At 48.8% G+C, this 55,312-nt stretch overlaps 1 protein-coding gene across 5 annotated transcripts; it reads right to left on the bottom strand.

The window, feature by feature from the left end:
* Nucleotides 1-1,927: 1,927 nt before the first annotated feature.
* On the bottom strand, nucleotides 1,928-45,195 carry slc52a3-2a (solute carrier family 52 member 3-2a). 5 transcript variants are annotated; one of them, XM_067968759.1, is made up of 6 exons: nucleotides 27,730-27,812; nucleotides 25,956-26,155; nucleotides 24,886-24,964; nucleotides 11,759-12,882; nucleotides 8,717-8,840; nucleotides 1,928-7,306 (listed from the first exon to the last, which is right to left on the bottom strand). In XM_067968759.1, exons 4-6 carry the CDS (start codon nucleotides 12,811-12,813, stop codon nucleotides 7,094-7,096), a joined length of 1,392 nt encoding a protein of 463 aa, XP_067824860.1. In that variant the 5' UTR covers nucleotides 12,814-12,882; nucleotides 24,886-24,964; nucleotides 25,956-26,155; nucleotides 27,730-27,812; the 3' UTR covers nucleotides 1,928-7,093. The 5 variants fall into 5 exon arrangements, with proteins under 5 accessions (XP_067824860.1, XP_067824851.1, XP_067824878.1 ...); XM_067968750.1 differs by having other exon boundaries at nucleotides 11,759-12,879; XM_067968777.1 differs by lacking the exons at nucleotides 25,956-26,155; nucleotides 27,730-27,812 and adding an exon at nucleotides 45,131-45,195 and having other exon boundaries at nucleotides 11,759-12,879.
* Between the last annotated feature and the right edge of the window lie 10,117 nt (nucleotides 45,196-55,312).

The following is a 55,312-nucleotide window of genomic DNA, read 5'->3' as shown; positions in this document are numbered from 1 at the left end:
ATTAACAATGTGCCTGAACTCCAAACTCAGAAGATCGCCCCTTTTCTACACCCAGAATGACTTTCCTGATAATTTAAAGTCGATTGTGTTGAGTTATTGTCAGTTTTGAGTTTGGGACTTGCACCCCCGTTCCAGCGAGCAGAGAGAGGAGACTTTTGTTCAGCCAGACAAGGATGGGATTTGAACCCTGGTTACAGAGATGTGCCTGTGCCACCCATTCACCTGTGGATCCACCCATCCTGTGTCAGGGCCTTGGAGAGAGAGGTGTATCGAATATCGTGTTGGCACTGACCAAAGACTGCCATTGTTCTCCCAGACGTGGGAAAGACGGTCACAGCTCAATCACAGGCCTGGGGACATTGACTTGTAACCAGACCCACAGGTGCAACCAGTAACACAGGATGCAGTTTAACACACAGGATCTCTGAGTGTGATCCCAAAGGGGAAATAAATCGAAACGTGCCTCAGTAAGCAAAGGAGCTGCAAGGAGACGATTAAAATGAAGTTTAATTATGGTGTGGTGGACAGCACAAGGTGCAAAGATCTCACAGCCCCATTCCAACCTATAACCCCCCACCCCCACCACCCCGACCCACTTAACACTGATCAACAAGACCATTTTGAAGTTCCGTGGTCCGCTAAGAACTCAATCTATTGGGGAGGTCTGGGGGAAGGGCCGAGACCCCAGGAGTGCAAAGTCTTGTCTTCAGCACCCTTCTTATCTGTCGTCTGTCTCCCGACCTGTAGCCTCCGGAAAAACACACGGTCCTTGAGCAACACTCTATCCTCATCAGATACTGTGAGGACCTCATGTGGAAAGTGGTGGATGGTGGACAGATTGAAGAATGCATAGAAACACTAGGCCAGAGTAGGTTTACATTGTCACAAACCCACACTCCCTCACCCTTTCTCTCCTCGCTCTTCACCCTTTCTCTCCTCGCTCTTCACCCTTTCTCTCCTCGCTCTTCACCCTTTCTCTCCTCGCTCTTCACCCTTTCTCTCATCATTCTTCACCCTTTCTCTCCTCGCTCTTCACCCTTTCTCTCCTCGCTCTTCACCCTTTCACTCATCGCTCTTCACCCTTTCTCTCCTCGCTCTTCACCCTTTCTCTCCTCGCTCTTCACCCTTTCTCTCCTCGCTCTTCACCCTTTCTCTCCTCGCTCTTCACCCTTTCTCTCCTCGCTCTTCACCCTTTCTCTCCTCGCTCTTCACCCTTTCTCTCATCATTCTTCACCCTTTCTCTCCTCGCTCTTCACCCTTTCTCTCCTCGCTCTTCACCCTTTCACTCATCGCTCTTCACCCTTTCACTCCTCGCTCTTCACCCTTTCTCTCCTCGCTCTTCACCCTTTCTCTCCTCGCTCTTCACCCTTTCTCTCCTCGCTCTTCACCCTTTCAATCCTCGCTCTTCACCCTTTCAATCCTCGCTCTTCACCCTTTCTCTCCTCGCTCTTCACCCTTTCAATCCTCGCTCTTCACCCTTTCAATCCTCGCTCTTCACCCTTTCTCTCCTCGCTCTTCACCCTTTCACTCATCGCTCTTCACCCTTTCACTCCTCGCTCTTCACCCTTTCTCTCCTCGCTCTTCACCCTTTCTCTCCTCGCTCTTCACCCTTTCTCTCCTCGCTCTTCACCCTTTCAATCCTCGCTCTTCACCCTTTCAATCCTCGCTCTTCACCCTTTCTCTCCTCGCTCTTCACCCTTTCTCTCCTCGCTCTTCACCCTTTCTCTCCTCGCTCTTCACCCTTTCTCTCCTCGCTCTTCACCCTTTCAATCCTCGCTCTTCACCCTTTCTCTCCTCGCTCTTCACCCTTTCACTCCTCGCTCTTCACCCTTTCAATCCTCGCTCTTCACCCTTTCTCTCCTCGCTCTTCACCCTTTCTCTCCTCGCTCTTCACCCTTTCTCTCCTCGCTCTTCACCCTTTCTCTCCTCGCTCTTCACCCTTTCTCTCCTCGCTCTTCACCCTTTCTCTCCTCGCTCTTCACCCTTTCTCTCCTCGCTCTTCACCCTTTCTCTCCTCGCTCTTCACCCTTTCTCTCCCTGTCCTTCACCCTTTCTCTCCTCATTCTTCACCCTTTCTCTCCCTGTCCTTCACCCTTTCTCTCCTCGCTCTTCACCCTTTCTCTCCTCGCTCTTCACCCTTTCTCTCCTCGCTCTTCACCCTTTCACTCCTCGCTCTTCACCCTTTCTCTCCTCGCTCTTCACCCTTTCTCTCCTCGCTCTTCACCCTTTCTCTCCTCACTCTTCACCCTTTCTCTCCTCGCTCTTCACCCTTTCTCTCCTCGCTCTTCACCCTTTCTCTCCTCGCTCTTCACCCTTTCTCTCCTCGCTCTTCACCCTTTCAATCCTCGCTCTTCACCCTTTCTCTCCTCACTCTTCACCCTTTCTCTCCTCGCTCTTCACCCTTTCTCTCCTCGCTCTTCACCCTTTCTCTCCTCGTTCTTCACCCTTTCTCTCCTCGCTCTTCACCCTTTCTCTCCTCGCTCTTCACCCTTTCTCTCCTCGCTCTTCACCCTTTCTCTCCTCGCTCTTCACCCTTTCACTCCTCGCTCTTCACCCTTTCAATCCTCACTCTTCACCCTTTCTCTCCTCGCTCTTCACCCTTTCTCTCCTCGCTCTTCACCCTTTCTCTCCTCGCTCTTCACCCTTTCTCTCCTCGCTCTTCACCCTTTCTCTCCTCGCTCTTCACCCTTTCAATCCTCATTCTTCACCCTTTCTCTCCTCGCTCTTCACCCTTTCTCTCCTCGCTCTTCACCCTTTCTCTCCTCGCTCTTCACCCTTTCTCTCCTCGCTCTTCACCCTTTCAATCCTCACTCTTCACCCTTTCTCTCCTCGCTCTTCACCCTTTCTCTCCTCGCTCTTCACCCTTTCTCTCCTCGCTCTTCACCCTTTCAATCCTCACTCTTCACCCTTTCTCTCCTCGCTCTTCACCCTTTCAATCCTCACTCTTCACCCTTTCTCTCCTCGCTCTTCACCCTTTCAATCCTCGCTCTTCACCCTTTCTCTCCTCGCTCTTCACCCTTTCTCTCCTCGCTCTTCACCCTTTCTCTCCTCACTCTTCACCCTTTCTCTCCTCGCTCTTCACCCTTTCTCTCCTCACTCTTCACCCTTTCTCTCCTCGCTCTTCACCCTTTCTCTCCTCGCTCTTCACCCTTTCACTCCTCGCTCTTCACCCTTTCTCTCCTCACTCTTCACCCTTTCTCTCCCTGTCCTTCACCCTTTCTCTCCTCATTCTTCACCCTTTCTCTCCCTGTCCTTCACCCTTTCTCTCCTCACTCTTCACCCTTTCTCTCCTCGCTCTTCACCCTTTCACTCCTCGCTCTTCACCCTTTCTCTCCTCGCTCTTCACCCTTTCTCTCCTCGCTCTTCACCCTTTCAATCCTCGCTCTTCACCCTTTCTCTCCTCGCTCTTCACCCTTTCTCTCCTCGCTCTTCACCCTTTCTCTCCTCGCTCTTCACCCTTTCTCTCCTCATTCTTCACCCTTTCTCTCCTCGCTCTTCACCCTTTCTCTCCTCGCTCTTCACCCTTTCTCTCCTCGCTCTTCACCCTTTCTCTCCTCGCTCTTCACCCTTTCTCTCCTCGCTCTTCACCCTTTCAATCCTCGCTCTTCACCCTTTCTCTCCTCGCTCTTCACCCTTTCTCTCCTCGCTCTTCACCCTTTCTCTCCTCACTCTTCACCCTTTCTCTCCTCACTCTTCACCCTTTCTCTCCTCGCTCTTCACCCTTTCTCTCCTCACTCTTCACCCTTTCAATCCTCGCTCTTCACCCTTTCTCTCCTCGCTCTTCACCCTTTCTCTCCTCATTCTTCACCCTTTCTCTCCTCGCTCTTCACCCTTTCAATCCTCGCTCTTCACCCTTTCTCTCCTCGCTCTTCACCCTTTCTCTCCTCGCTCTTCACCCTTTCTCTCCTCGCTCTTCACCCTTTCTCTCCTCACTCTTCACCCTTTCTCTCCTCACTCTTCACCCTTTCTCTCCTCACTCTTCACCCTTTCAATCCTCGCTCTTCACCCTTTCTCTCCTCGCTCTTCACCCTTTCTCTCCTCGCTCTTCACCCTTTCTCTCCTCGCTCTTCACCCTTTCTCTCCTCGCTCTTCACCCTTTCTCTCCCTGTCCTTCACCCTTTCTCTCCCTGTCCTTCACCCTTTCTCTCCTCATTCTTCACCCTTTCTCTCCTCGCTCTTCACCCTTTCTCTCCTCGCTCTTCACCCTTTCTCTCCTCGCTCTTCACCCTTTCTCTCCTCGCTCTTCACCCTTTCTCTCCTCGCTCTTCACCCTTTCTCTCCTCGCTCTTCACCCTTTCTCTCCTCGCTCTTCACCCTTTCTCTCCTCGCTCTTCACCCTTTCTCTCCTCGCTCTTCACCCTTTCACTCCTCGCTCTTCACCCTTTCTCTCCTCGCTCTTCACCCTTTCTCTCCTCGCTCTTCACCCTTTCTCTCCTCGCTCTTCACCCTTTCTCTCCTCACTCTTCACCCTTTCTCTCCTCGCTCTTCACCCTTTCACTCCTCGCTCTTCACCCTTTCACTCCTCGCTCTTCACCCTTTCACTCCTCGCTCTTCACCCTTTCACTCCTCGCTCTTCACCCTTTCTCTCCTCACTCTTCACCCTTTCTCTCCTCGCTCTTCACCCTTTCTCTCCTCGCTCTTCACCCTTTCTCTCCTCATTCTTCACCCTTTCTCTCCTCGTCCTTCGCCCTTTCACTCCTCGCTCTTCGCCCTTTCTCTCCTCCTTCGCCCTTTCTCTCCTCGCTCTTCACCCTTTCACTCCTCGCTCATCACCCTTTCTCCTCTCATTCTTCACCCTTTCTCTCCTCATTCTTCACCCTTTCTCTCTTTGCTCTTCACTCTTTCTCTCCTCACACTCTTCACCTTTTCCTCATTCTTCACCCTTTCACTCCTCGTTCTTCGCTCTTTCTCTCCTCACACTCTTCACCTTTTCCTCACTCTTCACCCTTTCACTCCTCGCTCTTCACCCTTTCTCTCCTCACTCTTCACCCTTTCTCTCCTCACTCTTCACCCTTTCTCTCCTCACACTCTTCACCCTTTGCTCACTCTTCACCCTTTCCTCACTCTTCACCCTTTCCTTACTCTTCACCCTTTCACTCCTCACTCTTCACCCTTTCACTCCTCGCTCTTCTCCTCTTGCATTGTTTGAGTAGCCACCATGCCACAGAGTAAACAGATGCCAAGAGAAGCAAGTTGTCTGCTCTGAATACAAATAGTTGGCAGGAAATTCCTTTGAAATGTTTTGATATATTGCTATAAGTATTCGAAATGAAATGTTAAAATTTCAGGCATTGGCTTCCATGGATTAGGTGGACGTGAATATCCCTGGAAGGTGGCTGGGTGGATATGATGGGCTTGAAGTGTAACACGGACTCTGAAGGGAGGGTCACAAAGGAGAGAGTGTAGCTCTATTTGTAAAGGAGAATATAATTATAATAGAGGGAGACCGTTGGTCAGCACGAGGGACAAAACAGTCTCAGTGCAGCAGAACCAAAGGACACAGCCTTCCCTCAAAATAGTGCCATCTAATCGTTTGTGGCCACCTGAGAGGACGGCTTAACGTTTCACCCGAAGGGTGGCACCTCTGACAGTGCAGCACTCCCTCAGCACTGCACTGGGAGTTTCAGCCGAGATCTTGTGCTCAAGTCTCTGGAGTGGGACCTGAACCCATGACCTTTTGGCTCAGAGACGAGAGTGCTGCCCACTGAGCCACGGCTGACACCTCAAAGTTTGATTCTCACACCGGGAGTCAAACCCGGGCCGCCTGGGTGAAAACCGGGAATCCTACCCAAGAAGGGAAAGAAATTAAAACCTAGTGGGCAGTGAAGTTGCTGGAAGGCGTTATATGGGCTGTGATTTATGATCACTTACAGAGGTCAGGGGTTATTAGCAATTCCAAGCTTGACTTCAGGCCCCACTAACCTGATTGAATGGATTAGTAGATAATACCAGTCAATTCAAGTGGTTTATCTAAATATCCAAACAGTCTTCAAAAAAGTGTCAAATGGAAGATTACTTGAAAACAATGAGATCATTTGGGATCATAGTTCAGGTATCACACTGGACTGAAAACTGGTTGAAATATTGTGGACATAAGGTCATCATTAATGGGAGTGGATCTGAACGGGGCCTGGTTACAAGTGACGCTCATTAATAATTTGGGTGAAGCCATGATCTAGCTGAATGGCAGAACAGGCCCGAGGGGCTGAATGGCCTCCTCCTGTTCCTATGTTCCTATCACCCTAGCTGCAATTTGAAATGTTGTGCTGGACTCCCATTTTAGGGGCTTTGGAAATTTCCATAATTCTATGGAAGGTGTGCCCATTAGGAGCAGTTAGAATGGGCCCCACTTGGAAGAGACTGCTCAACCATCGAATGGCTGGAAAAACAATCCAAGCTACAGCTCATTAAAGGCTCATTTTAGAGGAACTCAGAAAAGGGACAAGCCATTCGCCCTAATGAAACCATCCATGATTCATAGATTAACCCCACCACATCCCATCTCTCTCCAGAAACTGATCAAATTGTCTCACGAACCCCCTGTTTATAATGTCCCCCGGTACGGTACCCCACATCACCAGTACCATTGGATGGAAAGTTCCTTTCTTACTCCTAACTTCCCAATTTTGAACTGGTGTCCCCTGAGAATTGAATCCTTCACCATCGGGAACGTAATGGGAAAAGCCCACGGTCCATCCAGTTCACCTTCTACCATCCTGGTGGTCCCATGATACGACAATAATGGAGTTATTGACTAATTATAGCAATCAATCTCCATCAATTAGTCTACAACAGACCCAGGAAGGGAGGAAATGACCATTGTCTCTGGGCCTTCCACTGCCCTCCCCCACCTCCCCCCCCCACCCCCGAAATTACGGAAAGAGACCGGGCGAAACAACACCCCCCAGCGGAAATTCTACCGCCACCCCGGGATGGCGAGTTCGGTTGGGAGGCTGAAGCCCAGACACGGTTACTTTAGACAGAAGCCTTGGCAGACATCAGCACGGTCATCTCCTGTGGTTCTGGTAATGGGTTGTACTTTTTTCTTTGTCTCAAGTCCAGACACCTCCTTCCGCCCATGGGCGCACCGCGGTTACAGCGGGCACTTGGTGTTGCACGGGTCACCGGAGCGGAACAAGCCATAGACGCTGACCAGGGGGAACATGGTGAGCGCGCCCAACATGGAGCCCAGCTGCACCACCGCTCCACACCAGACGAGGGCGCTGTGACCCTCGTCGCGCAGGACGATGCCGATCATCACCTTCACGTACGAGAGAGACCCAACGAAGAGGACCCACGACAGGACCTGACAGAGAGAGAGGGAGAGAGAGAGAGATGCTAGTTAGACCGGCAGCATGTTACGGTGTCAGTTGTGGCTCAGCGGGTAGCACTCTCAACCTCTGAGTCTAACGGGCGTGGGTTCAAGTCCATAGACTTGAGCACATAATCTAGGCTGACACTCCCAGTGCAGTACTGAGGGAGTGCTGCACTGTCAGTAGGTGCCATCTTTCAGATCAAACGTTAAACCGAGGGCCCCGTCTGCCCCCTCGGGTGGGTGTGAAAGATCCCATGGTGCTATTTGAAGAAGAACAGGGGAGTTCTCCCAGTGTCCTGGTCAATACTTATCACTAAAACAGATTATCTGGTCGTTCTCACATTGCTGTTTGTGGGATCTTGCTGTGCGCAAATTGACTGCTGTGTTTCCCTACATTACAACTGTGACTACACTTCAAAAGTATTTCATTGGCTGTAAAGTGCTTTGGGACGTCCTGAGGTAGTGAAAGGTGCAAAAAAAAGCAAATGAAAGAGCTATCCAGTTAGTCCCACTCACCAGAGCCCTGCCACTTTCTCCCCTTCAAGTATGAGCACATAACTTAGGCCAACACTCAGTGTAGTACTGAGGGAGCGCCGTGCTGTCGGAGGGTCGGTGCCGAGGGAGCGCCGCGCTGTCGGAGGGTCGGTGCCGAGGGAGCGCCGCGCTGTCGGAGGGTCAGTACTGAGAGAGTGCTGCACTGTCCGGGGTGCCGTCTTTCGGGTGAGACGTTAAACCGAGGCCCCATCTGCCCTCTCAAATAGACGTAAAACATCCCATGGCACTATTTCGAATAAGAATAAAACCAGACGGACCACTAGGCACCGGACACGACAAAGGCAAACCAAGCCCAGTCGACCCTGCAAAGTTCTCCTCACTAACATTTGGGGACTTGTGCCAAAATTGGGAGAGCTGTCCCACAGACTAGTCAAGCAACAGCCTGACATAGCCATACTCACAGAATCATACCTTTCAGCCAACGTCCCAGACTCTTCCATCACCATCCCTGGGTATGTCCTGTCCCACCGGCAGGACAGACCCACCAGAGGTGGTGGTACAGTGATATACAGTCAGGAGGGAGTGGCCCTGGGAGTCCTCAAAATTGACTCTGGACCCCATGAAATCTCATGGCATCAGGTCAAACATGGGCAAGAGAAACCTCCTGCTAATCACCACCTACCGCCCTCCCTCAGCTGACGAATCAGTCCTCCTCCATGTGGGAGCTTGCTGTGTGCAAATTGGCTGCCGCGTCTCCTACATCACAACAGTGACTACACCTCAAAAAGTACTTCATTGGCTCTAAAGCGCTTTGGGATGGCCCTGAAAGGCGCTGGATAAATACAAGTCTCTCTTTAGAGATAGATTTCAGACCTGAGGAGGTTCAAAGCTATAAAAATCACTCACAATGAGGACCATGCCAGCCTGGGACTGGGCCAGCCAGGGGCAGGGGCTCAGGGCAGCCATGCTCATGATGTAGGACCCCACGCCAGTACCAGCTAGCGTCAAGAATCCCATCAGCCTCAGCGACCTGGAAGGGAAAACGTAGAACGTTAACGTGGGCCAGCGAGACTGTCGCGGCGCTTGAAGCAAAGACCGCGCCAGGCACGTGCCACCAAAGACCGTACGCCAAGAGGGCACCGTCGCTTTGTTCCCGATCTCCGCCGGGGAGAGCGGCCCCAGGCTCGGGAAGGATATATTGCCCTTGGAAGCTGCGGGATTCACCAGAATGGCAACGGGGCTAAAAAGGGTTAAATTATGAGGACAGGCTGCAGAGACGAGGCTTGTATTCCCTCGAGTTTAGAAGATCTGATTGAGGTGTTTAAAATGTTTCAAGGATTTGATAGGGTAGATACAAAGAAACTATTTCCTCTGGTGGGGGGAATCAAGAACAAGGGGGCACAATCTTAAAATTACAGCTCGGCCGTTCAGGGGTGAAATCAAGAAACACTTCTTCACACAAAGGGTGGTGGAAATCTGGAACTTTCTCCCCCAAAAGGCTGTGGATGCTGGGGGTCAATTGAAATTTTCAAGACTGAGATCGCTAAGATTTTTGTTGGGTAAGGGTATCGAGGGATGTGGAGCACTGGCGGGAAAATGGAGTTGAGGTACAGACTGAATGGCGGAACAGGCTCGAGGGGCTGAATGGCCTCCTCCTGTTCCTTATATTCCTCTGTAACATCCCATTTGTGTCTCTTGTTGCCTAGAAACAGGGCATGTCTCCCTTGGGTGAAACAAGCCTTAAAGTCAAGCCCATTGACAATTCAGGATCAAAGCCATCCCACAATGCCCCGCTCCATTCCTTGAGAACGACCAATCAGCACAGACTTTGTGACTCATGGGACAACTCGCCAATCAAGTTCATTGCAATCACACCAATCAGAGTCACTTTGAAGCCTAGCTTTAAGTCTGATTGGCTCCGGAGTAATTTATTCATCTATCTGGATTGGTTGCCATCAGTACTCACAGCAACCCCAAGGAACTCAATGGGACTGAGGGGGGACTTCCTGCAGGTCTGCTGTCCTGCCACAGGGTGGCGAAGGTGAGCTGCGGTCACAAAGCACATCATTGCCCTCCAGTGGAGGAGGAGTGGTACTGACACAATGAACATGACAGAAACCTGTATTAACACAGCACTGAATAATCAGGAAGGCAAATGGAATGCTGGCCTTTATATCTAGAGGACTGGAGTACAAGGGGGCAGAAGTTATGCTGCAGCTATACAAAACCCTGGTTAGACCGCACCTGGAGTACTGTGAGCAGTTCTGGGCACCGCACCTTCGGAAGGACATATTGGCCTTGGAGGGAGCACAGCGTAGGTTTACTAGAATGATACCAGGACTTCAAGGGTTAAGTTACGAGGAGAGATTACACAAATTGGGGTTGTATTCTCTAGAGTTTCGAAGGTTAAGGGGTGATCTGATCGAAGTTTATAAGATATTAAGGGGAACAGATAGGGTGGATAGAGAGAAACTATTTCCGCTGGTTGGGGATTCTAGGAGTAGGGGGCACAGTCTAAAAATTAGAGCCAGACCTTTCAGGAGCGAGATTAGAAAACATTTCTACACACAAAGGGTGGTAGAAGTTTGGAACTCTCTTCTGCAAACGGCAATTGATACTAGCTCAATTGCTAAATTTAAATGTGAGATCGATAGCTTTTTGGCAACCAAAGGTATTAAGGGATATGGGCCAAAGGCAGGTATATGGAGTTAGATCACAGATCAGTCAGGATCTTATCAAATGGCAGAGCAGGCACGAGGGGCTGAATGGCCTACTCCTGTTCCTATGTTCCACTTCATGGGAAAGAACAGCTTTACATGGGGGGGAGAGGATGTCATTGGGCAGGAGATGGGAAGGGTTCAGGGAATGAAGGTTCAATACATTGTCAAAGATGTGTGTGTGAGTGTGTGTGTGTGTGTGTGAGAGTGTCAGTATGTGTGTGAGTGTGAGTATGAGTGTGTGTGTGTGCGTGCATTTGTTTAAGTGAAGGAGGGGAGAAAAGAGGCAATATGAGCAGTTTAGGGATAACCTCAAATAGCCAGCACAGGCACCCTAACATATAGTGGGATGCACGTCAATGACAATTATATGGAGAAACCAGTCATTGTAACTTTGTGTGGATCACTAGTGAGACCATATTTGAAATATAGTGCACACTTATCATAGAATCTTACGGCACAGAGGGAGGCCATTCGGCCCATCGTGCCTATGCTGGCTCTTTGAAAGAGCTATCCAATTAGTCCCACTCCCCTGCTCGTTCCCCATAGCCTCGTAATTTTTTTCCCTTCAAGTATTTATCCAATTCCCTTTTGAAAGTTACTCTTGAATCTGCTTCCACCGCCCTTTCAGGCAGCGCATTCCAGATCATAACAACTCGCTGCGTAAAAAAAGAATTGTTCTCATCACCCCTCTGATTCTTTTGCCATCTTATTGATTACATCTTATAAAAGGCAGGTAGTTTAACAGTTAATGTACACATGGTCCATGTGATCTCCTGGACTGGTTTCAATCGCCTGAGGAGGGGCAGAGAGGAATTTTCCAGATTTTGTTCCCTTTTTGTCCCTAGGTTTCTTTTAGTCTCTCCCAGGGGATTACATGGTTACTGGGGAGGGGGAGAAGTGTCTAGTCAGGAATCACCAGGTATCTTGATTGAGGGCCAGGCTTGATGGACCAGCTGGCCTTTTCCTGCCTGTCATTTTTGTACGTTCGCAACTCAGGAGATCACGAGCTCAAATCCCACCACGGGCGGGAATGACCAGGAAAGCTATTTCCCGACTGTCGTAAAAAACCCAACTGTCCCTTCGGGGATGGGAACCTGCTCCTCCTATCCGGCCTGGCCTGGACGTAACTCCAGTCCCACACTACGCGCCTGACCCTCGGGACACCCAGGGATGGGCAATAGTGTCGCCCACATCCCAAGTATTGATATCAACCAGAAAGGCACCTTACCGGTTTGGGTAGAACATGGCAACGAAGCAGGCCAGCGGATTGGCCATGGCCCCGAGGGCAGCGGACAAGTGATAGGCCAAATTCCCGTACGGCAGACATGAGTAGGACTGAACGGAAGGTAGGACAGCATTGGTCAGTGCGTTCACCCACGCCAGGACCAGGAAGATCGAGACCGCCTCGAAGCGGGAGTACTTCCCAGTCCCAAAAGTAGCCAATTTGCTCCCGGCTTCCTGTCGACTGTCCGAAGGGCTGCTCATGAGGCTCTGCTCCAACACTTCCCTGTTGCTCGGCTCTGCTCCTCCGTTGGCGGCGGTGGCGGCAGCTGCTCCGGTCTCCTTGACGTACTTCTTGGTCGCCCGTTGGCGATAGGACAGCGGGAGATGGTTGAGGAGAACAAACGCCACCAGGCACACGGCCATCATGCCGCTGAGGAAAAAGAAGAAGACCTCCGGGGTGAAGTTGGCCGGCAGGTACTGGGCTACGATCCCGTAGCTGTCGCCGTGGCCCCCGGTTGAGTTTGTGGTCCCGGCGCCGGTGGCGTTCGCAGTCGCGTTGACGCATCTGACGACCCCCACGCCTTGGCCTAACGCGACCAGACCCGGGACCAACCCGCTGAGGCCCTCTCCGATGTAGTAGGTGGTCAAGTACTTGGGCCGCAGGTGGATCATGAAGGGCAGGAAGGTCACCGAGGACGTGCAGTCCACCAGCGAGAGGAAGAACGCCAGGATCAGGAGTCCCGTGCCGTGCAGCGCCCCGGCGATCACGCTCGTCACCTTCCAGAAGAAAGCCAGGAGAAAGGAGGCCACAATGCCCAAGCACACGATGGCGTAGATGGTGCCCGACTCGTTCAGCTTGCTGGGTAAGAACGTGTGCATCAGGGTGACAAACAAAGGCCCCACGTTGGCGAACTGGATGATGATGGTGAGGTAGGAAGGGAGGTACCAACCTTCTGGGACTTCCGGGACGATGAGGGGAAGTTCTACCCAAAGGCCATTGATAGCTACCCATGACCCCAGTCCGAAAAGGGCAGCCAGCACGTGGACCAGCAGTGCCATGATGATCACTTGGGTTCAGTTGGTGCTCAAAGGGTCTTTGCTGGTCGTCGCCCAGTTACTGACAATCTACTTAACAAAAAAGAAAGACAGACGGAATCAGTGAAGCATCGTCTTCTTGCTCAGTCCCACAATATTCAGAAAAGGAAAGAAAATTGGATTTCTGCGATGGTTAGCTCTGGGAATGGCTCACTTTTCCACTGAGGTGTCCAGTGACAGTGCCAAGCATTGCCCGGGTCAGGTGGAACATAGTCAAATACAGAGTAAGGCTCCCTTTGCTCTGTCCCAACAATGTGCCTTACCTCCCTCCCCATCCCACAGACTGACTCCTGTTGCCTTCAGCTGCCTGGGCCCTAAAATCTGGAATTCCCTCCCTAAACCTCTCCCCCCTCTCCACCTCTCTCTCCTCCTTTAAGATGCTCCTTAAAACCTATCTCTTTGACCAAGCTTTTGGTCCCCTGTCCTAATATCTCCTTACGTGGCTTGGCGTCAAATTTTGTTTGATAATCGCTCCTGTGAAGCGCCAGGAGACGTTTTACTACGTTAAAGGCGCTATATAAATGCAGGTTCGACATTACTCCATTTCCCACTCCAGCCATCATTCAGACCCCTCGGTTGAGATTGGCACCTCAGTGATAAGTAAATGCTGAAATACAGGGCAGGTTTGTGCTAAAGACTCCCACCCACCACAAACTGAGTTGAGGCGGCTTCAAGTGCGTCTCCTGCAGGACCTTTGCAGCTGGCACAGAGCAGGCAGGCAGACAGTTGTTATTTCTAGTCCTGGCTCTGTGGGTAACACACTCGCCTTCTGAGTCATGAAGGTCGTGGGTTCCAATCCCACTCCAGAGACTTGAGCCCCGTAATCCACGCTGACACTGCCAGGGCAATACTGAGGGAGTGCTGCACTGTCAGGGGTGCCATCTTTCAGATGAGATATTAAACTGAGGCCCTGTCTGCCCACTCAGGTTGGATATAAAAGATCCCATGGCACTATTTTAAAGAAAAGCAGGGGAGTTCTCCACACTGGCCTGGGCCAATATTTCTTCCTCAACCAACATCTTAAACAGATTCCTGGTCACTATCACACTGCTGTTTGTGGGATCTTGCTGTGTGTAATTTGGCTGCCTCATTTCCTACATTACAACAGTGACTACACTTTGATAAATACTTCACTGCTTCAAGCACTTTAGAATGTCATGAAAGGTGCTTTGGAATACAAGTGTGTTCTTATTTATTTTAAATGGGTTAATGGCAATTGGAAAATCTAGGGTTGAGCATCTGGAGGTTATTTGACTGTGGGAGGCGGCTTCACAATTGAGCTTAATACACACTCACCCATGTATGTGCACACACTGACACACACACACTCACTGACACACACGCACTGACACACACACTCACTGACACACACACACTGACATACACTCACTCACTGACACACACTCTCTGACACACACTCAATCACTGACACACACACACTGACATACACACACTCACTGACACACACTCAATCACTGACACACACTCACTGACATACACTCACTCACTGACACACGCTCTCTGACACACACTCAATCACTGACACACACTCACTGACATACACACACTCACTGACACACGCACTCACTGACACACACACACACTCACTGACACACGCACTCACTGACACACACACACACTCACTGACATACGCACTCACTGACACACGCACTCACTGACACACGCACTCACTGACACACGCACTCACTGACATACACTCACTGACACACACACTCACTGACACACACACACTGACACACGCACTCACTGACACACACTCACTGACACACACACTCATTGACATACACACACTCACTGACATACACTCACTGACACACACACTCACTGACACACACACTCACTGACATACACTCACTGACACACACACTCATTGACATACACACACTCACTGACATACACTCACTGACACACACACTCACTGACACACACACTCACTGACACACACTCACTGACATACACACTCACTGACACACACTCACTGACATACACACTCACTGACACACACTCACTGACACACACACACACTCACTGACACACACTCACTGACACACACACTCACTGACATACACACACTCACTGACATACACTCACTGACACACGCACTCACTGACACACACACACTGACACACACACACTGACACACACACTCACTGACACACACACACTGACACACACACTCACTGACATACACACACTCACTGACATACACACTCACTGACACACACTCACTGACACACACACTCACTGACATACACACACTGACATACACACACTGACATACACACTCACTGACACACGCACTCACTGACACACACACTCACTGACACACACTCACTGACACACGCACTCACTGACACACACTCGCTGACATACACACACTCACTGACACACACTCACTGACACACACACTCACTGACACACACACACTGACACACACACTCACTGACATACACACACTGACACACACACTCACTGACACACACACTCACTGACACACACTCACTGACACACACTCGCTGACATACACACACTCACTGACACACACTCACTGACATACACACACTCACTGACACACACTCACTGACACACACACTCACTGACACACACTCACTGACACACACACACTCACTGACATACACACACTCACTGACACACACACACACACACCCAAACACATACTCACTGACACACATACACTCACTGACACACACACCCTGACACACACACCCTGACACACACACTCACTGACACACACACACACTCAATGACACACTCACCCTGACACACACACTCACTGACACAAACACTCACTGACACACTCACTGACACACTCACTCACTGACACACTCACTCACTGACACACTCACTCACTGACACACTCACTCACTCTGACCAGGATTCCCGAGCCTCCGGCGATGACCTGGTGTATTACCAGATTCGGATCTTCCTAACCAGCAGCCCGGGAGAACAGCGATTTCAATTTCCCACCACAATGTGCCCAGATGGACACAGACGGTGTGAGTTAACGGAAAGAATTCCTGACATCGCCCGGTGTCTCCGCACGAGGTGAAACTCCATTTTAAACACTGTCATTTCCCGCCCTTTTCCACAAACTCGTCACCAGCTGTTGCTGCGAGCCGAACCCCTGCAGAAAGCTGCAACCGGCCCGGGGGGGGGGGGGGTGGAATCAGAGGGAGAGTGGGGAATGGGAGAGAGATGGAGAGTGGGGAATGGGAGAGAGATGGAGAGTGGGGAATGGGAGAGAGATGGAGAGTGGGGAATGGGAGAGAGATGGAGACTGAGGAATGGGAGAGAGATGGAGAGTGGGGAATGGGAGAGAGATGGAGAGTGGGGAATGGGAGAGAGATGGAGAGTGGGGAATGGGAGAGAGATGGAGAGTGGGGAATGGGAGAGAGATGGAGAGTGGGGAATGGGAGAGAGATGGAGACTGAGGAATGGGAGAGAGATGGAGAGTGGGGAATGGGAGAGAGATGGAGAGTGGGGAATGGGAGAGAGATGGAGAGTGGGGAATGGGAGAGAGATGGAGAGTGGGGAATGGGAGATAGATGGAGACTGGGGAATGGAAGAGAGATGGAGACTGAGGAATGGGAGAGAGATGGAGACTGAGGAATGGGAGAGAGATGGAGACTGAGGAATGGGAGAGAGATGGAGACTGGGGAATGGGGGAGAGATGGAGACTGAGGAATGGGAGAGAGATGGAGAGTGGGGAATGGGAGAGAGATGGAGAGTGGGGAATGGGAGAGAGATGGAGACTGGGGAATGGGAGAGAGATGGAGAGTGGGGAATGGGAGAGAGATGGAGAGTGGGGAATGGGAGATAGATGGAGACTGGGGAATGGAAGAGAGATGGAGAGTGGGGAATGGGAGAGAGATGGAGACTGAGGAATGGGGGAGAGATGGAGAGTGGGGAATGGGAGAGAGATGGAGAGTGGGGAATGGGAGAGAGATGGAGACTGGGGAATGGGAGAGAGATGGAGACTGAGGAATGGGGGAGAGATGGAGAGTGGGGAATGGGAGAGAGATGGAGAGTGGGGAATGGGAGAGAGATGGAGACTGGGGAATGGGAGAGAGATGGAGACTGGGGAATGGGAGAGAGATGTGAGAGTGAGGAATGGGAGAGAGATGGAGACTGAGGAATGGGAGAGAGATGGAGACTGAGGAATGGGAGAGAGATGGAGACTGGGGAATGGGGGAGAGATGGAGACTGAGGAATGGGAGAGAGATGGAGACTGAGGAATGGGAGAGAGATGGAGACTGAGGAATGGGGGAGAGATGGAGAGTGGGGAATGGGAGAGAGATGGAGACTGAGGAATGGGAGAGAGATGGAGAGTGGGGAATGGGAGAGAGATGGAGAGTGGGGAATGGGAGAGAGATGGAGACTGGGGAATGGGAGAGAGATGGAGACTGAGAAATGGGAGAGAGATGGAGACTGGGGAATGGGGGAGAGATGGAGACTGAGGAATGGGAGAGAGATGGAGACTGAGGAATGGGAGAGAGATGGAGACTGAGGAATGGGAGAGAGATGGAGACTGAGGAATGGGAGAGAGATGGAGACTGAGGAATGGGAGAGAGATGGAGACTGGGGAATGGGGGAGAGATGGAGACTGAGGAATGGGAGAGAGATGGAGACTGAGGAATGGGAGAGAGATGGAGACTGAGGAATGGGGGAGAGATGGAGAGTGGGGAATGGGAGAGAGATGGAGAGTGGGGAATGGGAGAGAGATGGAGACTGGGGAATGGGAGAGAGATGGAGACTGAGGAATGGGAGAGAGATGGAGACTGAGGAATGGGAGAGAGATGGAGACTGAGGAATGGGAGAGAGATGGAGACTGAGGAATGGGAGAGAGATGGAGACTGGGGAATGGGGGAGAGATAGAGACTGAGGAATGGGAGAGAGATGGAGACTGAGGAATGGGAGAGAGATGGAGACTGAGGAATGGGAGAGAGATGGAGAGTGGGGAATGGGAGAGAGATGGAGACTGGGGAATGGGAGAGAGATGGAGACTGGGGAATGGGAGAGAGATGGAGACTGGGGAATGGGAGATAGATGGAGAGTGGGGAATGGGAGAGAGATGGAGACTGGGGAATGGGAGAGAGATGGAGACTGGGGAATGGGAGAGAGATGGAGAGTGGGGAATGGGAGAGAGATGGAGAGTGGGGAATGGGAGAGAGATGGAGACTGAGGAATGGGAGAGAGATGGAGACTGAGGAATGGGAGAGAGATGGAGACTGGGGAATGGGGGAGAGATGGAGACTGAGGAATGGGAGAGAGATGGAGACTGGGGAATGGGGGAGAGATGGAGACTGAGGAATGGGAGAGAGATGGAGACTGGGGAATGGGAGAGAGATGGAGAGTGGGGAATGGGAGAGAGATGGAGACTGGGGAATGGGAGAGAGCTGGAGACTGGGGAATGGGAGAGAGATGGAGACTGGGGAATGGCAGATAGATGGAGAGTGGGGAATGGGAGAGAGATGGAGACTGGGGAATGGGGGAGAGATGGAGAGTGGGGAATGGGAGAGAGATGGAGAGTGGGGAATGGGAGAGAGATGGAGACTGGGGAATGGGAGAGAGATGGAGACTGAGGAATGGGAGAGAGATGGAGACTGAGGAATGGGAGAGAGATGGAGACTGAGGAATGGGAGAGAGATGGAGACTGGGGAATGGGGGAGAGATGGAGACTGAGGAATGGGAGAGAGATGGAGACTGGGGAATGGGGGAGAGATGGAGACTGAGGAATGGGAGAGAGATGGAGACTGAGGAATGGGAGAGAGATGGAGACTGAGGAATGGGAGAGAGATGGAGACTGGGGAATGGGAGAGAGATGGAGACTGGGGAATGGGAGAGAGATGGAGAGTGGGGAATGGGAGAGAGATGGAGACTGGGGAATGGGAGAGAGATGGAGACTGGGGAATGGGAGAGAGATGGAGACTGGGGAATGGGAGAGAGATGGAGAGTGGGGAATGGGAGAGAGATGGAGACTGGGGAATGGGAGAGAGATGGAGACTGGGGAATGGGAGAGAGATGGAGACTGGGGAATGGGAGAGAGATGGAGAGTGGGGAATGGGAGAGAGATGGAGACTGGGGAATGGGAGAGAGATGGAGACTGAGGAATGGGAGAGAGATGGAGACTGAGGAATGGGAGAGAGATGGAGACTGGGGAATGGGAGAGAGATGGAGAGTGGGGAATGAGAGAGAGATGGAGACTGGGGAATGGGAGAGAGATGGAGACTGGGGAATGGGAGAGAGATGGAGACTGGGGAATGGGGGAGAGATGGAGACTGAGGAATGGGAGAGAGATGGAGACTGGGGAATGGGGGAGAGATGGAGACTGGGGAATGGGAGAGAGATGGAGACTGGGGAATGGGGGAGAGATGGAGACTGAGGAATGGGAGAGAGATGGAGACTGGGGAATGGGAGAGATGGAGACTGGGGAATGGGAGAGAGATGGAGACTGAGGAATGGGAGATAAATGGGGACTGGGGAATGGGAGAGAGATGGAGACTGGGGAATGGGGGAGAGATGGAGACTGGGGAATGGGAGAGAGATGGAGACTGGGGAATGGGGGAGAGATGGAGACTGGGGAATGGGGGAGAGATGGAGACTGAGGAATGGGAGAGAGATGGAGACTGAGAAATGGGAGAGAGATGGAGACTGAGGAATGGGAGATAAATGGGGACTGGGGAATGGGGGAGAGATGGAGACTGAGGAATGGGAGAGAGATGGAGACTGGGGAATGGGGGAGAGATGGAGACTGAGGAATGGGAGAGAGATGGAGACTGAGGAATGGGAGAGAGATGGAGACTGGGGAATGGGAGAGAGATGGAGACTGAGGAATGGGAGAGAGATGGAGACTTAGGAATGGGAGATAAATGGGGACTGGGGAATGGGGGAGAGATGGAGACTGAGGAATGGGAGAGAGATGGAGACTGAGGAATGGGAGAGAGATGGAGACTGGGGAATGGGGGAGAGATGGAGACTGAGGAATGGGAGTGAGATGGAGACTGAGAAATGGGAGAGAGATGGAGACTGGGGAATGGGAGAGAGATGGAAACTGGGGAATGGGAGAGAGATGGAGACTGGGGAATGGGAGAGAGATGGAGAGTGGGGAATGGGAGAGAGATGGAGATTGGGGAATGGGAGAGAGATGGAGACTGGGGAATGGGAGAGAGATGGAGAGTGGGGAATGGGAGAGAGATGGAGACTGAGGAATGGGAGAGAGATGGAGACTGGGGAATGGGAGAGAGATGGAGACTGGGGAATGGGGGAGAGATGGAGACTGAGGAATGGGAGAGAGATGGAGACTGGGGAATGGGGGAGAGATGGAGACTGGGGAATGGGAGAGAGATCGAGACTGGGGAATGGGGGAGAGATGGAGACTGGGGAATGGGAGATAGATGGAGAGTGGGGAATGGGAGAGAGATGGAGACTGAGGAATGGGAGAGAGATGGAGACTGAGGAATGGGAGAGAGGTGGAGACTGGGGAATGGGGGAGAGATGGAGACTGAGGAATGTGAGAGAGATGGAGACTGAGAAATGGGAGAGAGATGGAGACTGAGGAATGGGAGATAAATGGGGACTGGGGAATGGGGGAGAGATGGAGACTGAGGAATGGGAGAGAGATGGAGACTGGGGAATGGGAGAGAGATGGAGACTGGGGAACGGGGAAGAGGGGGAGACTGGGGAACGGGGGAGAGATGGAGACTGGGGAACGGGGGAGAGATGGAGACTGGGGAATGGGGGAGAGATGGAGACTGAGGAATCGGAGAGAGATGGAGACTGGGGAATGGGAGAGAGATGGAGACTGGGGAACGGGGGAGAGGGGGAGACTGGGGAACGGGGGAGAGATGGAAACTGGGGAACGGGGGAGAGATGGAGACTGGGGAACGGGGGAGAGGGGAGACTGGGGAACGGGGGAGAGGGGGAGACTGGGGAATGGAGGAGAGATGGAGACTGAGGAATGGGAGAGAGATGGAGACTGAGGAATGGGAGAGAGATGGAGACTGGGGAATTGGGGAGAGATGGAGACTGAGGAATGGGAGAGAGATGGAGACTGGGGAATGGGAGAGAGTTGGAGACTGAGGAATGGGAGAGAGATGGAGACTGGGGAATCGGGGAGAGATGGAGACTGAGGAATGGGAGAGAGATGGAGACTGAGGAATGGGAGAGAGATGGAGACTGAGGAATGGGAGATAAATGGGGACTGGGGAATGGGGGAGAGATGGAGAATGAGGAATGGGAGAGAGATGGAGACTGGGGAATGGGGGAGAGATGGAGACTGAGGAATGGGAGATAAATGGGGACTGGGGAATGGGGGAGAGATGGAGACTGAGGAATGGGAGAGAGATGGAGACTGGGGAATGGGGGAGAGATGGAGACTGAGGAATGGGAGAGAGATGGAGACTGAGGAATGGGAGAGAGATGGAGACTGAGGAATGGGAGAGAGATGGAGACTGAGGAATGGGAGAGAGATGGAGACTGAGGAATGGGAGATAAATGGGGACTGGGGAATGGGGGAGAGATGGAGACTGAGGAATGGGAGAGAGATGGAGACTGAGGAATGGGAGAGAGATGGAGACTGAGAAATGGGAGAGAGATGGAGACTGAGGAATGGGAGATACATGGGGACTGGGGAATGGGTTAGAGATGGAGACTGAGGAATGGGAGAGAGATGGAGACTGGGGAATGGGAGAGAGATGGAGACTGGGGAACGGGGAAGAGGGGGAGACTGGGGAACGGGGGAGAGGGGGAGACTGGGGAACGGAAGAGAGATGGAGACTGAGGAACGGGGGAGAGGGGGAGACTGAGGAATGGGGGAGAGGGGGAGACTGTGGAACGGGGAGAGAGATGGAGACTGGGGAATGGGGGAGAGATGGAGACTGAGGAATGGGAGAGAGATGGAGACTGAGGAATGGGAGAGAGATGGAGACTGAGGAATGGGACAGAGATGGAGACTGAGGAATGGGAGAGAGATGGAGACTGAGGAATGGGAGATAAATGGGGACTGGGGAATGGGGGAGAGATGGAGACTGAGGAATGGGAGAGAGATGGAGACTGAGGAATGGGAGAGAGATGGAAACTGGGGAATGGGGGAGAGATGGAGACTGAGGAATGGGAGAGAGATGGAGACTGAGGAATGGGAGATAAATGGGGACTGGGGAATGGGGGAGAGATGGAGACTGAGGAATGGGAGAGAGATGGAGACTGGGGAATGGGAGAGAGATGGAGACTGGGGAACGGGGAAGAGTGGGAGACTGGGGAACGGGGCAGAGATGGAGACTGGGGAACGGGGGAGAGATGGAGACTGGGGAATGGGGGAGAGATGGGAGACTGAGGAATGGGAGAGAGATGGAGACTGGGGAATGGGAGAGAGATGGAGACTGGGGAACGGGGGAGAGGGGGAGACTGGGGAACGGGGGAGAGATGGAAACTGGGGAACGGGGGAGAGATGGAGACTGGTGAACGGGGGAGAGGGGGAGACTGGGGAACGGGGGAGAGGGGGAGACTGGGGAACGGAGGAGAGATGGAGACTGAGGAACGGGGGAGAGGGGGAGACTGAGGAATGGGGGAGATGGGGAGACTGTGGAACGGGGAGAGGGGGAGACTGAGGAACGGGGAAAGGGGAAGACTGGGGTACAGGGAAAGGGGGAGACTGTGGAACGGGGGAGAGATGGAGACTGGGGAACGGGGGAGAGATGGAGACTGGGAAACGGGGAAGAGATGTAGACTGAGGAACGGGGGAGAGGAGGAGACTGGAGAATGGGGCAGAGATGGATAGTGGGGAATGGGGGAAAGATGGAGATTGGGGAATGGGGGAGAGATGGAGACTGGGGAACGGGGCAGAGATGGAGACTGGGGAACGGGGGAGAGATGGAGACTGGGGAATGGGGGAGAGATGGGAGACTGAGGAATGGGAGAGAGATGGAGACTGGGGAATGGGAGAGAGATGGAGACTGGGGAACGGGGGAGAGGGGGAGACTGGGGAACGGGGGAGAGATGGAAACTGGGGAACGGGGGAGAGATGGAGACTGGTGAACGGGGGAGAGGGGGAGACTGGGGAACGGGGGAGAGGGGGAGACTGGGGAACGGAGGAGAGATGGAGACTGAGGAACGGGGGAGAGGGGGAGACTGAGGAATGGGGGAGAGGGGGAGACTGTGGAACGGGGAGAGGGGGAGACTGAGGAACGGGGAAAGGGGAAGACTGGGGTACAGGGAAAGGGGGAGACTGTGGAACGGGGGAGAGATGGAGACTGGGGAACGGGGGAGAGATGGAGACTGGGAAACGGGGAAGAGATGTAGACTGAGGAACGGGGGAGAGGAGGAGACTGGAGAATGGGGCAGAGATGGATAGTTGGGAATGGGGGAAAGATGGAGATTGGGGAATGGGGGAGAGATGGAGACTGGGGAATGGGGGAAAGATGGAGACTGGGGAATGGGGGAGAGATGGAGACTGGGGAATGGGGGAAAGATGGAGACTGGGGAATGGGGGAGAGATGGAGAGTGGGGAATGGGGGAGAGATGGAAACTGGGGAATGGGGGAAAGATGGAGACTGGGAAATGGGGGAGAGGAGGAGACTGGGTGGCTCGGGGGGACTGGGAAATAGATGCTCGGGGGAGAAGGGAGACCCGGGAATGAGGGAGAGATGGATTTGGAGAATTGAGGAGAGATGGGGACTGGGGAATTGGGGCTCGGGGAGATTTGGGAATGGTGGAGATGGGGGAAAGGGGAAACTGGGGAATGGGGTTCTCAGTGGGAGAGAATGAGTATGGGGAATGGGGGAGAGGGGAAACTGGGGAATTGGGGTTCGGGGTAGGGGGAAGGCTGGGGATTGGGGCCTCGGGGGGATTGCAGGAGACTGGGAATTGGGGGCTCGGGGGGAGAGGGGAGGCTGGGGATTGGGGGCTCAGGGGGAGAGATGGAGACTGGGGATTGGGAGCTCGGGAGGATTGCGGGAAACTGGGGATTGGGAGCTCGGGGGGGATTGCGGGAGACTGGGTATTGGGGGCTCGGGGGCAGAGATGGATACTGGGGATTGGGGGCTCAGGGAGAGATGGAGATTGGGGAATGGGGGCTCGGGGGGAATGCGGGAGACTGGGGATTGGGAGCTTGGGGGGAATGCGGGAGACTGGGGATTGGGAGTTCAGGGGAGAGTGGGGTAGGCTGGGGATTTGGGGCTCGGGGGAGGGTGGGGGAGGCTGGGGTTTGGGGGTTCAGGGGAGAGTGGGGGGCTGAGGATTGGGGGTTCAGGGGAGAGTGGGGGAGGCTGGGGTTTGAGGGTTTGGGGGAGAGTGGGGGAGGCTGGGGATTGGGGCTTCAGGGGAGAGTGGGGGGCTGGGGATTGGGGGCTCGGAGGAGAGTGGGGACTCGTGATCAGAACGTCACATGATGAAATGTCATGTGGCCAGAACATCACGTGATCAAACCTCCAGAGTTGGCAACCCTAACTCTGACACACAGACACACACACACACACACAGACACTCGAACGCTGACACACACTGACACAAACACATATACACAGTGACACTGACTGACACACAGACGCTGACACACAGACGCTGACACACACACACACAAACCGACACACTCACAGACCAACACACACACACACAGACACACACACAGACTGACACAGGCACACACACACAGACAGACTGACACAGGCACACACACACAGACAGACTGACACATACACACACACAGACTGACACATACACACACACGCACACAGACTGACACATACACACAGACTGACACACACACACAGACTGACACATACACACACACGCACACAGACTGACACATACACACAGACTGACACACACACACAGACTGACACACACACACACACGCACACAGACTGACACATACACACAGACTGACACACACGCACACAGACTGACACATACACACAGACTGACACACACACACACAGACACACACACACACACATGAAGTTGCGATTTATTAAAAGAATGTCCAGTGATTCCACTAACCTTTCATTCCCCGATTCTAACCTTTAGACTGTGGCCAAGTTTGAAGAAATTCCTCTTTGAGGGTTTTATTTGTTTTCAGCTGTGACACAAACAAATATTAGAGTCATAGAGTCATAGAGTCATACAGCACGGATAGAGGCCCTTCGGCCCATCGTGTCCGCGCCGGCCATCAGCCCTGTTATGGTTTCAACAAACAAATCTATTTGTACATCTTGAATAAATGTATTACTATAACAGGAACAGCGAGCTAGTAACCCAAAACAATTTTAAAGAAATAAAACAGATCACTTTACTCCGTTGTCCCAGTCCCCTGTATCTTCCTCTCTATTTAAACATTAAATTGAATTTTCCTCTTTTTCTTCTAACCAATATTTCTCTAATATTCTAAATATTTTTCCCCTCAATTTTTGACGTTAAATTGCTTTCACTTGCCTTTAACCTGCTCCGACTGTGTATTTTAGAGGCGGGCAAGAATCATACAGCACAGGAGGAGGCCACTCGGCCCATCGTGCCTGTGCTGGCTCTTTGAAAGAGCTATCCAATTGGTCCCACTCCCCCGCTCTTTCCCCGTAGCTCTGTACATTTCTCCTTTCCTATCCAACTCCTTTCTGAAAGTTATTGTTGAATCTGCTTCCACCGCCCTTTCAAGTAGTGCATTCCAGATCACAACAATTCACTGCGTTAAAAAAAAGTCTCCTCGTCTCCCCCCTGGTTCTTTTGCCAATTATCTTAAATCATGAAAGGAGCAAGTCGGGGTTTGTTTTTTTTAACAAAAATTGGCTAAAAACCGGCTTTCTGCTTCTCAAGAGCCCAGATTCTGAAGATCGAAGATTTTGTATCAGCAGCATAAACTGGTCAATCTCTGACTACAATCCTTCTCCTCAACCGATAGGCCTTCCACCAGGATCTATCCACATCAGCTGCCCGCACCCGACCCTCCCCCCCGCCCAGCACCCCCCTCCCCCCCTCCCCCATCCCCCCCACCCACAGCTTGATAGCTCCCGGATCAGTAAATGGGTCTACGCCACTTGAGAGAGAGAGAGAGAGAGAGAGAAGGCTTCCCGCCTCACCCCAAATTAAACCCTCTGTCAATTCGGGGTCCTTTTCCTCTCCAGTCCGAGCCCACAGCTTCTAGAGTCAAAAATCAAATGGACGGGCGAGTCGGAGACATCCCACCGCTCGGAAAGACTGTCCCTGAACCAATGGGAGAGCCATGGAATCTAGCCGCCCTCTGCTCTCCCGACAGCCGAGCCCAAACCAGACGCACGTACTGTAATAACAGCAAGGATAAGCAGTGATTCCAAGGATGCTTATTGTTACTAAGACAATCACACACCGCAATACGCTGATACAAATGTGTTACAAACCATAATACACTGATGCAAGTGTATCAAAAAAACCTTGAAAACTGCAGCGTGTGCAGTTAGAGGAGACTGGGTGAAAGGAAATCCCTCTTCCCCGCCTCGTTCTGTAGGATTAATGAGTGTCTCTCTTAATGGTTTCTCTTCCCACTCCCGCACCATTACCTCTGGAGTCCCCTAAGGATCCATCCTTGGCCCCCCTCCTACTTCTCATCTACATGCTGCCCCTCGGGGACATCATCCGAAAACACAACGTCAGATTCCACGTGTACGCTGACGACACCCAGCTCTACCTCACCACCACCTCCCTCGACCCCTCCACTGTCTCTCATTTGTCACGTTGCTTGTGCGACATCCAGTATTGGATGAGCAGAAATTTTCTCCAATTAAATATTGGGAAGACCGAAGCAATTAGGTCCCCGCCACAAACTCTGTTCCCTCGCCACCGACTCCATCCCTCTCCCTGGCCACTGTCTGAGGCTGAACCAGACTGTTCGCAACCTTGGCGTCCTGTTAGATGCTGAGATGAGCTTCCAACCACATATCCTCTCCATCACCAAGACCGCCTATTTCCACCTCTGTATCATCGCCCGTCTCCGCCCCTGCCTCAGCTCATCTGCTGCTGAAACCCTCATCCATGCCTCTGTTACCTCAAGACTGGACTATTCCAATGCTCTCCTGGCCGGCCTCCCATCTTCCACCCTCCATAAACTTGAGCTCATCCAAAACTCTGCTCCCCAAATCCTAACTCGCACCAAGTCCCGTTCACCCATCACCCCTGCACTCGCTGACCTACATTGGCTCCTGGCCCAGGAATACCTCGATTTTAAAATTCTTATCCTTATTTTCAAATCTCTCCTTGGCCTCGCCCCTCCCTATGTCTGTGACCTCCTCCAGCCCTATGACTCTCCGAGATCTCTGCGCTCCTCCAATTCTGGCCTCTTGCGCATCCCCGATTTTAATCACTCCACCATTGGCGGCCGTGCCTTCAGCTGCCTAGGCCCTAAGCTCAGGAATTCCCTCCCTAAACCTCTCCACCTCTCTCTCCTCCTTTAAGACGCTCCTTAAAATCTACCTCTTTGACCAAGCACTTGGTCACCTGTCCTAATATCTCCTTACGTGGCTCGGTGTCAAATTTTGTTTGATAGTCGCTCCTGTGAAGCTCCTTGGGATGTTTTACTACGTTAAAGGCGCTATATAAATGCAAGTTATTGTTGTCTTGGGGTGAGCTCTTGTACTATTGGGCGTCCACCTACACCTCAGAGTGAGGGAGCGGGACACAAGCAATGCTGGACTTGGTGCCACTCTCAGCCAGGTTAATATCTCATTTCCTCCCATCAGCAGCAGGCCTGAGTTTGTTCTGCCTCCCTCCCGCGTTACAGACTTACAACATTTATTGCCAGCTTAAAGTGAGAGCCAGGCCAGTTTGCCTGAGCCAGTTTACTCCTGGAGCCTCCCTGAGCCAGGGCCGAGGCCCACTCACCTGCTACATGTGACCTCCTCACAAGCCCACACTGAGCTCCCCCTGTGAGCTGGTGCATTCTCTCTCTGGGTTATTTTTTTAAGAGCATAAAAGTGTAGTTTCATGTTTCTGTGATTCATTTACGTTTCCTGGGAACTTGAAGTTAATAACTGGGAATCATTCAATCCTGTCTTGTATTATATGTGTTCTCTTATCAACTCCACTAATTATATAGGAGAAACTGGGTAAAGAGGAATCATTCACTCCTGTCTGGTTCTATAAAGGCATTATGCATGTCTCAATCCCTCTGCATATACAGTTAACATATATACACATTTCCCAGAATCTCAAAAACTGTTACCTTCAGTCATCCCTTGCCTCATACAAACTGTGGGCCTCTAGAAGCCCAAACTTGGCTTCATCCAATCACTTATAGGAACATAGGAACAGGAGTAGGCCATTCAGCCTCTCGTGCCTGCTCCGCCATTTGATAAGATCATGGCTGATCTGTGATCTAACTCCATATACCTGCCTTTGGCCCATATCCCTTAATACCTTTGGTTGCCAAAAAGCTATCTATCTCACATTTAAATTTAGCAATTGAGCTAGCATCAATTGCCGTTTGCGGAAGAGAGTTCCAAACTTCTACCACCCTTTGTGTGTAGAAATGTTTTCTAATCTCACTCCTGAAAGGTCTGGCTCTAATTTTTAGACTGTGCCCCCTACTTCTAAAATCCCCAACCAGCGGAAATAGTTTCTATCCACTATCCACCCTATCTGTTCCCCTTAATATCTTATAAACTTCAATCAAATCACCCCTTAACCATCGAAACTCTAGAGAATACAACCCCAATTTGTGTAATCTCTCCTCGTAACTCAACCCTTGAAGTCCGGGTATCATTCCAGTAAACCTACACTGCACTCCCTCCAAGGCCAATATGTCCTTCCGAAGGTGCAGTGCCCAGAACTGCTCACAGTACTCCAGGTGCGGTCTAACCAGGGTTTTGTATAGCTGCAGCATAACTTCTGCCCCCTTGTACTCCAGTCCTCTAGATATAAAGGTCAGCATTCCATTAGCCTTCTTGATTATTTTCTGCACCTGTTCATGACACTTCAATGATCTATGTACCTGAACCCCTAAGTCCCTTTGGACATTCACTGTTTTTATCTTTTTACCATTTAGAAAGTACCCTGTTCTATCCTTTTTTGATCCAAAGTGGATGACCTCACATTTGTCTACATTGAATTCCATTTGCCACAGTTTTGCCCATTCACCTAATCTATCAATATCCCTTTGTAATTTGATGTTTCCATCTACACTGCTTACAATGCCACCAATCTATGTGACTGCACCCTCGCCTCTGAGTCGGAAAGTTGTGGGTTCGAGCCCCACTCCAGAGACTTGAGCACATAACACTCCTGGTGCCAGTACTGGGGGAGTGCTGCACTGTCGGAGGTGCTGTCTTTTGGATCAGATGGTAAACCAAGGCCCCATCTGCCCTTTCAGGTGGACGTAAAAGATCCCATGGTACTATTCAAAGATGAGCAGGGGAGTTCTCCCTGGTGTCCTGGGCCACTATATATCAATAAAACAAGATTATCTGGGCATGTATCACATTGCTGTTTGTGGGATCTTGCTGTGTGCAAATTGGCTGATGCGTTTCCTACATTACAACAGTGACTACACTTCAAAAGTACTTCATTGAGGTGGGGAAAGATGCTATATAAATGCAAGTTCTTTCTTGTACTCAGTTCTATCTTGTCCCTGATGTGGGTCTTGACTCTTCACTGGTTTCTCAGCAATAATAATAATTAAGAAATGCCCCCAGTGCTGGGTTACTGTAACTATATTTCACAGCCTGCAGAGAAAGGCCATTTACTCCAGGCCTCCCTTTTCTAAAAAAGAACGTAAAGAGCCATGTCCAGGTTTTTACAGGTGCTGCTGGCATCAGTCACTGTGAGGAGTTACATAGAACGTACAGCACAGAAACAGGTCATTCGGCCCAACAGGTCCATGCTGGTCTTTATGCTCCACACGAGCCTCCTCCCTTCCTACTACATCTAACCCTATCAGCATATCCTTCTATTCCTTTCTCCCTCATGTGTTTATCTAGCTTCCCCTTAAATGTATCTATGCTATTCGCCTCAACTAGCCCTTGTGGTAGTGAGTTCCACATTCTCACCACTCTCTGGGTAAAGAAGTTTCTCCTGAATTTCCTATTGGATTTATTAGTGACTATTTTATATAGACTTATATGGTCTCCCCCGCAAGTGGAAACATCTACTCCACGTCTACCCTATCAAACCCTTTCATAATCTTAAAGACCTCTATCAGGTCACCCCTCAGTCTTCTCTTTTCTAGAGAAAAGAGCCCCAGCCTGCTCAATCTTTCCTGATAGGTATAACCTCTCAGTTCTGATATCATCCTGGTAAATCTTTTTTTGCACCTTCTCCAGTGCCTCTATATCCTTTTTATAATATGGAGACCAGAACTGTTCACAATACTCAAAGTGTGGTCTAACCAAGGTTTTATACAAGTTTAACATAACTTCTCTGCTTTTCAATTCTATCCCTCTAGAAATGAACCCCAGTGCTTGGTTTGCTTTTTTTGTGGCTACTTTTAGTGATTTGTGTATCTGTACCCCCAGATCCCTCTGCTCCTCTCCCCATTTAGACTCTTATAGTGAGTATAGGAATAGTAGGATAAGACAGGTTAATGCGTGCCTGGAGCAATAGTGCAGGAGGGAGGGCTTCAGATTTTTGTAGCATTGGGACCAGTTCTTGGGCAGGAGGGACCTGTTCAAGACAGACAGGTTACACCTCAACAGAGCTGGGACACCAATGCCCTCATGGGGAGGTTAACTAGTGCTGTTGGGGGGTGGGGTTAAACTAATTTGACAGGGGGATGGGCACCAGGATGAAACATTAGAGAGGAGAAACAAAGAGCACAGAGGACTGAGATGGACAAGTAGCACTAGAGTAAAGAATAGTTCAGAAATTGGAGGGATCAGACAGGGGGCAGATGTGAGGCAGTCTAAGATGAGATTGGAGTGCATCTGCGTAAATGCAAGTAGCGTGGTAAATAAGGTTGGTGAGCTGCAGGCTCAAGTTGCCACATGGGACTATGATATAATGGCAATAACAGAGACCTGGTTCAAAGAAGGGGAGGATTGGGAACTTAATATTCCTGACTACAAGATATTCAGAAAAGATAGGGAAGGAAAGAAAGGAGGGGGGATGGCAATATGCCTCAAAGAAACTATTATAGCACTGGGAACTGTTATAGCACTGGAAACTGTTATAGCACTGGGAACTGTTATAGCACTGGGAACTATTATAGCACTGGAAACTGTTATAGCACAGGAAGCTATTATAGCACTGGAAATTATTATAGCACTGGAAACTATTATAGCACTGGAAATTATTATAGCACTGGAAATTATTATAGCACTGGAAACTATTATAGCACTGGGAACTATTATAGCACTGGAAACTGTTATACCACAGGAAACTATCATAGCACTGGAAATTATTATAGCACTGGAAACTATTATAGCACTGGGAACTATTATACCACAGGAAACTATTATAGCACTGGAAACTATTATAGCACTGGAAATTATTATAGCACTGGAAACTATTATAGCACTGGGAACTATTATAGCACTGGGAACTGTTATAGCACTGGAAATTATTATAGCACTGGAAACTATTATAGCACTGGGAACTATTATAGCACTGGAAACTGTTATAGCACTGGAAATTATTATACCACAGGAAACTATTATAGCACTGGAAATTATTATAGCACTGGAAACTATTATAGCACTGGAAAGGGATGGTGTAGTTGAGGGTTCAAACACAGAATCTATTTGGTTAGAATTAAGGAATGTTAGAGGAGTGGATATGGTACTGGATGTATAATGCAGGCCAGACAATAGTGGGAAGGAGATAGACGAGAACATTTGCAGGCAAATTACAAAAAGATTGAGTAGTGGTAACAGGGGACTTCAATTATCGCAATATAGACTGGAACAACAGTGTAAAGGGCGAAGAGGGGGAGGAATTCCTGAAATATGTTCAAGAGAACTTTCTTGAACAGTGTGTTTCCACTCAACCAGGAAGGAAACAGTGCTGGATCTAGTTCTGGGGAATGAAGTAGGGCAGGTGGAGCATGTTTCAGTGGGGGAGCATTTGGGGAACAGTGATCATAATATCATTAGGTTTAGAATAGTTATGAAAAAGGACAAGGAGCAATCATGTGGAAATACTTAACTGGAAAAGGGCAAATTTCAGTGAGTTAAAGAGGGGTCTTCCCCAGGTGGATTAGATCAGAAACTGTTAGGCAAAACAGTAATTGAACAATGGGAGGCCTTCAAGGGGGAGTTGGTTCGGGTACAGAGTAGACACATCCCTATGAGGGGGAAAGGAAAGACATCCAAAGCTAGAGCTCCCTGGATGACTAAAGATACAGAGATTAAAATGATACAGCAAAAGGAGGCTTATGACAAATGTAAGGTTCATAATACCATAGAGAACCAGGCTGAATACAGAAATAAAGGAGATCTAAAAAGGGAATAGGAGGGGCAAAGAGCGAGAATGAGAATAGATTAGCGGCTAACATAAAGGGGAACCCAAAAGTCTTTAATAAACATATAAATAGTAAAAGGGAAGTCAAAGGAAGTGTGGGACCGATTAGGGACAAAAAAGGAGATCTTGTGGAGGCAGAGGGCATGGCTGAGGTACTAAATGAACATTTCACATCAGTCTTCACTAGAGGAGAGGATGCTGCCATTGTAGCAGTAAAGGAGGAGGTAGTAGCGATATTGGACAGGATTAAAAATAGATAAAGAGGAGGTCCTTAAAAGATTGGCAGTACTCAAAGTAGAAAAGTCACTCGATCCAGATGGGATCCATCCTAAATTACAGAGGGAAGGGTGGAAATTGCAGAGGCTTTGGCCACAATCTTTCAATCTTCCTTAGATATGGGGATGGTGCTAGAGGACTGGAGAATTGGAAATGTTACACCCCTGTTCAAAAAAAGAGGAGAGGGATAAACCCAGCAATTACAGGTCAATCAGTCAAACATGGGTGGTGGGGAAACTTCTAGAGACAATAATCGGGAACAAAATTACTTGGCACTTGGAAAAGTATGGGCTAATAGGGTCTTAAAAGAAGTGGCTGCAGAGATAGTAGATGCGTTGGTATTAATTTTCCAAAATTCCCTAGATTCTAGAAGGGTCCCATCAGATTGGAAAATAGCGAATGTAACTCCTCTATTCAAAAAAAGAGGGAGACAGAAAGCAGGAAACTACAGGCCAGTTAGCTTAACATCTGTCATAGGGAAAATGTTAGAATCTATTATTAAGGAGGTTAGAGCAGGGCACTTAGAAAATCTCAGTGCAATCAGGCAGAGTCAACACGGCTTTGTGAAAGGGAAATCATGTTTGACTGATTTATTAGAGTTCTTTGAGGAAGTAACAAGCAAAGTGGATAAAGGGGATCCTGTGGATGTGGTGTACTTAGATTTCCAGAAGGCTTTTGACAAGGTGCCACATCAAAGGCAACTACACAAAATAAGAGCTCATGGTGTAGGGGGTAACATATTAGCATGGATAAAGGATTGGTTAGTGAACAGGAAACAGAGAGTAGGCATAAATGGGTCATTTTCAGGTTGGCAAGATGTAACGAGTGGAGTGCCACAGGGATCAGTGCTGGGGCCTCAACTATTCACAATCTATATCAATGACTTGGATGAAGGGACCGAATGTATGGTTGCTAAATTTGCTGATGACACAAAGGTAGGTAGGAAAGTAAGTTGTGAAGAGGACATAAGGAGTCTGCAAAGGGATATAGATAGGTTAAGTGAGTGGGCAAAAATTTGGCAGATGGAGTATAATGTGGGAAAATGTGAACTTGTTCACTTTGGCAGGAGGAATAGAAAAGCAGTATATTATTTAAATGGAGAGAGATTGCAGAACACTGAGGTACAGAGGGATCTGGGTGTCCTAGTACATGAATTACAAAAAGTTAGTGTGCAGGTACAGCAAGTAATTAGGAAGGCAAGTGGAATGTTGTGATTTATTGCAAGGGGAATGGAATATAAAAGTAGAGATGTTTTGCTACAGTTGTACAGGGCATTGGTGAGACTACATCTAGAATACTGTGTGCAGTTTTGGTCTCCTTATTTAAGAAAGGACATAATTGCTTTGGAGGCAGTTCAGAGAAGGTTCACTCGACTGATTCCTGGGATGAGGGGGTTATCTTATGAGGAAAGGTTGGACAAGTTGGGCCTGTATACACTGGAGTTTAGAAGAATGAGAGGTGATCTTATTGAAACATATAAGATCCTGAGGGGACTAGAAGGGGTAGATGCTGAGAGGGTGTTTCCCCTTGTGGGAGAGACTAGAACTAGGGGCCACAGTTTAAAAATAAGGGGTCTCCCATTTAAGATGGAGATGAGGAGAAATGTTTTCTCTCAGAGGGTCGTGAGTCTGTGGAACTCCCTTCCCCAGAGAGCGGTGGAGGCAGGGTCATTGAATATTTTTAAGGCGGAGTTAGATAGATTCCTGATTAACAAGAGAGTCAAAGGTTATAGTAGGTAGACGGGAAAGTAGGGTTGAGGTCACAATCAGATCAGCCATGGACTTATCAAATGGCAGAGCAGGCTCGAGGGGCCGAATGGCCTATTCCTGCTCTTAATTTGTATGTTCGTATAAATGAAAGTCATCATGGATTTGTTAAAGGAAAATTGTGTTTGACTAACTTGATTGGGTTCTTTGATGAAGTAACGGAGAGGGTTGATGAGGGTAGTGTGATTGATGTTGTGTAAATGGACTTTCAAAAGACATTTGATAAATTACCACATAATAGGCTTGTTAGCAAAATTAAAGCCCATGGGATTAAAGGGACGGCGGCAGCGTGGATACAAAATTGGCTAGGGGACAGAAAGCAGAGAGTAGTGGTGAACGGTTGTTTTTCAGACTGGGCGGAAGTATACAGTGGTGTTCCCCAGGGGTCAGTATTAGGACCATTGCTCTTTTTGATATATATTAATGACCTGGACTTGAGTTTAGAGGGTATAATTTCAAAGTTTTCAGATGACACAAAACTCGGAAATGTAGTAAACAACATGGAGGATAGTAACAGACTACAGCAGGACACAGACAGACTGGTGAAATGGGCAGACACATGGCAGATGAAATTTAACGCAGAGAAGTGTGAAGTGATACATTTTGGTAGGAAGAATGAGGAGAGGCAATATAAACTAAATGGTACAATTTTAAAGGGGGTGCAGAAACAGAGAGACCTGGGGGTGCACATACACAAATCTTTGATGGTGGCAAGACAAGTTGAGAAGGCTGTTAAAAAAGCAAACGGGATCGTGGGCTTTATTAATAGAGGAATAGAGTACAAAAGCAAGGAAGTTATGCTAAACTTTTATAAAACACTAGTTAGGCCTCAGCTGGAGTATTGTGTTCAATTCTGGGCATCACACTTTAGGAAGGATGTCAAGGCCTTAGAGAGGGTGCAGAAGAGATTTACTAGAATGGTGCCAGGGATGAGGGATTTCAGTTATGTGGAGAGACTGGAGAAGCTGGGGTTGTTCTCCTTAGAACAGAGAAGGTTAAGAGGAGATTTGATAGAGGTGTTCAAAATCATGAACGGTTTTGACAGAGTAAATAAGGAGAAACTGTTTCCAGTGGCCGAAGGGTCGGTAACCAGAGGACACAGATTTAAGGTGATTGGCAAAAGAGCCAGAGGCGACACGAGGAAACATTTTTTTACGCAGCGAGTTGTTATGACCTGGAATGCACTGCCTGAAAGGGAGGTGGAAGCAGATTCAACAGTAACTTTCAAAAGGGAATTGGATAAATACTTGAAGGCAAAAAATTGACAGGGCTATGGGGAAAGAGCAGGGGAATGGGACTAATTGGATAGCTCTTTCACAGAGCTGGCACAGGCACGATGGACTGAATGGCCTCCTCCTGTGCTGGACCTACTTTCATTGTATGATACTATTATCCAGCAGTTTGTGGCCTCCTTATTCTTCCTACCAAAAAGTAAAACCTCACACTTATCTATATTGAAATTCATGCCAATTACATGTCCATTCTGCAAGTTTATTAATGTCTTCCTGCATTTTGTCGCAGTCCTCCTCGGTATTAACTACAGTTACTCAGCCCCAGTAGTGTGAGAAGGACTATTAGCATTGGAGTAAACAGAGCCATTACCAATGGATGTGCCTCCTACCCTCCACCCTCTGTAAACTTGAGCTCATCCAAAACTCTGCTGCCCGTATCCTAACTCGCACCGAGTCCCGTTCTCCCATCACCCCCTGTGCTCGCTGACCTACATTGGCTCCCAGTCCGGGAAAGCCTCGATTTTAAAATTCTCATCCTTGTTTTCAAATCCCTCCATGGCCTCTCCCCCTCCCTATCTCTGTAACCCCCTCCGGCCCCACAACCCTCCGAGATCTCTGCGCTCCTCCAATTCTGGCCTCCTGCGCATCCCCGATTTTCTTCGCTCCACCTCCAGCTGCCTAGGCCCTAAGCTCTGGAATTCCCTCCCTAAACCTCTCCCCCTCTCTCTTCTTTTAAGACCCTCCTTAAAACCTCCCCTTTATCCCCTGTCCTAATATCTAATGTGGCTCAGTGTCAGATTTGATTTGATAATCACTCCCGCAAAGCGCCTTGGGACATTTTACTACTTTAAAGGCGCTAAATAAATGCACATTGTCGTTGATGTGTCCGTGAGCTGCCTCAACGAGATGTGTTAGTCCAGCTTCCTCGCATTGCCCGTATCCTAACTCCTCCCTCTGAGCACCTGTGTCTCTGAGCTGTATCTCTACTTCTCTTAATTTAGCTCCCTTCAGCTGTCTGACTCAATGGCTCCGTCAAGCCAGTGCCCTGCGTTGCTGACTGTATCTCTACTGATGGGAGGGAGTTTGACCATTACTATTAACTGTGCCTCTACTAATGCTAATCCCATTCCCTTGTACCGTCAAATTCAGTGACTCCTCCCAGGTCGCATTGTTAGTGACCATGTTTATACTCCTATCAATCCATTTCCCACAGACTGTCAGGCTTGGGAACTTCCCCAGCCATTACAGACTGTATCGCAACTGATTTCGCTTTCAATGTGGCTCCTGAGCTGGCTGCTCCCTTTGGGAGCTCCGTTGCTGTGTGACTCTATCCTTGACCATCCGTTGCCCTTTCGCCCCCAATCTCCTCTCTTCCACTGTTTAGGTTCTCCTGGCTCCAATAGTGGGTGCATTTTAGCCCAAACTACAAGTTCAAGCTGCAAGTTTGAAGTTACCTGGGCCCACTGCCCATCTCCCGACCATGCCTGCTCTTTGTTTTCATCAGTGAGCACTGGATCTTTGCTCAAATTAGGCTTCAAGACAAGATTACGTTTCTCCACTGGACTATAGTGTAAATCTCAGCTGCTGCGTCTCTGGTCTACTCAATTGCTTAAGTTTTGAGGTAATTTTGTCTAGCCTACAGCCCATCCTCCATCGCTGCTGTGACCTGCTGAGCTTATGACTGTCCCACTGGTCCAACTGGTTTCACATCCTCATTTTGCTATAGTGTGCTTCCTGCCCAGAAATTCACCCTCCTTCCCTTGCACCATCATCCCTTTTGTCATTTAATCACTCCTGCCCTCCACCCTATCAAAGACCTTCCCTTTTGTTCTTTCCTCCCCTCCGTTCCTTACCCACCCCCCCCCCTTTCCCTGGTTCTGCACTTGCTTAAAAACTTTAACTCTTTAACATCTTCCAGTTCTGATGAAAGGTCTTCGATCTGAAACATTAACTCTGTTTCTTTCTCCACAGATGCTGCCTCACATTTTTTTTATTCGTTCATGGGATTGGGCGTCGCTGGCAAGGCCAGCATTTACCCTAATTGCCCTTGAGAAGGTGGTGGTGAGCCGCCTTCTTGAACCGCTACAGTCCGTGTGGTGACGGTTCTCCCACAGTGCTGTTAGGGAGGGAGTTCCAGGATTTTGACCCAGCGACGATGAAGGAACGGCGATATATTTCCAAGTAGGGATGGTGTGTGACTTGGAGGGGAACGTGCAGGTGGTGTTGTTCCCATGTGCATGCTGCCCTTGTCCTTCTAGGTGGTAGAGGTCGCGGGTTTGGGAGGTGCTGTCGAAGAAGCCTTGGCGAGTTGCTGCAGTGCATCCTGTGGATGGTACACACTGCAGCCACACTGCGCCGATGGTGAAGGGTGTGAATGTTTAGGGTGGTGGATGGGGTGCCAATCAAGCGGGCTGCTTTGTCCTGGTTGGTGTCGAGCTTCTTGAGTGTTGTTGGAGCTGCACTCATCCAAGCAAGTGGAGAGTATTCCATCACACTCCTGACTTGTGCCTTGTAGATGGAGATGGTCATTGCCTGGCACTTTTCCAGCGCGGATATTACTTGCCACTTATCAGCCCAAGCCTGGATGTTGTCCAGGTCTTTCTGCATGCGGGCTCGGACTGCTTCATTATCTGAGGGGTTGCGAATGGAACTGAACACTGTGCAATCATCAGCGAACATTCCCATTTCTGACCTTATGATGGAGGGAAGGTCATTGATGAAGCAGCTGAAGATGGTTGGGCCTAGGACACTGCCCTGAGGAACTCCTGCAGCAATGCTCTGGGGCTGAAATGATTGGCCTCCAGCAACCACTACCATCTTCCTTTGTAAGCAATCTTACAACACCAGGTTATAGTCCAACAGTTTTATTTGAAAATCACATGCTTTCGGAGCTTACCTCCTTCGTCTGACGAAGGAGCAAAGCTCCGAAAGCTTGTGATTTGTCCACCCCAGTCCATCACCGGCATCTCCACATCACATCTTCCTTTGTGCTAGGTATGATTCCAGCCACTGGAGAGTTTTCCCCGATTCCCATTGACTTCAATTTTACTAGGGCTCCTTGGTGCCACACTCGGTCAAATGCTGCCTTGATGTCAAGGGCAGTCACTCTCACCTCACCTCTGGAATTCAGCTCTTTTGTCCATGTTTGGACCAAGGCTGTAATGAGGTCTGGAGCCGAGTGGTCCTGGTGGAACCCAAACTGAGCATCGGTGAGCAGGTTATTGGTGAGTAAATGTCGCTTGAAAGCATTGTCAACGACACCTTCCATCGCTCTGCTGAGCTTTTCCGGCATTTTCTGTTTTTGTTTCAGAAATTCACTCTCTTGGGCCGTAGTCCATCTCCACCATTTCTGGATCTTAGTGACTTCCAACTCTGCCACCGTTTTTCTGCCCCGTGATCAATTCTACACACCTCCTGCTCTTCATTCCCACGGAAATCCCTCCAGCAGTGCGTCCTCCAATACTCTACCCTTCAAATAGTTTCTGGACTCACTCACCCTCCCTCCACACCTGTCTCCAAACCTGGACATCAGTTAGTTGATGCTCCAACCTGACTCCACCTGATCTACGTCAACTTTATCCCACTGCGGGACCTCTGACTTTAACCTTGCACTCCCTCCTAGTGTGTCCTCTCTATTCCCTGTTCACTCCTCTGGCACCAAGATCTCTCCTAATCTTGCTATGAAACCACACCTATGTAGCTTGAGTTTCTGTGTCCATTTTGACTGCCTCTCTGGTCCCCAGCCCATCGCTTCCATTTCCCCTTTTCTTTACCCCTCTTTCCTGTCACCATGCCTCCTTTCATTTCTCCCCTCTCGGGTACTCTGCCCCCCCAAATCACTACCCCAACTGTTCTACTCTCCTGCCGCCATCCCAGGCTTGACTCCCTCTTAGATCAGCCCACTGCTTCCCTTCGCATCCTCCGAAGGGCCCATTGAGGCACTCCTTGCTGCCTTCTTACGAGCAGCAACCCCAACTGCCCCACCCTACTCTCACGCTGACCTTCCCACACAGCGTGCGCACTGGGGGCTAACCCTGCCAATCTCCTTCCTGTCCCACTCACCTCTCCCAGCGCTGACCCTGTGGACTCTGATAGCTGATCTGCTATCACTGCCCCTCTCCACATCTCCCTCCAGAATGTCCATTCACTTGTGAACAAGGCCCTTGCCATCCATGAGCTCATTGTGGGTGATTGCATCGACATCACGGCCTTGACAGAAACCTGGCTGATGGATGATGACACCTTCCCACTTAAGGAAGCCTCCCCACCTGGCTATATCTTAGACAACATCCCCCGCCCAGACCGCTGCGGTGTGGCCCTTATCATCAAATCACACCTTGGTCTGTCCCCCTACTCCTCTGGCACCTTCTCTTCCTTTGAGCAGCTCACCTTGTTCCACCCCACTTGCCTCTCCTTTAAAATCCCCGTTCTCTACTGCCCACATAAGTACCACGGCGAGTTTCTCACTGAGATATCTTCACTGCTTTCCTCCCTCAGCCTCTGCACCGAGCGACTCCTCATCCTCAGTGATTTCAACCTCCATCTCAACCCATCATGCTCTCTCTCCTCTGAGTTCACTGCCCTCCTATCCTCCCTTAATCTCTCCCTCCATATAAACTCCCCAACCCATATTCACGGCCACCCCCTCGAACTTAACATCTCACGTGACCTCTCTACTCCCACTGTCAATCACGGATAAGGCCATCTCTGATCACTTCCTTGTATCCCTCTCCACCCACATCCCCCTTCCCCCTCCCAACCCCACTTCCCCCTCCCAACCCCCCTTCCCCCTCCCAACCCCACTTCCTTCTGTGTCCGCCCCTGAAATAAACTCTACCCTCAAGTCACTTACAGCGGCATTTGCAAATTCCCAGCTGTCGAGCCTTTGGCCCTCCATTCACTACGACATTTCTGCAGCTATTGATCTGCTCAATCACACCCTCCCCTCCACCTTTGATGCCCTTGTCCCCATTAAAACTATTACACTCTCTCACCCTGGTCACCCCCCCAACATGGCCCTCATCTCCGCTCCCTTATGTCCAAGGGACGCAGACTTGAACGTTTATGGTGGACAACTGGTTTAGCCATTCATCGCCAGATCTGGCTGGACCACATAAAGCTCTAACGGGTCCTGCTCTCCTCTGCCAAAACTGCTCATTATTCCAGGATCACCCTGGAATGTAAAGATAACCCCCGGTTTCTCTTCTCTATTACTAACAGTCTCTTAAACCCCTCTTCCCCTGCTCCCTCCACCCTCAACTTCAACAACAAGTGCGAGGAGCTCATGGATTCTTTGTCACTAAGATTGAAACCATCCGTTTAGCTGTCTCTACCGCTTCCCTCCCTTCAACCTAGCCCACCAAGCCAAACTTCCTCTAACATTCCCCGCTGCCCTAGCCCCGAAGTCGCATCTTTCTCTAGTTTCTCTCCTATCTCCCCTCATGCCCTCTCCCAGCTCATCTTATCCATGAGACCCACCTCCTGCTCCTTCAACCCTATTCCAAACTGCTGACCACCCAACTTCCCTTTCTGGCCCCCATGTTAACTGATATTGTTAACGGTTCCTTCTCCTCAGGAACTGTCCCCCTCCCCTTCAAATCTGCCGTCATCACCCACCTCCTCAAAAAACCCACCTTTGACCCCTCTGTCCTTCCAAACTACCGCCCCATCTTCAACCTCCCTTTCCTCTCCAAAGTCCTTGAACGTGTTGTCGCCTCCCAAATCCGTGCCCATCTTTCCCGCAACTCCATGTTTGAATCCCTCCAATCAGGTTTCTGCCCCTGCCACAGTACTGAAACAGCCCTTATCAAAGTCACAAATGACATCCTATGTGACTGTGACCGTGGTAAACTATCCCTCCTCATCCTTCTCCACCTGCCTGAGCCTTTGACACGTTGACCACACCATCCTCCTCCAACGCCTCTCCTCCGTCGTCCAGCTGGGTGGGACTGCCTCGCCTGGTTCCATTCTTATCTATCCAGTCGTAGCCAGGGAATCACCTGCAATGGCTTCTCTTCCCACTCCCGCACCATTACCTCTGGAGTCCCCCAAGGATCTATCCTTGGCCCCCCTCCTATTTCTCACCAACATGCTGCCCCTCGGTGACATCATCCAAAAACACGACGTCAGGTTCCACATATAAACTGACGACACTCAGCTCTACCTCACCACCACCTCCCTCGACCCCTCCGCTGTCCCTCATTTGTCCAATTGCTTGTCCAACACCCAATACTGGATGAGCAAGTATTTCCTCCAACTAAATATTGGGAAGACCGATGCCATTGTCTTTGGTCCCCGCCTCAAACTCCGTTCCCACCCCCCCAACCCACCTGTCCTTGGGGGTTAAAATCACCCTCTTTATGACATGCTTAGAGGGTGGGTGGATGGGATAAACACAGGAGGGAGAAAGGACCAGAAGGATATGCTGATAGGGTTAGATAAAGAGGGGAGGGAGGAGGCTCGTGTGGAGCATAAACACCAGCATGGACCAGTTGAGCCTGTTTTTTGTGCTGTGCATTCTATGTAATAGTGTGTGCAGGTTGCTCTGTGTCGGACAGGACAGGATTGAATGGACCAGCCAGTCTTTTCATGCCCGTTTTCATATGTTTGTATGACTGATACATAAATATAGTACAGAAAAAAATGTAAATGTTGAGCAGAAGCTGCAGTGACTCCTATTTGGAAAGTGGAAGACTTGGGCAGCCACTTCAGGTAGTAATAATGATAACCTGTGAGCAGGTTGTGTATCCCTCGTCTCAGTGTAAAGATCAGGTGGACCTGAAGAAACAGGAATAACTTACCATGAAGATTCACAAGAATAAACTTTAAAAGTAGATGGTCCTGTAGATCTACCTCCAATTTACAGTACAGCAGCTTTGTAAGTTGTGGTTTTATCTTTCTAACGCCAATTATAGTACAAAAGGTTAGAAAGAGTCGCAAAAAAACCCAAAAATCATAACTGTCACCCAACACCGTGCTGCTACACCCCAGTGTAGTGCCTCCTAATCTGTGGAATGTTATGGGGTGAGAAAAATAATTAACTTTTAAAAAAAAACTGCATGTTCAAGCTCCTGTAGATTTATCTCCATAAACTTTTTTCTCACCCCACCCCCCTCCTATTTCTCATCTACATTCTGCCCCTCGGGGACATCATCCGGAAACACGTCAGGTTCCACGTGTACGCTGACGACACTCAGCTCTACCTCACCACCACCTCCCTCGACCCCTCCGCTGTCCCTCATTTGTCCAATTGCTTGTCCAACACCCAATACCGGATGAGCAAGAATTTCCTCCAACCAAATATTGGGAAGACCGATGCCATTGTCTTTGGTCCCTGCCTCAAACTCCGTTCCCTGGCTCTCTCTGCCTTGAAGTTAATCCATGGATCAATACTGTGCTCTCACAGAATTACATATCAGTCAGGTAACCTCTGCTAATGATAAAATCTCGGTTTTAACTGACTTTCCTAAGCCACAATAACGACAACTTGCATTTATTTCGTGCCTTTAACGTAGTAAAACCTCCCAAGGCGCTTCGCAGGAGCGATTATCAAACAAACCGATCCACATAAGGAGATATTTGGACAGGTGACCAAAAGCTTGGTCAAAGAGGAAGGTTTTAAGGAGGGTCTTAAAGGAGGAGAGAGAGAGGTTTAGGGAGGGAATTCCAGAGCTTGGGGCCCAGGCAGCTGAGGACACAGCCGCCAATGGTGGAGTGATTAAAATCGGGGATGCTCAAGAGGCAAGAATTGGAGGCCCGCAGAGATCTCGGAGGGTTGTAGGGTTGGAGGAGGTTACAGAGATAGGGAGGGGCGAGGGCATGGAGGGGAATTGAAAACAAGGTTACAGAATATATCGACATTCTTTCCTTGTGTAAAATGGATTTTAAAAATCATTTCCAACTTTCACTGAAAAATGATACAGAAGGATATGCTGGTGGCCCGAATTGAACACAATACTCCAGTGTTTTATAAAGGTTGAGCATAACTTCCTTGCTTTTGTACTCTATGCCTCTATTAATAAATCCTGCTCCCGCAACATTACCCCTGGAGTCGCCCAAGGATCTATGCTTGGCCCCCTCCTATTTCTCTCCAGCATGTTTTAACAGCCTTCTCAACCTGTCCTGTCACCGTCAAAGATTTATTCATGCGAACCCCCAGGTCTCTCTGTTCCTGCACCCCCTTTTAAATTGTACCATTTAGTTTATTTTGCCTCTCCTCATTCTTCCTACCAAAATGTATCACTTCACACTCTCTGCGTTAAATTTCATCTGCCATCCCTACTGTCCTCCACATTGTTTACTACATTTCAGAGTTTGGTGTCATCTGCAAACTTCGAAATTATACCCTCTATACCCAAGTCCAGGTCGTTAATATAGATCATTGCAACATACTAAAATAATTTTAATAAAAAATACATAACCACTTTAAAAAAAGACGAAAGTGAATGAATGTAACGGTTTTAGCTGTTTTTTTGTTGCACTGGATTTTCACCTGCAAATGGGACACTGTTTTTTTTTTAAAAAAGAAAATGAATTGTCAGGAACCGATATAAGAAAGCTCTACCCTGTACTGTATATGTTTATAAATTGAACGCACTGCCAACACTGGAACACATTCCCCCACCCGGTGCTCCCAGTCTCTGCAATCACAACCAGCGACCTTGTGACGTCGACCCGGCGGTCTAAGCCCCGCCCCGCCGCCCCACCCTCTCACACCGATTGGCAGACGGTGCGGCGTTGCGCTCACCAATTGGACAATGGAGACGCCAGTCAACCCTTGCCCCCCCCCCCCCGCCCCGGGCCCCGGGAAGCGGTGATTGACAGGAGCGCGGCTCCCTTTGAAGTGAGTGTATTTGGAATGTAGCGACATGAAATGAAGAAATGGATACAAAAGTCTCCCTTTAACGGCGAGCTCCAGTGGGGGCGACAGGCAGTGTCCAATATAACCAGCAGCTCGCCTCACACCCACAGGGTCCTCCCCTCAAAACAGATTAAGGTTAAATCTTATTTGCTTCTTATTTATCCTTAAAGGCGAGACGCCCATTGGTCTCTTGCGCTGTGTGTGTGGCGTGTGTTGTGTTTTTTTTTAACCACAGGTTCGGTTTAAATTATTTTCCTAATGCAGCATTGACTGTGCCTGTCTGGGAACTGGTGCAGGAAAAAACGACCAAGGTCCATCCAATTCGCCCTCTGGTCCAAATAGACCATCGCCGGTGATCAATTCAAACAACAATCGAATATTATGAATTTCTACATTTTTAAACGAAGGTCAAAGCCCGGGATATTTCTGTCACTTTAGCTGTCACTGTGTAGAGTGGATGAGAATCCTTTTTCTTTGGTTCATTCCGGTAGTTATATAAACGGCATTAATCGGGGGTTGAGTAACTGACCATGTCACCATGGGAACGGATCTTTAAAAGTCCCCCATCCCCGGACCGTCAGCGGAGACACGTGTGGAGGGAGGAGAGTCAGCACTTTTCACACTGACTCCAGACCCCCCTTTAACTGAGGATTATTCAGTGTAACACAATATAACGGAGGCTAAACAAACCTACTCACCGAGCCCTGAGCGGCGATCACATTGGCACGGTGTAGTAGCACCATTTAAAATGAATGAATGATTCCTTTCCCCCCCTCGACAAAGAACCAAGTAAGCGAGCGATGAGTCGTCATCGGCGGCTGTGACTCAGCAGGGAAGCTGATCTTGGTGATGGTTTAAAGTGACATCCACCGTTTGTCGGGGATAAGGCGATGGTTGGGATGGTACCGAAATACAAAGGGGGAGGGAGGCAGAGAAAGGTCGGCTCGCCGCCTTTTCAATAGGTCGGGGCGGACGAGGAACAGCAGTCCAGGGTTTTGCCTCCTGTACCCAACAACCTGCTCCCCCTGCAGCTCAGCCTTTGAGGGAAGATTTTCCACATTTCACTCCACCCAACATCACAACAGTGGCTACACTTTGAAATACATCATAGAGAATCAGAGAAAGGTTACAGCACGGAAGACGGCCATTCAGCCCATCGAGGCCGTGCCTGCTCTATGCAAGAGCAATCCAGCTAGTCCCACTCCCCCCCCCCCCCCATCTCCGTAGCCCTAGAGTACTAAAAGAGGTCGCCATGGAAATAGTGGATGCATTAGTTGTCATTTTCCAAAATTCTATAGATTCTGGAACGGTTCCTGCAGATTGGAGGGTGGCAAATGTAACCCCACTATTTAAAAAAGGAGGGAGGGAGAAAACAGGGAACTACAGACTGGTTAGCCTAACATCAGTAGTAGGGAAAATGCTAGAGTCTATTTTAAAGGATGTGATAACAGGACACTTGGAAAATATCAAAGGGATTAGACAAAGTCAATGTGGGTTTATGAAAGGCAAACCTACTGGAGTTTTTTGAGGCTGTAACTGGTAGAATAGATAAGGGAGAACCAGTGGATGTGGTTTATTTGGATTTTCAGAAGGCCTTTGATAAAGTCCCACATAAGAGGTTAGTGTGGACATTCAGCCACCGATCTTCGGGTAAGCGTTCTCCAAGGCGGCCTTCGAGACACACGACAACGCAAAATCGTCGAGCAGAAGTTGATAGCCAAGTTCCGCACCCATGAGGACGGCCTCAACCGGGATCTTGGGTTCATGTCACGCTACACGTAACCCCACCAGCAAAAAGGGGGAAAAAATTTATATGTTTTTTAAAATTCTCTCTCTCTCTCTCTCTGCCATTTTAAGTTTCTTTCTGCCTGCCTGTGTAAAAGACACAATGTATATCGAGTGTACTGGGACGTGCTGTTCTCCGTGACTGGCCTGTTTGAATAACAACGACACCTTTTGATTGGTGTGATGCTGTCCCAACATCGTATAAGATATGCGATTTGAGAACCTTTTCATTCAATCATCTGACGAAGGAGATAATCTCCGAAAGCTTGTGATTTTAAAATAAATTTGTTGGACTATAACCTGGTGTTGTAAGATTCCTTACATTTGCAAAATTAAAGACATTGGATCCATAAGACCATAAGAGATAGGAGCAGGAGTAGGCCATTCGGCCCCTCAAACTTGCTCCGCCATTTAATGAGATCGTGGCTGATCTGATTTTTACCTCAACTCCACTTTCCCGCCTTTTCCCCATATCCTTTGATTCCCTTGCTGAACAAAAATTTGTCTAACTCAGCCTTGAATGTATTCAATGACTCAGCCTCCACAGCTTTTCGGGATAAAGAATTCCAAAGATTCACGACCCTCTGGGAGAAGAAATTCCTCCTCATTTCTATCATAAATGTGCGACCCATTATTCTGAAACTATGCCCCCTAGTTTTAGATTCCCCCATGAGGGGTAACATCCTCTCAGCATCTACCCTATCGAGTCCCCTCAGAATCTTGTATGTTTTAATAAGATCCCCTCCCATTCTTCTAAACTCCAATGAGTATAGACCCAACCTGTTCAATTCCATACCCGGAATCAACCTAGTGAACCTTCTCTGAACTGCCTCCAATGCAAGTATGTCCTTCCTTAAATAATTGGGGTAATATACTGGCATGGATTGAAAATTTGTCAACAGACAGAAAACAGAGAGTAGGAATAAATAGGTCTTTTTCGGGGTGGCAGACAGTGACTTGTGGGGTACCGCAGGGATCAGTGCTTGGGCCCCAGCTATTCACAATATATATCAATGATTTGGATGAGGGAACCAAATGTATTTTTTCCAAGTTTGCTGACGACACAAAACTAGGTGGGATCGTGAGTTGTGAGGAGGATGCAAAGAGGCTTCAAGGCGATTTAGACAAGTTGAGTGAGTGGGCAAATACATGGCAGATGCAGTATAATGTGGATAAATGTGAAGTTATCCACTTCGGAAGGAATAACAGAAAGGCAGAGTATTATTTAAATAGTGATAGATTGGGGAATGTTGATTACAAAGGGACCTGGGTGTCCTTGTACACCAGTCACTGAAAGCAAACATGCAGGTGCAGCAAGCAGTTAGGAAGGCAAATGGTATGTTGGCCTTCATTGCAAGAGGATTTGAGTATAGGAGCAGGGATGTCTTACTGCAGTTATACAGGGCCTTGGTGAGACCACACCTGGAGTATTGTGTGCAGTTTTTGTCTCCTTACCTAAGAAAGGATATACTTGCCATAGAGGGAGTGCAGCGAAGGTTCACCAGACTGATTCCTGGGATGGCAGGACTGTCGTATGAGGAGAGATTGGGTCGACTCGGCCTGTATTCACTCGAGTTTAGAAGAGTGAGAGGTGATCTCATTGAAACATATAAAATTCTGACAGGGCTAGACAGACTGGATGCAGGGAGGATGTTTCCCCTGGCTGGGGGGGTCCAGAATGTGGGGTCACAGTCTCAGGATACGGGGTAGGACATTTAGGACTGAGATGAGGAGAAATTTCTTCACTCAGAGGGTGGTGAACCTGTGGAATTCCCTACCGCAGGAGGCTGTGAATATATTTAAGAAGGAGCTATATAGATTTCTCGACACAAAAGGCATCAAGGGGTATGGGGAGAGAGCAGGAATATGGTATTGAGATAGAGGATCAGCCATGATCATATTGAATGGCGGAGCAGGCTCGAAGGGCCGAATGGCCTACTCCTGCTCCTATTTTCTATGTTTCTATGCCCTGCAAATTGTTTTACTTTCAAGTACTTATCCAGTTCCCTTTTCAAAGTCATGATTGAATCTGCCTCCACCACCCCCTGGCAGTGCATTCCAGATCACAACCACTCACTGTGTAAAAAATGTTTCCTCATGTTGCCTTTGGTTCTTTTGCCAATCGCATTAAATCTATGTCCTCTGGTTCTTGACCCTTCCGCCAATGGGAACAGTTTCTCTCTGTTTACTCTGTCTAGATCCTTCATGATTTTGAATACCTCTATCAAATCTCCTCTCAATCTTCTCTGCTCTAAAGAGAACAACCCCAGCTTCTCCAGTCTATCCACGTAACTAAAGTCCCTCATTCTTGGAATCATTCTAGTAAATCTCATCTGCACTCTCTTCACATCTTTCCTAAAGTGCGGTGCCCAGAATTGGACACAATACTCCAGTTGTGGCCAAACCAGTGTTTTATAAAGGTTCATCATGACTTCCTTACTTTTGTATTCTATGCCTCTATTTATAAAGCCCAGGATCCCGTATGCTTTTTTAACCACTTTCTCAACCTGCCCTGCCACTTTCAACGATTTGTGTACATATACCCCCAGATCTCTCTGTTCCTGCACCTCTTTTAGAATTGTGCCCTCTAGTTTATATTGCCTCTCCTCATTCTTCCTACCGAAATGTATCACTTTGCATTTCTCTGCGTTAAATTTAGTCTGCCACGTGTCCGCCCATTCCACCAGCCTGTCTATATCCTCTTGAAGTCGATCACTATCCTCCTCACTGTTCACTACACTTCCAATTTTGTGTCATCTGCAAATTTTGAAATTGTGCCCTGTACACCCAAATCCAAGTCATTAATATATATCAAGAAAAGCAGTGGTCCCAGCACCGACCCCTGGGGAACACCACTGTACACCTCCCTCCGGTCCGAAAAACAATAAGCGCTTCGGGACGTCCTGAAGTGATGAAAGGTGCTACTTACATACTACCTATCTTTCCTTTTCCTTTTCCTTTCCTCAAGGCCAACATTTGTTGTACATCCCTAGTTTCCCTTGAGAAGGTGGAGGTGGACTTTCTTACATCCTGTTACATCAAAATTACGGCACAGAAACAATAAATCAGAAGCAAAATATTGGGGATGCTGGAAATCTGAAAATGCCGGAAATATTCAGCCGGTCAGGATGATGCTGCCTGACTTGCTGAGTATTTCCAGCATTTTCTGTTTTCAGCACAGAAACAGGCCATTCAGCCCAACTGATCTATGCCAGCGTTTATGCTCCACATGAGCCTCCTTTCTCCCCACTTCATCTAACCCTCTCAACATATCCTTCTATTCCTTGCTCCCTCATGTGTTTATCGAGCTTCTCCTTAAATGTATCTATGCCAGTCACCTCATCTACTCCTTGTGGGAGCGAGTTCCACATTCTCACCATTCTCTGGGTGAAGAAGTTTCTCCTGAATTCCCTGTTGGATTTATTAGCAAATTTTTATATTTCTGACCCCTAGTTTTGGTCTCCCCCACAAGTGAAAACATTTTCTCTCCGTCTACCCTTTCATTACCTTAAAAGACCTCTATCAGGTCACCCCTCAGCCTTCTCTTTTTTAGAGAAAAGAGCCCCAGCCTGTTCAGCCTTTCCTGATAAGTATATCCATTCAGTTCTGATATCATCATTGTGAATTTGTTCACACCCTCTCCAATGCCTCTATATCCCTTCTATAATATGGAGACCAGAGCTGTGCACAATGCTTCAAGTTCTTTCTTTCCTTCCCCCTTGCTAATCTGCAGACCTTTAAGTCCCAAACTTGGCATTATGAATTACCTGATTTACTTATGTCTTCTCTTTTACTCATTTCACCCTTCTCGTTTGCTTTCTTGAAACGTTTCTCCTCTCTTCACATTTCCCACTTTCCGTCGGTGTATCTTGGCTGGCAGGAGGAAGCAGTAATGAACTCCCAAAGTGGGTGGAGAAACGAATCATTCTGAAGCTGCCACTTACACCATACAGGAAATGAATTAACATCAAGAGCTCGAAACGGGGGGAGTTTCCAGACATTTAGTTAAGCTACTTCTGTTTTATCTTCCCTGTAAAATGCTTGTGGAAAAATGTACTCGCCCCTTTTTTGGATTGGGTGCATTACGCGTCACATGTGGGCCACTGCTTCGCCCGATTTCTCAATGATCTGAGCCATAGCAAGCGGAGAGGAATTAAAATAGCAACAAACTATATAAAAAGAAGAAAAAATCCACTGAATGCTACCTTGATGTCAAACACAGTCACTCTCACCTAACCTCTGGAATTCAGCTCTTTTCATAGTATCATACCAGGTACAGCACAGGAGGAGGCCATTCGGCCCATCGTGCCTGCGCCAGCTCTTTGAAAGAGCTATCCAATTAGTCCCATTCCCGTGCTCTTTCCCCATAGCCCTGTCAATGTTTTCCCTTCAAGTATTTATCCATTTCCCTTTTGAAAGTTACTATTGAATCTGCTTCCACCACCCTTTCAGGCAGCGCATTCCAAATCATTACAACTCGAGCCTCTGGCTCATTTGCCGATCACCTTAAATCTGTGTCCTCTGGTTACCGACCCTTCTGCCACTGGAAACAGTTTCTCCTTATTTACCCCATCAAAACTGTTCATGATTTTGAACACCTCTATCAAATCTCCCCTTAACCTTCTCTGTTCTAAGGAGAACAACCCCAGCTTCTCCAGTCTATCCACATAACTGAAATCCCTCATCCCTGGCACCATTCTAGTAAATCTCTTCTGCACCCTCTCTAAGACCTTGACATCCTTCCTAAAGTGTGGTGCCCAGAATTGAACACAATTCTCCAGCTGAGGCCTAACCAGTGTTTTATAAAGGTTTAGCATAGCTTCTTGCTTTTGTATTCTAGGCCTCTATTAATAAGCCCAGGATCCCATATGCTTTTTTAACAGCCTTCGCAACTTGTCCTGCCACCTTCAAAGATTTGTGTACATACACTCCCAGGTCGCTCTGTTCCTGCACCCCCTTTAAAATTGTACCATTTAGTTTATATTGCCTCTCCTAATTCTTCCTACCAAAATGCATCACTTCACACTTCTCTGCGTTAAATTTCATCTGCCATCTGTCTGCCCATTTCACCAGTCTGTCTGTGTCCTCCTGAAGTCTGTTGTTATCCTCCACATTGTTTACTACATTTCTGAATTTCCTGTCATCTGCAAACTTTGAAATTATACCCTCTATTCCCAAGTCCAGGTCATTTATATATATCAAAAAGATGTTTGGTCCAAAGCACAATACTGCAGATGTTGGAAATCTGAAATAAAAACAGAAAATGCTGGAAATACTCAGCAAGTGAGGCAGCATCTGTGGAGAAAGAAACAGAGTTAACGTTTCAGGTCGAAGACCTTTTGTCAGATGTTTGGTCCATGTTTGGATCAAGACTGTAATGAGATCTAGAACTGAGTGGTCCTGTCGGAACTCAACCTGTGTATTGGTGAGCAGCTTATTGGTGAGTGCCACCTGATGGTAGCACTGTTGACGACTTCTTCCATCACTTTGCTGATGATTGAGAGTAGACTGATGGGGCGGTAATTGGACTGGTTGAATTTGTCCTGCTTTTTGTGGACAGGACATACCTGGGCAATTTTCCACATTGTCGGGTAGATGCCAGTGTTGTAGCTGTACTGGAACAGTTTGGCTAGAGGCGCAGCTAGTTCTGGAGCACAGGTCTTCAGCACTGCAGCCGGGATGTTTTCGGGGCCCATAACTTTTGCTGTGTCCCGTGCACTCAGCCGTTTCTTGATATCTTGATTAAATGGTGAGAAACCAGGGACTGTGGATGAGCAGAGAGAATCTGGGGTCTAAGTACAGAAATCAGTAAAAGCTGGTGGACAGGTACAAAAAAGAATGAAAGTGCTAATGGAATGTTGGCCATTATCTTAGGGGGGTTACATAAGAACATAAGAACATAAGAAATAGGAGCAGGAGTAGGCCAATCGGCCCCTCGAGCCTGCTCCGCCATTCAATAGGATCATGGCTGATCTGATCCTAACCTCAAATCTAAATTCATGTCCAATTTCCTGCCCACTCCCCGTAACTCCTAATTCCCTTTACTTCTAGGAAACTGTCTATTTCTGTTTTAAATTTATTTAATGATGTAGCTTCCACAGCTTCCTGGGGCAGCAAATTCCACAGTCCTACTACCCTCTGAGTGAAGAAGTTTCTCCTCATCTCAGTTTTGAAAGAGCAGCCCCTTATTCTAAGATTATGCCCCCGAGTTCTAGTTTCACCCATCCTTGGGAACATCCTTACCGCATCCACCCGATCAAGCCCCTTCACAATCTTATATGTTTCAATAAGATCGCCTCTCATTCTTCTGAACTCCAATGAGTAGAGTCCCAATCTACTCAACCTCTCCTCATATGTCCACCCCCTCATCCCCGGGATTAACCGAGTGAACCTTCTTTGTACTGCCTTGAGAGCAAGTATGTCTTTTCTTAAGTATGGACATCAAAACTGTATGCAGTATTCCAGGTGTGGTCTCACCAATACCTTATATAACTGCAGCAATACCTCCCTGTTTTTATATTCTATCCCCCGAGCAATAAAAGCCAACATTCCGTTGGCCTTCTTGATCACCTGCTGCACCTGCATACTAACTTTTTGATTTTCTTGCACTAGGACCCCCAGATCCCTTTGTACTGCAGTACTTTCCAGTTTCTCGCCATTAAGATAATAACTTGCTCTCTGATTTTTCCTGCCAAAGTGCATAACCTCACATTTCCCAATATTGTATTGCATCTGCCAAATCTCCGCCCACTCACCCAGCCTGTCTATATCCCCTTGTAGGTTTTTTATGTCCTCCTCACTCTCCACTTTCCCTCCCATCTTTGTATCATCTGCAAATTTTGATATGTTACACTCGGTCCCCTCCTCCAAATCGTTAATATAGATTGTAAAGAGTTGGGGACCCAGCACCAACCCCTGCGGAACACCACTGGCTACAGGTTGCCAGTCCGAGAATGAACCATTTATCCCAACGCTCTGCTTCCTGTTAGATAACCAATCCTCCACCCATGCCAGAATATTACCCCCAATCCAGTGATTCTTTATCTTGAGCAATAATCTTTTATGTGGCACCTTGTCGAATGCCTTCTGGAAGTCTAAATACACGACGTCCACTGGTTCCCCTTTATCCACCCTGTACGTTATGTCCTCAAAGAACTCAAGCAAATTTGTCAGACATGACTTCCCCTTCGTAAAGCCATGCTGACTTTGTCCTATTAAATTATGTTTATCCAAATGTTCCGCTACTGTCTCCTTAATAATAGACTCCAAAATTTTACCCACCACAGATGTTCGGCTAACTGGTCTATAATTTCCAGCCTTCTGCCTACTACCCTTTCTAAATGATATAAAGGGATGCAAGTTATGTTACAGTTACATAACGCACTGGTTAGACCCCATCTGGAGCACTACATTCGGTTCTGGGCACCGCATCTCAGGAAGGATGTGTTGGCCTTGGAGGAGGTGCAGCACAGATTCACCAGAATGACGCTGGGGCTTAAAGAGTTAAATTATGAGGACAGGTTGCATAGACTAGACTTGTATTCCCTTGAGTATAAAACATTAAGGGGTGATCTAATTGAGGTGTTTATCTACCCTATCAAATCCTTTAATCGTCGTAGAGAGAAACAAATTCCTCTGGTGGGGGATTCCAGAACAAGGGGGCCATAGCCTTAAAATGAGAGCTACGTCATTCAGGGGTGATGTCAGGAAGCACTTCTTCACACAAAGGGTAGTGGAAATCTGGAACTCTCTCCCCCAAAAGCTGTTGAGGCTGGGGGTCAATAGAAAATGTCAAAACTGAGATTGATAGGTTTTTGTTAGGCAAGGGTATTAAGGGAGATGGAACCAAGGTGGGTAAATGGAGTTAGGTTGCACATCTAACTGAATGGCGGAACAGGCTCAAGGGGCTGAATGGCCTCCTCCTGTTCCTACATTCCTATCACGTGGAATGAATCGAGTTGGCTGAAGACAGGCATCTACGATGATGGGGACCTCAGGAGAAGTTCTGTTCACGTAACAGAAATTTAAGAAGCTGCTGTGATGAAGCCAGATAGCCCTCAACTATCTGGCAAAGATGAGATCAGAGAAGGAATTCGGACATAAGGACAGGGATAGAGAGGGAATCAAGAAGGGAATAAAAATAAACAAACGGGCAGATAGAGAAATGAGAAGACAGGAAGAAACAGGGTGCAGGCAACCAGCACAAGTGCAGAGTCAGGAGCCCCGAGAGGATCCAGTCGATAAACCAACCTGCCCGGTGTCCTGGCCAACATTTATCCTCAGCCAACACCAAAACTGATCAACTGTCTTCTGTCTCATCTACTGTTTGTGGGACCTTGCTGTGCACAAATTGGCTGCTGTGTTTTCCTTACATTACAACAGTGATTACTCTTCAAAAGTATTTCATTGCCTGTGAAGTGCTTTAGGACATCCTGAGGACATGATAGGTACTATATAAATGCAAGTTCATTCGTTCTAGATTCCACATGGACCTAGGAGGGGAGAGGGCTGATGGGCTGGAAGACCTTTTGATGCTCCTTGCTTTTTAAAAATATTCTTATATACCAACTATCTTGTGGGTATTTCTGGAAAGATTGACCTCTTCATTTGCAATTATAGAATGGTACAGCACAGAAGGAGGCCATTTGGCCCATTGTGCCTGTGCTGGCTCTTTGAAAGAGCTGTCCAATTAAGTCCAGTCCCCTGCTCTTTCTCCATAGCTCTGTAAAATTTTCCTTTTCAAGTATTTATCCAATTCCCTTTTAAAATTTAATACTGAATCTGCTTCCAAATCCCTTTCAGGCAGTGCATTCCAGATCATTACAAAAAAAAATCTCCTCATCTCCCCTCTGGTCCTTTTGTCAATTATTTAAATCTGTGTCCTCTGGTTACCGACCCTCCTGCCAGTGGAAACGGTTTCTTCCTATTAACTCTATCAAAACCCCTCATGATTTTGAACGCCTCAATTAAATCTCCCCTGAACCTTCTCTGCAATAAGGAGAACAATCTTTAATATTGAGCTACATCACTTTTCACTGCAGTAATTGTTATAAAACATCTAATAAATCCTGATTGACCTGTTGGAGGGGTTGATC

The sequence above is a fragment of the Heptranchias perlo genome, chromosome 2 (assembly GCF_035084215.1).
Source record: "Heptranchias perlo isolate sHepPer1 chromosome 2, sHepPer1.hap1, whole genome shotgun sequence".
In the NCBI taxonomy this organism is placed as follows: domain Eukaryota; kingdom Metazoa; phylum Chordata; class Chondrichthyes; order Hexanchiformes; family Hexanchidae; genus Heptranchias; species Heptranchias perlo.
Note: the sequence above shows the minus strand (reverse complement) of the source record. Positions and strands in the feature narration are given on the sequence as shown.

What these genes read in the sequence shown, in the direction of transcription:
- slc52a3-2a (XM_067968777.1), bottom strand. Translation starts at nt 12,813, where the DNA reads ATGGCACTGCTGGTCCACGTGCTGGCTGCCCTTTTCGGACTGGGGTCA. An exon ending in GCCATGTTCTACCCAAACCG is followed by an intron (nt 8,841 to 11,758) that starts GTAAGGTGCCTT and finishes TTTCCCTTCCAG; the next exon opens with GTCGCTGAGGCTGATGGGAT. An exon ending in AGGCTGGCATGGTCCTCATT is followed by an intron (nt 7,307 to 8,716) that starts GTGAGTGATTTT and finishes TCTCTCTGTCAG; the next exon opens with GTCCTGTCGTGGGTCCTCTT.